We start from the raw sequence: 70,545 nt of genomic DNA on the forward strand, positions 1-70,545 counted from the left end.
GCATCCCTCAGGAAGTGCGGGGCCGCCCCCTGCCGCCCATCGCGATGAACAGGTCAACGGGGACGCTGGGCAGCGTCAGGCAGTGGCTGCCGGGGCATCGCCGCAGCTGCCTGCGGGAGAGAGCGGAGTGAGGCGGGGGGCAATGCACGGTGCAGGCTGCTACGGCACAGCCTGGCATGGTACAGCATGGTACAGCATGGTACAGATGGTATAACATGGTACAACATGGTACAGTGTCGACGCAGGAGTCACGGACAACGCAGGAACGATCAATGTGATCAGCGAATGCCAATTTATTACAAAGCCTTAACTCCTTATATACCATTTCTTACAGGCACTTACAGTGATTTGGCATATTATGGTTGGATACATGTCTTGAAGACCCTTAGCGACTAACACACAATTGGTTAAGCGCAGGTGTGAGAACTTGACCTCGAAAGCTTGCCAACAGTCCACAGTTCTCATTAACTCAGTGAATTACAGCTGCTTCTTACCTTGCTTGCTTAAGCTTCCTCGGGCCTCTCACGGCCTTGCTGTATCTTTCAGGATTACCCATCTTTTGCACCAGTTATGCGTTCTCCCGTGAGAACACCGTCTCCACATCTCCCCCTTTTATTTTTATGTATCTTTTGGATGACACTACTGGAGCAGGGGATTTGTCCCCACCGCTCCACGCCTGCTGGGTTGCAGCCAGCAGCGGAGCTAAAGGTTCTTCTTGCTGGCAAACACAGAGGCCAACCCAGTCTTGCCCTTGACTGTGGTAGCAGGCATTTGGTCAGCCTCAGTCCTTGCACCTTGTTGTCAATGCAGTTTTCCCTGCTTCATCCAATAACAAGCTGTTATTATGGCAAGGCACACACACAGATTTACATTAGCAGAGTAACTATTACAGGGTGCAGCAGCATGTTGAAGGTGCTGATGCCAGCAAGGGACTAGCCAAGGAAATTTCTTACCAGAGGAATTCTCTCACCCTCTTAATTTGTTCACAGTATCACAGTATCACAGTATGTTAGAGATTGGAAGGGACCTCAAAAGATCACAGTATCACATCCAATCCCCCTGCCGGAGCAGGAACACCTAGATAAGGTTACACAGGAACGTGTCCAGGCGGGTTTTGAATGTCTCCAGAGAAGGAGACTCCACAACCTCCCTGGGCAGCCTATTCCAGTGTTCCGTCACCCTCACTGAGAAGAAGTTTCTTCTCAAGTTGAAGTGGAACCTCTTGTGTTCCAGTTTGTACCCATTGCCCCTTGTCCTATCATTGTTTGCCACTGAGAAGAGCCTGGCTCCATCCTCGTGACACTCCCCCTTTATGTATTTATATACACTAAGAAGGTCACCCCTCAATCTCCTCCAAACTATAGAGACCCAGCTCCCTCAGTCTTTCCTCATAAGGGAGATGCTCCACTCCCTTCATCATCTTAGTTGCCCTGCGCTGGACTCTCTCCAGCAGGTCCCTGTCCTTCTTGAACTGAGGGGCCCAGAACTGGACACAATATTCCAGATGGGGTCTCACCAGGGCCGAGTAGAGGGGAAGGAGGACCTCTCTCGACCTACTAACCACCCCCCTTCTAATACACCCCAGGATGCCATTGGCCTTCTTGGCCACAAGGGCACAGTGTCGGCTCATGGTCACCCTGTCATCCACCAGGACCCCCAGGTCCCTCTCCCCTACACTGCTCTCTAAGAGGTCGTTCCCCAACCTATACTGGAACCTGGGGTTGTTCCTGCCCAGATGCAGGACTCTACACTTTCCCTTGTTATATTCCATCAAGTTATTCCCTGCCCAACTCTCCAGCCTGTCCAGGTCTCTCTGGATGGCAGCACAGCCTTCTGGCGTGTCGGCCACCCCTCCCAGCTTAGTGTCATCTGCAAACTTGCTGATAGTACACTCAATTCCCTCATCTAAATCACTGATGAATATATCAAATAATACTGGTCCCAGTACCGACCCTTGAGGCACTCCACTGGCCTCCAACTAGACTCCGCCCCATAGACTACAACTCTCTGGCTTCTCTCCTTCAGCCAGTTCACAGTCCACCTCACTACCCGATCATCCAGACCACACTTCCTCAACTTAGCCGCGAGGTTGCTGTGGGAGACTGTGTCAAACGCTTTGCTGAAGTCGAGGTAGACCACATCCACCGCTCGGCCATCATCCATCCACCCCGTTATTTCCTCATAAAAGGCAATGAGATTGGTCACGCATGACTTCCCCTTGGTGAAACCATGTTGACTGCCCCTCATAACCCTCTTATCCTTGATATGCCTTAAGATGGCCCCAAGGATAAGGTGTTCCATCCCTTTCCCAGGAATGGAGGCGAGGCTGACCGGTCTATAGTTACCCGGGTCCTCCTTCTTGCCCTTTTTGAAGACAGGAGTGACATTTGCTTTCCTGCAGTCCTCAGGCACCTCTCCCGTTTCCCAAGACTTGGTAAAGATGATGGAGAGCGGTCTAGCAATGACCTCCGCCAGTTCCCTCAGCACCCGCGGGTGCATCCCATCTGGACCCATGGATTTATGGATGTCCAGATTGCTCAACTGGTCTCTAACCCATTCCTCATGGACTAAGGCAAACCGCTCCGTTGACCTGTCTTCACCTGAGGTCTCAGCGGTACAGGGCTCTTCAGGACTGCCTCCGGCAGAGTAGACAGAGACAAAGAAGGCATTCAGTAACTCTGCCATCTCTGTATCTTCTGTCACCAGGGCACCCGTCCCGTTCATCAGCGGCCTACATTGCCTCTGGTGTTAGTTTTATCTGCCATGTATTTGACAAAGCTCTTTCTGCTGTCCCTGCTCCATCAGTCAGCACCCCCAGCTCCTTTCTCATGAGAAGTTTCCAATCACTCTTCCCCAAGCCTGGAGCGTTGCAGGGGGTTGCTTTGGCCCAAGTGAAGGACCCGGCTCTTTGCCTTCTTGAACCTCATCCCACTAGCCACAGCCCATGAATGCAGCCTGTCCAGACTGCTCTGCAAAGCCTCCTACCCTCCAGCAGATCAATGCTCCCACCTGACCTGGTGTCATCTTGCAAATTTACACATCCCAGTATGGAGCAGTACAGACCAGTTTGCACCAGTACAGACCAGTTTGCACCAGTACAGACCAATATAGGCCACTATGGCCCCAGATACTGCTGGGGTTTCAATATCCCAGTGCTCCCAGTCCCTGCCTCAGGCACTCCTGCTCATCCCCCAAAGGGCCTCCTTGCTGATGGCCTCTTAGGGGGACACCCCAAATTAGGCACCTCCCACTCTGGGTCTGCCCCCACCCCCTTCTGATACCGGGGGGGTAGTTGGGGTGCCCCATGGGGTGTGGTTTGGGGACAACAAGAACTAATTTGGGGCTGGTGGTTTTGGGGGGGAGCAGCTATTTTGGGGCATCCCCATTTGGAGTGGGGGTGTCTGGTGGGGCCCACCCAAGATTTTGGGTCCCTGGGTTCATCTGGGGGGGGCGGGCTGATGGTGGGGTGCCGTTCACTTTCGGGGTGCCCCAAGCCCCCTATTTGGGAGTCCTGCCTGCTCTTGCAGTGCTTCAGGGAGATTCGGGGTACCCCAGGATTTTGGGGGGCACCACGATTGATTTGTCTGCCTCCAAGGCCCTTTGAGGGGGCAGTGTGGTTTTGGGGTGCCACTTTTGGAGGGTCCACTCCCTCTGACCCTCTGAATTCACTACATAAGTCAAAGCAATGTTTGGGTCCCACCACATGATTTGGGGTCCCAGAGCATCTTGGGGGACCCTCAGGGCAGGTGCTAGGGGCACCCTAATTTCCGGGACACCCTTTTATTAGCTGGTCTGTGCCACTGTGCTCAGATGACCTCCCGTATGAAGATAGGCTGAGAAAGTTGGGGCTGTTCAGCCTGGAGAAGGCTGCGTGGAGACCTCATAGCAACCTTCCAGTATCTGAAGGGGGCTACAGAGATGCTGGGGATGGACTCTTCATTAGGGACTGCAGTGATACAAGGGGTAATGGGTTCAAACTTACACAGGAGAAGTTTATATTGGATATAAGGAAGAAATTCTTTACTATAAGGGTGGTGAGGCACTGGAATGGATTGCCCAGGTAAGTTGTGAATGCTCCATCCCTGGCAGTGTTTAAGACCAGGTGGGAAAGAGCCTTGGGTGATGCAGTTTAGTGTGAAGTGTCCCTGCCCATGGCAGGGGGGTTGGAACTAAATGATCTTAAGGTCCTTGCCAACCCTAACTATCCTATGACTCTATGATTCTAGGTCAGGTGAAAACCTGCCCCTCCCAGAGCAGAGTCCCAGAAAAAGGAAGAAGGCGAGAAGTTGGATTCTCAGATGAGCATCCCAGTGAGGGAACGGGTCTTGGATTTTGGTATCTGAGAACTGGAATTGTGAGAAACGGCCTCTAGGTTCAGGCAGGCCTCAGTCAGACACAGCAGTGAAGCAGCTATCTATTTAACATTTGTGCCTGAGCCAGCGTCTGCCCAGAACCTGTGCCCCAGGGATACACACTGCGGGCTGAGGAGTGAGTTCACCTCCAGATACTGTGCTATCAGAACAGTAGGATCTCCATAGCTATGCTATGCTGTGTGCTGCTGTGCTATCCTGTGTGGTGCTGTGCTATGTGGTGGTGTGCTGTGCTGTGCTGTTCTATGCTGTGCTATGCTAAGCTGGGCAGTGCTAGGAGGTGCTGTGCTCTTCCATTTTAGTCCCTGCACTGACCGTTAGTCAAATAATAACCCTGTTATTTGCCTGAAATATCAGATGTTTTTTCAGCTCCATAATCATTTCTAAGGACACACAATGATTCCAAGTGGAGAAAGGATTTCATTTGATTTCATTTGTTTAATTTCATTTCATATTAGGGAAATATTCTTGACGTTGAGGGTAGTGAGACAGTGGCAGACTCTTACCCAGAGAAGCTGTGGCTGCCCCATCTGCGGCAGTGTTCAAGGGCAGGTTGGACACAGGGCCTTGGACTGAGCTGCTCTAGTGGAAGGTGTCCCTGCCTGTGGCAGGGGCTGGAACTGGATGAGCTTTAAGGTCCCTTCCACCCCAACCCAGTCTGGGATTCCATGATTCTCTGCTGTGCGACTGTCGGTCACTCTCCACTTGTTGTAGGTGGCCATGATGCCCTGTTCCATTGCCCAGGTTGAGCTGTGACCCCTCACATGCTGAACCTCCGGACCAAAGGCACTGAGAAAGAGCAGGCCGTGAGGGACTTCCCAGTGTTATCAGCGCTGTTGCCTGCTGCAAGTGCTCCAAGTCCCTCTCAGCCCTTCCCAGTCCCTCCCAGTGCTCCCAGTCCCTGCCACAGGTGCTCCTGCTCATTCCCCACCAGACCTCCTTGGTCTTTTGGTGGGACACCCCAAATTAGGCAACCCCCACTCTGGGGCTGGCCCCCCCCAGCTCTCCGATACCAGAGAGGTGGGAAGTTGGGGTGCCCCATGGGGTGCGACTTGGAGGCAACAAGGAGCAGTTTGGGGCTGGGTGGCATTAGAGTGGGGGAGCAGCTCTTTTGGGGGTACCCCCAGTTGGGGGTGGGGTGTTTGGTGGTGCCCCTCCAGGATTTTGGGTCCCCGGGTTCATCTGGGGGGGCCTGGGGTGATGGAAGCATGCGGGTGACTCTTGGGGTGCCCCAGGCTCCCCACTTGGGCGTCCTGCCTGCTCTTGTGCTGCTTCAGTGAGATCTGGGCTACCCCAGGATTTTGGGAGGTACCAGAATCTGTGTATTCTGGGGAGATACCCAAAGCTCCCCAGGGTGGTGCAGGGATTTGGGGAACCAACAATGCCCCAAAACTAGGGGTTACAATAATCCCAGGTTACCCTGACTCTTCAGTGCCCCTGTTGGCCCATGCCAATAAATGGGGGGGATTTGGAATTCAGAAGGGAACTGGAGGTTTGGGGAGATTTGGGGGTTCATCGTGAAGAGTGGGGTTGATTGAAGAATAGGGTGGATTGAAGAATGGGATTGACTGAAGAATAGGGTTGTAAATAAGTAACCTCAAGAACGTTAGGCTTTGTTAGCAACTATAGAGAAAACAAAATTACTGTGGTAAGCTTTGCCAGAACACCTGGTGGTTACTGATATGACAATCATCCTAAAATAAAGCGATGAAGAAAAACTACCAGGGGTACGAAAGCCACATTTCTGTACGCATACAGGAGGCACTGTCTAAGAAGTATGATGTAATGTATGTAATCTAATGAATATGTATGTTTAAGAACATAATCACAGCCCGGTTGATGCCTGGGAGAGACGCGCTTGGAGGAGCTGTCCCCCGTGTCTCCCAGCGCCGCAGTGAAGAATACCTGCTTGTCAACTTTGTTGGTGAGTTCCTAGAGTTTTCTCCAAATCAATTTGGCACCCCAGATGGGACCCTCTCTGCTCGGCTGCAGGACCCGCTGAGGACAGGGCTCCCCAGGGCCCTTGGGAGTTTTTCCCGGAGGCTCCCCTTGACTCATTTGGGTCACTGCGGGAGCAGACAAGGACCATCTCATAAAAGGTATTCCTTTATATAGTCTGTAAGATGCAGGGGGCATCTCGGTTTGTAAACAGGTTTGGTAAGCGTACGCAAGGTTTGTAAGCCTTCCGTAAATCGAGATCTGAAATCTCATGGGTAAAGGCGTATACTCGGCTGCTAGCGTCCGTTTGGTATACACCCACAAGGAGCAGGAAGCAGGGGGCAGCTTGTGGCTTGGGTCCTGCAAGACACAGTGGGTGTCTTGTAGAAAAGGTTTTGCGTTTTATTGCTATATATGCCGAAGAAGCAGGGGGCATCTTGTGGTTTGGGTCCTGCAAGACACAGGGGGCACCTTGCAGAAAAGGTTTTGGATTTTTACTGGTATTTGACTTATGTTGTGGCTTGTTATGATTTTGGTCTTGTGATTTTGGTATTGGTGACAGACTGTTATAACTGCATTATTAATTGTTGTCTCTGTTGCAAGTGTTGTAACTGTGGAGTATCTATTTTGTGGCTTGTTATAGTTATGATTTTGGTCTTGTGATTTTGGTATTGCTGCCAGACTGTTACAACTGCGTTACTGTCTCTGTTTCAAGTGTTGTAACTGTGGAGTGTCTGTTTTGTGGTTTGTTACAGTGATGAATTTGCTCTTGTGATTTTGGTATTGGTGAGACTGTTATAACTGTGTTATTGTTGTTCGTTTGATACAATTTCTGTCTCCATCTCAAGTGTTGTAACTGTGTGGAGTGTGTCTGTGGGATCGTGTGTGTGTGTGTGTGAATGCGAAATTAATAATGGGAAATCGGCAGAGTGGAGAGATCTTGAAAAGGAGTCCTTTAGGGTGCATTTTGGCACACTGGAAAGAACTTGGGAGGGTTTCCTGGGGGCTCAGTGAATATGAAGATGTTGGTGAAATATTGTAACCAATGCTGGCCATTGTATACTCTGGGGGATCAGGAGAAATGGCCTAAAAATGGAACTCTGAACTGTAATACATTGGTACAATTAATGTTGTTTTTGAGGGGGGCAGGGAAAATGGGATGAAGTGATGTATGCAGATACATTTTTCACTTTAAGAAACCACCCGGAGTGGCAGACAGAATGTGAAATTAATATAGCTCTTCCAGATCCCTAATCTTGGCTTTGAAAAATGGGAAAAACAGAAAGCTAAACTGGAGAGACGTTGTTCAGCCTGTGATACTGGGGGGGGGGTGATGTAAAAACCCAACCAGAGTAATCAGGAAGATATGTTGGGCGATTGTGTATCACAGGTTCCTCTGAGAGGAGCACTCTCGGCAGCTGCCCTATCTGTTACTGATAAGGAGGAAGAGGTTGCTGTCACTGGCAACAGAGCAGAAGGACTTGAGAATGTTGAAGTGTGGAGAGTGTATCGGAATCGGAAACATGTAGAGAAGAAAGAGCTGAGTCACGCTATAGGCACGGCTACAGTGGCTGCTTTGGGACAAGTAGAAACTGGTGGAGGGAGTAATGTGAGAGAACAAGGCACAGGTAGAGGAGGAATGACAGGCAGAGGAGAGAAACTGAATTCTCCTGTGGGATGGGATCAGTGTGCATACTGTAAGGAGTTTGGATGTTGGAAGTGCGGGGTGCATACTGTAAGGAGTTTGGATGCGGGGAGTGCCATGGGGTGGCTCCGGGGACTGCACTGGAACTAGACTGACAGGGATCTGGGGAATCTACCCTAGCAGATCCACTGATTAAATTAAAATGAGGAACTAGAGGAAATAAAGTGGAATTTTTAAGTGGATACAGGAGCAACTTATTCAACGTTAAATCAGAGGAAAAGAATTTGTTACAGATGTGGGAGCTACTGGCCACCAAGGAAAAAAAAAAAGGAAACAAAAAAACAAAGAAAAGCATTCTTTCTAAAACCTTTAGAGTATAAATTGGGAAAACAAATAGGAATGCATACATTTCTATACATGCCAAATCATCCAAAAATCTTTACTAGGGTGAGAAGCAACATTTAAGGAAGGCAAAATGGAATTAAGAGTCAAAAATCATCAATTAATTGAAGTTTTGAGTTTATCTTTAATTCAACAGAAAAGCAAACAGGACGACCTCCCTGAAACAGAAGAAATCCTTAATCAGGTATATCTGGGAGTATGGGCATCTGAAGTTCCAGGTAAGGCGAAAAAATGCTTTGCCTGTTAAAGTAGAAATAAAAGGGGGGCCTGCCCAATTACAATTAAACAATATCCTTTAAAATTGCAGGATCAAAAGGGAAACACATAATTAAAAAAAATATGGATTATTAATTGAATGTGAATTAGAATATAATACTCCTATCTTGCCATTAAAGAAATCTGATGGAAAAAGTTACAGACTAGTTCAAGATCTCAGCGCAATCAACAAAATTGTGGAGGATACTCATCCAGTAGTAGCTAATCTGTATACCTTATTGAGTAAACTGAATACTGATCAGGAATGGTTTACCGTTCTGGACTTAAAGGATTCATTTTTCTGTCTGCCCCTGGCCAAAGAAAGTAAAAATGTATTTGCTTTTGAATAGGAAAACCCTGAAACAGGAAGAAGGACACAACTCACTCGGGGGGTGTTACCTCAGGGATTTAAAAACAGTCCAACCATTTCTGGAAATCAACTGGCACTAGAATTAGAATTCTGGGAAGCACCCACCCAGACAGGAACTTTACTACAGTATGTGGACAACCTGTTAATTGCCAACCAAAACTGAGAAAGAATGTGTTCAATGGACTGTAGAATTGTTAAACTTTCTGGGGCTAAATGGACACCGGGTATCTAAACTGAAGGCTCAACTAATGTGAACTCGAGTAACTTATTTAGGATGCAAAATAACAGAAGGACAACCAGAACCTGGAGCAGCTAAGAAGGAAGCAATCTGCCAAACACTGTGACCATCCGCAGATAAAGATATCTGGACATTTCTGGGAATGACTGGATGGTGTCAGCTCTGGATCCATGATTATGGTGTTCTGGTAAGACCCCGGTATGAGCTGCTAAAAGGAAATCCAACCTTTCTACAATGGACAGATCAAGCTGAAGAAGTGTTTCAAAGTTTAAAGACAGAACTCATGAGAGTTCCAGCTCTGGGACTCCTGGAAATAACTAAACACTTTTGGCTTATGTTCTCATGAGAAACAGCAAATAGCCTTGAGGAGTTTGGCTCAAAAATTGGGATCTTATAGAAGAGCAGTGGCCTATTTTTCAAAACAACTGGATGAACCAAGTAAAGACTGCCCTGGATGCCTGAGAGCAGTGGCAGTAGTTATCTTAAACATCCAAGAGGCCTGAAAATTTACACTGGGACAAAAGATCACTGTGTTAGTATCGCACGCAGCACAAAAATGTACATTGGCTATTGCCATCACGTTTCTTGAAGTGTGATCACTAACGCTGTGAATCCAGCATCTTGCCTTCAGGAAACCCCTACTGAACCGTTGACTCACAATTGCTTGGCCACTATAGAGACAGTGTATTTGAGCTGACCAGATCTGAAGGAGGAGCTTCTGGAGGGTGCAGATTCCTGGTTCACCAGTGGCAGCAGCTTTGTTAAAGATGGTAAACGATGCCATAACTACAATTTCAAAGGTAACAGAAGCTAAACCTTTACCCTCTAACACCTCAGCACAAAAGGCAGAAGTAATAGCCTTAACTAGAGCCTTGGAGTTGGCAAAGGACAAGCAGATAAAACATACGGACTGATTCCAAATATGCCTTTGGTGTAGCTCATGCACATGGAGTAATTTGGAAAGAATGAGGACTTTTTAAATACCCATGGAAGACAAACATGCAGCAGAAATTCTACGATTGTCAGAAACTGTACAATTACCCAATGAAGGAGCTATCGTACATTGTGAAGGGCATCAAAGAGGTAACTCTGATCAAGACATTGGAAATAATTTGGCTGATCATGAGGCTAAACGGGCAGCAGAAAGAGTTGAGGCGATGTCCTTAATTCCTGACGGTAAACTGGTAACTGAGCAAAATAAATCTAGTACTCTAAAGAAGATATGAAACTAACTGAAGACTTGGAAGGACAGGAAAATGAAAAGGGTTGGATAAAAATACCTGATGGCCAAGCACTGATCCCCTATAATCGATTATGGAAGTTGACACAAGAAGGTAACAAAATACACTGGGGAAGTAATGCCTTGTATAAACATTTAAACAAACAGATCATAGGAAGAAATTTCTGTGCCATAGTGCAATTAGACCAGATTAGGTTGTCCCCCCAAGTTCCTCAAAATGATTATTCTGTTACATGAGGATCAGCAAGGCCAAGTCAGGTATGGCGATGCACTCTCTGAGCCTTTCCCAATAACCAATGGTGTGAAACAAGGTTGCGTTCTCGAACCGACTTTATTCACAATCTTCTTCAGCATGATGCTCCAAAGGGCTACAGCAGACCTCAACAAACAAGACGGCATTTATATTCGATACCGTACCGATGGTAGCCTATTCAATCTAAGGCGACTGAAGGCCCACACTAAGACCCTAAACCATCTTGTCCGTGAACTGCTCTTTGCTGATGATGCCGCCCTTGTTGCCCACACAGAAGCAGCTCTGCAGCGTTTAACATCTTGCTTTGCGGAGGCGGCTGAGGTTTTTGGGCTGGAAGTCAGCTTGAAGAAGACAGTAGTCCTCTACCAACCTGCACCCCAAGAAGATCATTGCCATCCCCATATTACCATCGGCGAGTCAGACCTTAAGACAGTTCAGCAGTTCAGCTATCTGGGAAGCATCATTTCCTCGGATGCCACGATCGACAAAGAGATAGACAACAGAATAGCAAAGGCATATAGAGCCTTTGGAAAAGTCCATAAAAGACTCTGGTGTAATAAACACCTGAAGAAAAGTACAAAGGTCAGTGTCTACAGAGCCATTGTATTGTCTACTCTTTTATATGGGTCTGAATCATGGGTCATCTACCGTCATCACCTGCGACTCCTGGAACGCTTTCATCAGCGCTGCCTCCGTACAATTCTAAACATCCATTGGACTGACTATGTGTCTAATGTCACTGTCCTCGAACAGGCAGGGGTCACCAGCATCGAGGCCATATTGCTGAAATTGCAGCTGCGCTGGGCAGGGCACGTCTCTAGAATGAAGGATCACCACCTCCCCAAGATCGTGTTTTACGGTGAACTTGCCACCGGTAGCCACAAGAGAGGTGCCCCAAAGAAGAGATACAAGGACTCCCTGAAACAATACCTTAGCCTTGGCCATATTGACTACCATCAGTGGTCCACCTTGGCCTCCAATCGGGAGACTTGGAGGCACACCATACATAATACCGCTGACTCCTTTGAGTGCTCACGAAGAACTAGTCTCGAGGAGAAAAGACAACACAGGAAGAATCGCGCCCCACCTGTACCACCTTCTGCTGTGCTTTTTGTAGCCGGATTTGCCTATCCCACATTGGCCTTCTTAGTCATCAGCGCACTTGTAGTAAGCATGGGTAAAAGCCCTTCCCAAATCTTTGTTCGCGAAGTCAAGCCATGATGATGAGTGCAATTAGTGACAAAACAATGTCAACTATGTCTGAAAAATAACCCTAAGACTGAAAACAGGAATCAGGTAGGGACAACTGGAAAAGTGAATTATCTGGGACAACAGTGGCAAATAGATTTTTTTGAATTACCTAGAAAAGGAGGATACTGATATTTGTTGGTATTAACAGACACTTTTTCAGGGTGGCCAGAAGCATTCCCTTGGGGAATAAATAATGCAAGACAAGTAATTAAAACATTATTAAACAATATAATACCTTGTTTCGGAGTACCGGAGGCAATTTCTTCCGACCGAGGCTCACACTTTAGCGTGAAATAGTTACAAGAAATTAGCAAAAAATTAGAAACTGATTGGCAACTACATGTTCCATACAGGCCTCAGGCCAGTGGGCAAGTAGAAAAGATGGTTCATCTGATCAAACAACAGCCTGGTAAAATATGTCAGGAAATGAATTAGTATGGGTACCAAGGTCCTCACTGGCTATATTAAGAATTCAAACTAAACCTCGATCGAAAGAAGAGGCCAGGCCATGTAAAATTTTATATGGAAGACCATATCAGTCCCAGTTTAAAGGAGAAAGCCTTCTGGAAGTGGGAGAAGGCTACCTCTGAGAGTTTCTGGTCAATCTGGGAAAACAATTAGAAGAAATAAGGCAACACCGGGGACAAGAGTGAGAGGCGCAAATTATCCAACTCACCATTTTAGATCCAGAGACTGGGCTTATGCTAAGATCTTTTCAGGAGATTCTCTACAGGAGAAATGGAGCGGACCATACCAGATAATATTGACCATCTTTACAGCAGTGAAGATAACGGAACAACCTGCTTTGAAACATTATTCAAGAACCAAAAAACACATCAGAACAGAGAACAAGTATGGCATGCTGAGTCTTCAGGACCCACACATATGAGACTACATCGATCATGATTTGGACTTGCATAATAACAAATGTAGAAACATGGAATCAAAATCTATACCTGAGATTGCCACAGAATGTTACTAATGTCATAAACAAGAGTGATTGTTGGATCTGTACTCAGCTACCTAAATCAGGAGAGAGACTGGGTATTCCTTTAATTGGCCTCCCTATCCCCTTTACGACAGATTGGAATAGATTGTTCCTATATAGATCAAAGTGGAACAGCTACTACTGATCTAAAGGAAATGTGGAAACAAGACATTTCATGAGGTGGCTCAGGACAACTCCACATGGGGATTTGAGGAAATTTGGGAAAAATTAACATCATGGGTGCCCAATCTCTCCTGGTTGAGACAGTTGTTTTTTACTGTATTTGTAGTAATAGGAATGGTTGTAATTACATACGTACCGGTCCAATGCTCCTTTTGGCGCTGCAAACAAACCATGATGAACTATGGTGAATGGAAAAGAAACAAAATTAAGCATCAAATAGAAACAGGGAAATACTTCAGAAAATTTAAAATAAAAATGAAATAACTCAGTTGCAAAAGAATTTGCAATAAGACAAGAAAAAGGGGGATTGAAGAATGGGGTTGATTGACAGAGACAGGACACCTGACCCAAACGGACCAAAGATGTATTCCATACCATAGCACGTCATGCCCAGGAGGTAACTGGGAGTTAGCCGGAAGGACTAGGTGGACTGCAGGATTGGAGGAGGTATCGGTCGGTGCTTGGTCGGGCTGGGGGGCAAGTTATCGGTCACCTGGTGATGGGGTGTTGTATTCTCTTCCCTTGTTATTTCCTTTATCATTACTATTATTGGTGGCAGCAGTAGTGATTTGTGTTATACCTTAGTTACTAAACTGTTCTTATCTCAACCCGTGGGAGTTGCATTTCTTTTTCATTCTCCTCTCCGTTCCCCCAGGAGTAGGGGGAGGGCAAGAAGGGGGGGGAGTGGGTAACGAGCTGTCTGGCTGTGAGTTAAACCACGACAGTGTTGCAAACAAACTATGATGAACTATGGTGAATGGAAAAGAAACAAAATTAAGCATTAAATAGAAACAGGGAAATACTTCAGAAAATTTAAAATAAAAATGAAATAACTCAGTTGCAAAAGAATTTGCAATAAGACAAGAAAAAGGGGGGATTGAAGAGTGGGGTTGATTGAAGAATGGGGTTGATTGAAGAATAGGGTTGTAAATAAGTAACCTCAAGAACGTTAGGCTTTGTTAGCAACTATAGAGAAAACAAAATTACTGTGATAAGCTTTGCCAGAACCACCTGGTGGTTACTGATATGACAATCATCCTAAAATAAAGTGATGAAATAACTACCCGGGGTCCAAAAGCCACATTTCTGTGCGCATACAGGAGGCATTGTCTAAGAAGTATGATGTAATGTATGCAATCAAATGAATATGTATGTTTAAGGACAACATAATCACCGCCTGGTCGATGCCTGGGAGAGACACGCTTGGAGGAGCTATCCCCCGTGACTCCCTCCGCCGCAATAAAGAATACCTGCTTGTCAACTTAAACTTTGTTGCCGAGTTCCTAGAGTTTTCTCCGAATCAATGGGAATGTGCCCAAGCTCTGCAGGGCGCAGAGTAATTTCAGGGACCAATGGATCCCTCAAAAAGGGGCTACAGCCACCAGAAACCACCACACAGATCACTGGGGAGGGGGGAATGCTGAAAATACGGTGGGACCCTGCCAGATTTTGGGGCTGGGCAAATCTTACGGTGGCAGACCTGGCCTGCCTCGCCTCGCCTGGGGGGGGAAGAGGGGGGAAGTGGAGCAGGTGAGTTGGGGACTGTAGCAACTGAGTCGAGGTTTGCTGGGGTGGGGGTGGGGGTGGTGTCTTTTTTATTTCTTTTTTTCCGTTTTGGGTTACTTTTTGTCTTTTTTTCCTCCTCTGGCCCCTACCTCACCGTTCCGTGGCCTCAGTGCTCTCAGTACGCGGTGCTCTCAGTACCCAGTGCTCTCAGTGCTCTCAGTACACACTGCTCTCAGTAAGCGGTGCTCTTCTTACCCGGTGCACTCAGTACTCAGTGCTCTACGTACGCGGTGCTCTCCTTACCCGGTGCTCTCAGTACCCAGTGTTCTCCGTAAGCGGTGCTCTCAGTACCTCGTGTTGTCCGTACGCGGTGCTCTCAGTACCCGGCGCTCTCAGTACCCGGTGCTCTCACTACGCGTTGCTCTCAATACGCAGTGCTCTATGTACCTGGTGCTCTCAGTACCCGGGGCTCTCAGTACCCAGTGCTCACAGCACCCAGTGCTCTCAGTACCCTTCGCTCTCACTGACCGGTGCTCTCAGTACGCGGTGCTCTCAGTACCCAGTGCTCTCATTATGCGGTGGTCTCAGTGTGCGGTGCTCTCAGTACCAGTGCTCTCAGTAGACAGTGCTCTCAGTACACGGTGCTCTCAGTACACAGTGCTCTCAGTACGTTGTGCTCTCAGTACTCGGTGCTCTCAGTAGCCGGTACTCTCAGTACCCAGTGCTCTCGGTACCCATTGCTCTCAGTACCCGGTGATCTCAGTACCCGGTGCTCTCAGTACCCAGTGCTCTCATTAGCGACTGCTGTCAGTACCCAGTGGTCTCAGTACCCAGTGCTCTCAGTAAGCAGTGCTCTCAGTACCTGGTGCTCTCAGTACCCGGTGCTCTCAGTACCCGGTGCTCTCAGTACACGCTGCTCTCAGTACTCGGTGCCCTCAGTACCCGGTGCTCTTAGTACCCAGTGCTCTTAGTACCCAGTGCTCTCAGTACCCGGTGCTCTCAGTACCCGGTGCTCTCAGTACACGGTGCTCTCAGTACCCAGTGCTCTCAGTAACCGGTGCTCTTAGTACCCAGTGCTCTTAGTACGCGGTGCTCTCCTTACCCGCTGCTCTCAGTACCCGGTGATTTCCGTACGCGGTTCTCTCAGTACCGAGTGCTCTCAGTACGCGGTGCTCTCCTTACCCGCTGCTCTCAGTACCCAGTGCTCTCAGTACCCAGTGCTCTCAGTACCCAGTGCTCTCAGTACGCGGTGCTCTCAGTACCCGGTACTCTCCGTACGCGGTCCTCTCAGTACGCGGTGCTCTCAGTACCCAGTGCTCTCAGTACCCAGTGCTCTCAGTTCACGGTGCTCTTAGTACCCTTTGCTCTCAGTACCCGGTGATCTCAGTACCCGATGCTCTCAGTACATCGTGCTCTCAGTACCCAGTGCTCTCAGTAAGCGGTGCTCTCAGTACCCGGTGCTCTTAGTACCCAGTGCTCTCCTTACCCAGTGCACTCAGTATCCAGTGGTCTCAGTACCAGGTGTTCTCAGTACCCAGTGCTCTCAGCACCCGGTGCTCTCAATACCCGGAGCTCTCAGTACCCAGTGTTCTCCGTACCCGCTGTTCTCAGTACCCAGTGCTCTCAGTACCCTGTGCTCTCAGTACGCGGTGCTCTTCTTACCCGGTGCTCTCAGTACCTGGTGTTCTCAGTACCCAGTGCTCTCAGTACGCGGTGCTCTCTTTACCCGGTGCTCTCAGTACCCGGTGCTCTCAGTACCCGGTGCTCTCAGTACCCAGTGCTCTCAGTACCCAGTGCTCTCAGTACCCAGTGCTCTCAGTACCCGGTTCTCTCTGTACTCGGTGCTCTCAGTATGCGGTGCTCTCAGTACCCAGTGCTCTCAGTACCCAGTGCTCTCAGTACACGGTGCTCTTAGTACCCTTTGCCCTCAGTACCCGGTGATCTCAGTACCCGATGCTCTCAGTACCCTGTGCTCTCAGTACGCTGTGCTCTTCTTTCGCGGTGCTCTTAGTACCCACTGCTCTCAGTACCCGGTGCTCTCAGTACGCGGTGCTCTCAGTACCCAGTGCTCTCAGTACGCGGTGCTCTCCGTACGCAGTGCTCTCCGTACGCAGTGCTCTCAGTACGCGGTGCTCTCAGTACCCAGTGCTCTCAGTACCCAGTGCTCTCAGTACACGGTGCTCTCAGTACACGGTGCTCTTAGTACCCTTTGCTCTCAGTACACGGTGATCTCAGTACCCGATGCTCTCAGTACCTCGTGCTCTCAGTACCCAGTGCTCTCAGTAAGCGGTGCTCTCAGTACCCGGTGCTCTTAGTACCCAGTGCTCTCCTTACCCAGTGCACTCAGTATCCAGTGGTCTCAGTACCAGGTGTTCTCAGTACCCAGTGCTCTCAGCACCCGGTGCTCTCAGTACCCAGAGCTCTCAGTACCCGGTGTTCTCAGTACCCGGTGTTCTCAGTACCGAGTGCTCTCAGTACCCTGTGCTCTCAGTACGCGGTGCACTTCTTACCCGGTGCTCTCAGTACCTGGTGTTCTCAGTACCCAGTGCTCTCAGTACGCGGTGCTCTCCTTACCCGCTGCTCTCAGTACCCGGTGCTCTCAGTACCCAGTGCTCTCAGTACCCAGTGCTCTCAGTACACGGTGCTCTCAGTACACGGTGCTCTTAGTACCCTTTGCTCTCAGTACCCGGTGCTCTCAGTACGAGGTGCTCTCAGTACGCGGTGCTCTCAGCACCCAGTGCTCTCAGTACCCAGTGCTCTCAGTACGCGGTGCTCTCAGCACCCAGTGCTCTTAGTACCCGGTGATCTCAGTACCCGATGCTCTCAGTACCTCGTGCTCTCAGTACTCAGTGCTCTCAGTAAGCGGTGCTCTCAGTACCCGGTGCTCTCCTTCCCCGGTGCTCTCCGTACCCGGTGCTCTCCGTATGCGGTGATCACACTACCCTGTGCTCTCAGTACCCGGTGCTCTCCGTGCCCGGTGCTCTAAGTACGCGGTGCTCTCAGCACCCATTGCTTTCAGTACCCGGTGATCTCTGTACACGGTTCTCTCTGTACCCAGTGCTCTCAGTACGCGGTGCTCTCCTTACCCGGTGCTCTCTGTTCCCAGTGCTCCCAGTACCCGGTGCTCTCATTACTCAGTGCACTCAGTACGCGGTGCTCTTAGTACGCAGTACTCTCAGTACCCGGAGCTCTTAGTAGCCATTGCTGTCAGTACCCGGTGCTCTTACTACGCAGTGCTCTCTGTACCCAGTGCTCCGAGTACCTGGTGCTCTCGTTACCCAGTGCTCTCAGTACGCGGTGGTCTCAGAACCCAGTGCTCTCAGTACCCGGTGCTCTCAGTACGCAGTGCACTCAGTACCCAGTGCGCTCAGTACACGGTGCTCTCAGTACCCGGTGCTCTTAGTACCCATTGGTCTCAGTACATGGTGCTCTCCGTACGCGGTGCTCTCAGTATGCGGCACTCTCAGTACCCCGTGCTCTCAGTACCCCGTGCTCTCAGTATGCCGTGCTCTCAGTACGCAGTGCTCTCACTACGTGGTGCTCTCAGTATGCGGTGCTCTCAGTACGTTGTGCTCTCAGTACTCGGTGCTCTCAGTACCCGGTGCTCTTAGTACCCAGTGCTCTTAGTACCCAGTGCTCTCAGTACCCGGTGCTCTCAGTACCCAGTGCTATCAGTACCCATTGCTCTCAGTACCCGGTGATCTCAGTACGCGGTGCTCTCAGTACCCAGTGCTCTCATTAGCGACTTCTGTCAGTATCTGGTGCTCTCAGTACCCAGTGCACTCAGTAACCAGTGCTCTTAGTATGCCGTGCTCTTCTTACCCGGTGCTCTCAGTACACGGTGCTCTGTGTACCCAGTGCTCTTATTACGCAGTGCTCTCTTTACCCGGTGCTACATCAGTTTCACTCTCAGTACCCAGTGCTCTCAGTACCTGGTGCTCTCAGTACCCGGTGCTGTCAGTACACGGTGCTCTCAGTACACGGTGCTCTCAGTACACGGTGCTCTCACTACGCGTTGCTCTCAATACGCAGTGCTCTATGTACCCGGTGCTCTCAGTACCCGGTGCTCTCAGTACCCAGTGCTCTCAGTACCCGGTGCTCTCAGTACTCGGTGCTCTCAGTAAGCGGTGCTCTGTGTACCCGGTGCTCTCAGTACCCATTGCTCTCAGTACCCGGTGCTCTCAGTATGCGGTGCTCTCAGTACCCGGTGCTGTTAGTAGCCCGTCCTCTCAGTACCCAGTGCTTTAAGTAACCGGTGCTCTCAGAACCAGGTGCTCTCAGTACCCAGTGCTCTCAGTACCCTGTGCTCTCACTGCACTGTGCTCTCAGTACGCGGTGCTCTCAGTACCATTGCTCTCATTATGCGGTGGTCTCAGTGCGCGGTGCTCTCACTACCAGTGCTCTCAGTAGACAGTGTTCTCAGTACACGGTGCTCTCAGTACGCGGTGCTCTCAGTACCCAGTGCTCTCATTATCCAGTGCTCTCAGTACCCAGAGCTCTCAGTACCCAGTGCTCTCAGTACGCGTTGCTCTCAGTAGCCAGTGCTCTCAGTACCCGGTGCTCCCATTACCCGGTCCCCTCAGCACGCAGTACTCTCAGTAACCAGTGATCTCAGTACCCGGTGCTCTTAGTACGCTGTACTCTCAGTACCTGCTGCTCTCACTAAGCGGTGCTCTCAATACACAGTGCTCTATGTACTTGGTGCTCTCAGTACCCGGTGCTCTCAGTACCCAGTGCTCTCACTACGCAGTGCTCTCAGTACGCACTGCTCTCAGTACCCAGTGCTCTCAGTACCCGGTCCTCTCAGTACAAGGTGCTCTCAGTACACGGTGCTCTAAGTAAGTGGTGCTCTCTGTACACGGTGCTCTCAGAACCCATTGCTCTCAGTACCCGGTGCTCTCGGTACGAGGTGCTCTCAGTACCCGGTGCTCTTAGTAGCCCATGCTCTTAGTACCCAGTGCTTTCAGTACCCGGTGCTCTCAGTACGCGGTGCTGTCAGTACCAGGTGCTATCAGTACCCAGTGCTCTCAGTACCCGGTGATCTAAGTACCTGGTGCTCTCCGTACGCGGTGCTCTCAGTACGCGGTGCTCTCAGTACCCAGTGCTCTTAGCACACAGTGCTCTCAGAGCCCGGTTATCTCACTACCCGGTGCTCTCAGTACTCGGTGCTCTCAGTACCCGGTGCTCTCAGTACCCGGTGCTCCCCGTGCGCGGTACTCTCAGTACCCAGTGCTCTCAGTACCCGCTGCTCTCAGTACCCGGTGCTCTCAGTACGCGGTGCTCTCAGTACGCGGTACTCTCAGTAACCAGTGCTCTCAGTACCCGGTTCTCTTAGTACGCTGTACTCTCAGTACCCAGCGCTCTCAGTACGCGGTCCTCTCCTTACCCAGTGCTCTCAGTACCCTGTGCTCTCTGTACCCAGTGCTCCCAGTACGCGGTGCTCTCAGTACCCAGTGCTCTCAGTACCCGGTGCTCTCATTACCCGGTGCCCTCAGCACGCGGTACTCTCAGTAACCAGTGCTCTCAGTACCCGGTGCTCTTAGTATGCTGTACACTCAGTACCCGGTGCTCTCACTAAGCGGTGCTCTCAATACGCAGTGCTCTATGTACTTGGTGCTCTCAGTACCCGGTGCTCTCAGTATCTGGTGCTCTCAGTACCTGGTGCCCTCAGTACACGGTTCTCTCAGTACCCGGTGCCCTCAGTAACCAGTGCTCTTAGTACCCGGTGCTCTCAGTACCCAGTGCTCTCAGTACCCAGTGCTCTAAATACGCGGTGCTATCCTTCCCCACTGTTCTCAGTACCCGGTGCTCTCCGTACGAGGTACTCTAAGTACCCAGTGCTCTATGTACCCGGTGCACTCAGTACGCGGTACTCTCAGTACACAGTGCTCTCAGTATCCGGTGCTCTCAGTACCCGGTGCTCTCTGTACCCAGTGCTCCCAGTACCCGGTGCTCTCAGTACCAGTTTTTCTCAGTACCCAGTGCTCTCAGTACGCGGTGCTCTCAGTACCCAGTGCTCTCAGTACCCGGTGCTCTCAGTACCCGGTGCTCTCAGTACCCGGTGCTCTCTGTTCTCAGTGCTCTCAGTATCCAGTGCTCTCAATACGCGGTGCTATCCTTACCCCCTGCTCTCAGTACCCAGTGCTCTCAGTGCCCTGTGCTCTCACTGCACTGTGCTCTCAGTATGTGGTGCTCTCAGTACCCATTGCTCTCATTATACTGTGGTCTCAGTGCGCGGAGCTCTCAGTACCAGTGCTCTCAGTACCCACTGCTCTCAGTACGCGGTGCTCTCAGTACCGAGTGCTCTCAGTACCTGGTGCTCTCAGTACCCAGTGCTCTCATTACCCAGTGCACTCAGTACGCGTTGCTCTCAGTACCAGGTTTACTCAGTACATAGTGCTCTCAGTTCCCGATGCTCTTAGTACGTGGTACTCTCAGTACCCAGTGCTCTCAGTACCCGGTGCTCTCACTACCCAGTGCTCTCAATATGCGGTGCTCTCAGTAACCTGTGCTCTCCTTACCGGGTGCTCTCAGTACATGGTGCTCTCCGTACCCAGTGCTCTCCGTACCCGGTGATCTCCTTACCGGGTGCTCTCAGTACATGGTGCTCTCCGTACCCAGTGCCCTCCGTACCCGGTGATCTCAGTACCCAGTGCTCTCAGTACCCCATGCTGTCAGTACACGGTGCTCTCAGTACCCCGTGCTCTCAGTACCCGCTGGTTCCCGTGCGCGGTACTCTCAGTACGCGGTACTCTCAGTACCCGGTGCTCTCTCTACCCGGTGCTCTCAGTACGGGTGCTCTCAGTACCCGGTGCTCTCAGTACCCGGTGCTCTCAGTACCCATTGCTCTCAGTACCCGGTGCTCTCAGTATGCGGTGCTCTCAGTACCTGGTGCTGTTAGTAGAACGTGCTCTCAGTACCCAGTGCTTTCAGTAACCGGTGCTCTCAGAACGCGGTGCTCTCAGTCCCGGTGCTCTCAGTACCCAGTGCTCTCAGTACCCGGTGCTCTCAGTACTCGGTGCTCTCAGTAAGCGGTGCTCTCAGTACCCGGTGCTCTTAGTACCCATTGCTCTCAGTACCCTGTGCTCTCACTGCACTGTGCTCTCAGCACGCGTTGCTCTCAGTACCCATTGCTCTCATTATGCGGTGGTCTCAGTGCGCAGTGCTCTCAGTAACAGTGTTCTCAGTAGACAGTGCTCTCAGTACGCGGTGCTCTCAGTACCGAGTGCTCTCAGTACCCGGTGCTCTCAGTACCCAGTGCTCTCAGTACCCTGTGCTCTCAGTACGTGGTACTCTCAGTAACCAGTGCTCTCAGTACCCTGTGCTATCAGTACCCAGTGCTCTCAGTAGCAGGTGCTTTCAGTGCCCGATGCTTTCAGTACCCAGTGCTCTCAGTACCCGGTGCCCTCAGTACGCGGTACTCTCAGTAACCAGTGCTCTTAGTACGCTGTACTCTCAGTACCCAGCGCTCTCAGTACCCGGTGCTCTCAGTACCCGGTGCTCTCAGTACCCGGTGCTCTCACTAAGCAGTGCTCTCAATACGCAGTGCTCTATGTACTTGGTGCTCTCAGTACCCGGTGTTCTCAGTACCCAGTGCTCTCAGCACCCAGTGCTCTCAGTACGCACTGCTCTCAGTACCCAGTGCTCTCAGTACCAGGTGATCTCAGCACCCGGTGCTCTCAGTACTCGGTGCTCTCAGTACACGGTGCTCCCAGTACACGGTGCTCTCAGTAAGCGGTGCTCTCCGTACACGGTGCTCTCAGTACCCATTGCTCTCAGTACCCGGTGCTCTCAGTACACGGTGCTCTCAGTACCCGGTGCTCTCAGAACGCGGTGCTCTCTGTACCCAATGCTCTCAGTACCCGGTGCTCTCGGTACGCGGTGCTCTCAGTACCTGGTGCTCATAGTAGCCCCTGCTCTCAGTACCCAGTGCTTTGAGTACCCGGTGCTCTCAGTACGCGGTGCTCTCAGTACCAGGTGCTCTCAGTACCTGGTGATCTCAGTACCCGGTGCTCTCCGTACGCGGTGCTCTCAGTACGCGGTACATTCAGTACCCAGTGCTCTAAGTACCCAGTGCTCTCAGTACGCTGTGCTCTCAGTATACAGTGCTCTTAGTACCCAGTGCTCTCAGTACCCGGTTATCTCAGTACCCGGTGCTCTCAGTACATGGTGCTCTCAGTACGCGGTGCTCTCAGTACCCGGTGCTCTAAGTACCCATTGCTCTCAGTACACGGTGATCTCAGTCCGAGGTGCTCTCAGTACGCGGTGCTCTCAGTACGCGGTGATCTCAGTACCCAGTGCTCTTCTTACCGGGTGCTCTCAGTGCCCAGTGCTCTCAGTACGCGGTGCTCTCAGTACCCGGGGCTCTTAGTACCCGTTGCTCTCAGTACCCAGTGCTCTCAGTACGTGGTGCTCTCAGTAAGCGGTGCTCTCAGTACGGGGAACTCTCAGTATCCAGTGCTCTCAGTACCTGGTGCTCACAGTATGCGGTCCTCTCCTTACCCGCTGCTCTCAGTACGCGGTACTCTCAGTACCCAGTGCTCTCAGGACCCTGTGCTCTAACTACGCGTTGCTCTCAAGATGCAGTGCTCTATGCACCCGGTCCTCTCAGTACCCAGTGCTCTCAGTACCCGGTGCTCTCAGTACCCGGTGCTCTCTCTACCCGGTGCTCTCAGTACGGGTGCTCTCAGTACCTGGTGCTCTCACTACGCGTTGCTCTCAATACCCCGTGCTCTATGTACGCGGTGCTCTCAGTACCCGGTGCTCTCAGTACCCAGTGCTATCAGTACCCTGTGCTCTCAGTACTCGGTGCTCTCAGTAAGCGGTACTCTGTGTACGCGGTGCTCTCAGTACCCATTGCTCTCAGTACCCGGTGCTCTCATTATGCGGTGCTCTCAGTACCTGGTGCTCTTAGTAGCCCGTGCTCTCAGTACCCAGTGCTTTCAGTAAACGGTGTTCTCAGAACGCGGTGCTCTCAGTACCCGGTGCTCTCAGTACCCAGTGCTCTCAGTACCCGGTGCTATCAGTACGCGGTGCTCTCAGTACCCGGGGCTCTTAGTACCCATTGCTCTCAGTACCCAGTGCTCTCAGTACGTGGTGCTCTCAGTAAGCGGTGCTCTCAGTACGGGGCACTCTCAGTATCCAGTGCTCTCAGTACCTGGTGCTCACAGTACGCGGTCCTCTCCTTACCCGCTGCTCTCAGTACCTGGTGCTCTCCGTACGCGGTGGTCTCAGTACGCGGTACTCTCAGTACCCAGTGCTCTCAGGACCCGGTGCTCTAACTACGCGTTGCTCTCAATACGCATTGCTCTATGTACCCGGTGCTCTATGTACCCAGTGCTCTCAGTACCCAGTGCTATCAGTACCCTGTGCTCTCAGTACATGGTGCTCTCAGTAAGCGGTGCTCTCAGTACGGGGCACTCTCAGTACCCATTCCTCTCAGTAGCCGGTGCTCTCGGTACGCGATGCTCTCAGTACCTGGTGCTCTTAGTAGCCCGTGCTCTCAGTACATAGTTCTTTCAGTACCCGGTGCTCTCAGTACGCGGTGCTCTCAGTAGCAGGTGCTCTCAGTACCCAGCACTCTCTGTATTCGGTGCTCTCAGCACCCGGTGCTCTCAGTACCCAATGCTCTCAGTACCCTGTGCTCTCAGTACGCGGTACTCTCAGTACCCAGTGCTCTCAGTACCCGGTTATCTCAGTACCCGGTGCTCTCAGTACGCGGTGCTCTCAGTACCCAGTGCTCTCCGTACCCGCTGCTATCTGTATGCGGTGCTCTCAGTACCCGGTAATCTTAGTACCCATTGCACTCAGTACCCAGTGCTCTCAGTACCCGGTGCTCTCTGTACCCAGTGCTCCCAGTTCCTTGTGCTCCCTTACCCGGTGCTCTCAGTGCGCGGTTCTCTCAGTTCTCGGTGCTCTCTCTACCCGGTGCTCTCAGTGCCCGGTGCTCTCAGTTCTCAGTGCTCTCAGCACCCAGTGCTCTCAGTACTCGGTGCTCTCAGTACACGGTGCTCTCAGCACCCAATACTCTCAGTACCGGTGCTATCCGTATGCGGTGCTCTCAGTACGTGGTACTCTCAGTACCCAGTGCTCTCAGTACCCGGTGATCTCAGTACCCAGTGCTATCAGTACCCGGTGGTCTCAGTACCCGGTGCTCTCAGTGCACCGTGGTCTCAGTACGCGGTGCTCTCAGTACGCGGTGCTCTCAGTACCCAGTGCTCTCAGTACCCGGTGCTCTCAGTTCCAGGTGCTCTCAGCATCCAGTGCTCTCAGTACCCCGTACTCTCAGTAAACAGTGCTCTCACTACCCAGTGCTCTCAGTACCCGGTGCTCTCAGTACCCGGTGCTCTCCGTATGCGGTACTCTCAGTACCCATTGCTCTCAATACCCGGTGCTCTCAGTACGCGGTGCTCTCATTACCCAGTGCTCTCAGTACCCGGTGCTCTCAGTACCCCGTGTTCTCAGTACCCAGTGCTCTCAGTACCCAGTGGTCTCAGTTCGCGGTGCTATCAGTACCCAGTGCTCTCAGTACCCGGTGCTCTGAGTACGCGGTTCTCTCAGTACCAGGTGCTCTCAGTACCCAGGGCTCTCAGTACCCGCTGATCTCTGTACGCGGTGCTCTCAATTCCCGGTGCTCTTAGTACCCCGTGCTGTCATTACCCAGTACTCTCAGTACGCGGTGCTCTCAGTACGCGGTCCTCTCAGTACCCAGTACTCTCAGTACCCGGTGCTCTCAGTACACCGTGCTCTCAGTACGCGGTGCTCTCACTATGCGTTGCTCTCGATACGCAGTGCTCTCAGTACCCAGTGCTCTCAGTACCCGCTGCTCTCAGTACCCAGTGCTCTCAGTACCCGGTGCTCTCAGTACACGGTGCCCTGAGTAAGCGGTGCTCTCTGTACCCGCTGGTCTCAGTACCCAGTGTTCTCAGTACCCGGTGCTCTCAGTACACGGTGCTCTCAGTACCCGGTGCTGTTAGTAGCCCGTGCTCTCAGTACACAGTGCTTTCAGTAACCGGTGCTCTCAGTACACGGTGCTCTCAGTGCCCGTTGCTCTCAGAACGCGGTGCTCTCAGTACCCAGTGGTCTCAGTACCTGGTGATCTCAGTACCCGGTGCTCTCAGTACTCGGTGCTCTCAGTAACCGGTGCTCTCAGTACCCGGTGCTCCCTGTGCGTGGTATTCTCAGTACCCACTGCTCTCAGTACCCGGTGCTCTCACTACGCGGTGCTGTCAATACGCAGTGCTCTATGTACCCGGTGCTCTCAGTACCCAGTGCTCTCAGTACCCAGTGCTCTCAGTACCCAGTGCTCTCAGTGCCCGGTGCTCTCAGAACACGGTGCTCTCAGTACCCAGTGCTCTCAGTACCTGGTGCTCTCTGTACGTGGTGCTCTCAGTTCCCGGTGCTCTTAGTACCCCTTGCTCTCAGTACCCAGTGCTCTCAGTACCTTGTGCTCTCAGTACGCGGTCCTCTCCTTAACCGGTGCTGTCAGTACCCGGTGCTGTCCGTACGCGGTGCTCTCAGTACGCGGTACTCTCAGTACAAAGTGCTCTCAGTACCCGGTGATCTCAGTACCCGGTGCTCTCAGTACTCGGTGCTCTCCCTACGCGGTACTCTCAGTACCCAGTGCTCTCAGTACCCGGTGCTCTCAGTACACGGTGCTCTCAGTACACGGTGCTCTCAGTATGCGGTGCTCTCTGTACACGGTGCTCTCAGTACCCATTGCTCTCAGTACACGGTGCTCTCAGTACACGGTGCTCTCAGTACGCGGTGCTCTCTGTACACGGTGCTCTCAGTACCCATTGCTCTCAGTACCCGGTGCTGTCCGTACGCGGTGCTCTCAGTACGCGTTACTCTCAGTACACAGTGCTCGCAGTACCCGGTGATCTCAGTACCCGGTGCTCTCAGTACTCGGTTTTCTCCCTACGCGGTACTCTCAGTGCCCAGTGCTCTCAGTACCCGGTGCTCTCAGTACACGGTGCTCTCAGTACACGGTGCTCTCAGTACGCGGTGCTCTCAGTACACGGTGCTCTCAGTACCCATTGCTCTCAGTACCCAGTGCTTTCAGTACCCGGTGCTCTCAGTACGCGGTGCTCTCAGTAGCAGGTACTCTCAGTACCCAGTGCTCTCAGTACCCGGTGCTCTCAGTGCCCGGTGCTCTCAGAACGCGGTGCTCTCAGTACCCAGTGGTCTCAGTACCCGGTGATCTCAGTACCCGGTGCTCTCCGTACGCGGTGCTCTCAGTACGCGGTACTCTCAGTACCCAGTGCTCTCAGGACCCGGTGCTCTAACTACGCGTTGCTCTCAATACGCATTGCTCTATGTACCCGGTGCTCTATGTACCCAGTGCTCTCAGTACCCAGTGCTATCAGTACCCTGTGGTCTCAGTACATGGTGCTCTCAGTAAGCGGTGCTCTCAGTACGGGGCACTCTCAGTACCCATTGCTCTCAGTAGCCGGTGCTCTCGGTACGCGATGCTCTCAGTACCTGGTGCTCTTAGTAGCCCGTGCTCTCAGTACATAGTGCTTTCAGTACCCGGTGCTCTCAGTACGCGGTGCTCTCAGTAGCAGGTGCTCTCAGTACCCAGCACTCTCTGTATTCGGTGCTCTCAGCACCCGGTGCTCTCAGTACCCAGTGCTCTCAGTACCCAGTGCTCTCAGTACGCGGTACTCTCAGTACCCAGTGCTCTCAGTACCCGGTTATCTCAGTACCCGGTGCTCTCAGTACTCGGTGCTCTCAGTACCCGCTGACCTCAGTACCCTGTGCTCTCCCTATGCGGTACTCTCAGTACCCAGTGCTCTCAGTGCCCGGTGCTCTCAGTACGCGGTACTCTCAGTGCCCATTGCTCTCAATACCCGGTGCTCTCAGTACGCGGTGCTCTCAGTACCCAGTGCTCTCAGTACCCGCTGCTATCTGTATGCGGTGCTCTCAGTACCCGGTAATCTTAGTACCCATTGCACTCAGTACCCAGTGCTCTCAGTACCCGGTGCTCTCTGTACCCAGTGCTCCCAGTTCCTTGTGCTCCCTGTACCCGGTGCTCTCAGTGCGCGGTTCTCTCAGTTCTCGGTGCTCTCTCTACCCGGTGCTCTCAGTGCCCGGTGCTCTCAGTTCTCAGTGCTCTCAGCACCCAGTGCTCTCAGTACTCGGTGCTCTCAGTACACGGTGCTCTCAGCACCCAATACTCTCAGTACCGGTGCTATCCGTATGCGGTGCTCTCAGTACGTGGTACTCTCAGTACCCAGTGCTCTCAGTACCCGGTGATCTCAGTACCCAGTGCTATCAGTACCCGGTGGTCTCAGTACGCGGTGCTCTCAGTACCCGGTGCTCTCAGTGCACCGTGCTCTCAGTACGCGGTGCTCTCAGTACCCGGTGCTCTCAGTGCACCGTGCTCTCAGTACGCGGTGCTCTCAGTACCCAGTGCTCTCAGTACCCGGTGCTCTCAGTTCCAGGTGCTCTCAGCATCCAGTGCTCTCAGTACCCCGTACTCTCAGTAAACAGTGCTCTCACTAGTACCCGGTGCTCTCAGTACCCGGTGCTCTCCGTATGCGGTACTCTCAGTACCCATTGCTCTCAATACCCGGTGCTCTCAGTACGCGGTGCTCTCATTACCCAGTGCTCTCAGTACCCGGTGCTCTCAGTACCCCGTGTTCTCAGTACCCAGTGCTCTCAGTACCCAGTGGTCTCAGTTCGCGGTGCTATCAGTACCCAGTGCTCTCAGTACCCGGTGCTCTTAGTACCCCGTGCTGTCATTACCCAGTACTCTCAGTACGCGGTGCTCTCAGTACGCGGTCCTCTCAGTACCCAGTACTCTCAGTACCCGGTGCTCTCAGTACACCGTGCTCTCAGTACGCGGTGCTCTCACTATGCGTTGCTCTCGATACGCAGTGCTCTCAGTACCCAGTGCTCTCAGTACCCGCTGCTCTCAGTACCCAGTGCTCTCAGTACCCGGTGCTCTCAGTACACGGTGCCCTGAGTAAGCGGTGCTCTCTGTACCCGCTGGTCTCAGTACCCAGTGTTCTCAGTACCCGGTGCTCTCAGTACACGGTGCTCTCAGTAAGCGGTGCTCTCAGTACCTGGTGCTCTCAGTACGCGGTGCTCTCAGTACCCGGTGCTGTTAGTAGCCCGTGCTCTCAGTACACAGTGCTTTCAGTAACCGGTGCTCTCAGTACACGGTGCTCTCAGTGCCCGTTGCTCTCAGAACGCGGTGCTCTCAGTACCCAGTGGTCTCAGTACCTGGTGATCTCAGTACCCGGTGCTCTCAGTACTCGGTGCTCTCAGTAACCGGTGCTCTCAGTACCCGGTGCTCCCTGTGCGCGGTATTCTCAGTACCCACTGCTCTCAGTACCCGGTGCTCTCACTACGCGGTGCTGTCAATACGCAGTGCTCTATGTACCCGGTGCTCTCAGTACCCAGTGCTCTCAGTACCCAGTGCTCTCAGTACCCAGTGCTCTCAGTGCCCGGTGCTCTCAGAACACGGTGCTCTCAGTACCCAGTGCTCTCAGTACCTGGTGCTCTCTGTACGTGGTGCTCTCAGTTCCCGGTGCTCTTAGTACCCCTTGCTCTCAGTACCCAGTGCTCTCAGTACCTTGTGCTCTCAGTACGCGGTCCTCTCCTTAACCGGTGCTGTCAGTACCCGGTGCTGTCCGTACGCGGTGCTCTCAGTACGCGGTACTCTCAGTACAAAGTGCTCTCAGTACCCGGTGATCTCAGTACCCGGTGCTCTCAGTACTCGGTGCTCTCCCTACGCGGTACTCTCAGTACCCAGTGCTCTCAGTACCCGGTGCTCTCAGTACACGGTGCTCTCAGTACACGGTGCTCTCAGTACCCGGTGTACTCAGTACCCAGTGCTCTCAGTACACGGTGCTCTCAGTACACAGTGCTCTCAGTACACGGTGCTCTCAGTACGCGGTGCTCTCTGTACACGGTGCTCTCAGTACCCATTGCTCTCAGTACCCGGTGCTGTCCGTACGCGGTGCTCTCAGTACGCGTTACTCTCAGTACACAGTGCTCGCAGTACCCGGTGATCTCAGTACCCGGTGCTCTCAGTACTCGGTTTTCTCCCTACGCGGTACTCTCAGTGCCCAGTGCTCTCAGTACCCGGTGCTCTCAGTACACGGTGCTCTCAGTACACGGTGCTCTCAGTACGCGGTGCTCTCAGTACCCAGTGCTCTCAGTACCCGGTGCTCTCAGTACGCGGTGCTCTCAGTAGCAGGTACTCTCAGTACCCAGTGCTCTCAGTACCCGGTGCTCTCAGTGCCCTGTGCTCTCAGAACGCGGTGCTCTCAGTACCCAGTGGTCTCAGTACCCGGTGATCTCAGTACCCGGTGCTCTCCGTACGCGGTGCTCTCAGTACGCGGTACTCTCAGTACCCAGTGCTCTCAGGACCCGGTGCTCTAACTACGCGTTGCTCTCAATACGCATTGCTCTATGTACCCGGTGCTCTATGTACCCAGTGCTCTCAGTACCCAGTGCTATCAGTACCCTGTGGTCTCAGTACATGGTGCTCTCAGTAAGCGGTGCTCTCAGTACGGGGCACTCTCAGTACCCATTGCTCTCAGTAGCCGGTGCTCTCGGTACGCGATGCTCTCAGTACCTGGTGCTCTTAGTAGCCCGTGCTCTCAGTACATAGTGCTTTCAGTACCCGGTGCTCTCAGTACGCGGTGCTCTCAGTAGCAGGTGCTCTCAGTACCCAGCACTCTCTGTATTCGGTGCTCTCAGCACCCGGTGCTCTCAGTACCCAGTGCTCTCAGTACCCAGTGCTCTCAGTACGCGGTACTCTCAGTACCCAGTGCTCTCAGTACCCGGTTATCTCAGTACCCGGTGCTCTCAGTACTCGGTGCTCTCAGTACCCGCTGACCTCAGTACCCTGTGCTCTCCCTATGCGGTACTCTCAGTACCCAGTGCTCTCAGTGCCCGGTGCTCTCAGTACGCGGTGCTCTCAGTGCCCATTGCTCTCAATACCCGGTGCTCTCAGTACGCGGTGCTCTCAGTACCCAGTGCTCTCAGTACCCGCTGCTATCTGTATGCGGTGCTCTCAGTACCCGGTAATCTTAGTACCCATTGCACTCAGTACCCAGTGCTCTCAGTACCCGGTGCTCTCTGTACCCAGTGCTCCCAGTTCCTTGTGCTCCCTGTACCCGGTGCTCTCAGTGCGCGGTTCTCTCAGTTCTCGGTGCTCTCTCTACCCGGTGCTCTCAGTGCCCGGTGCTCTCAGTTCTCAGTGCTCTCAGCACCCAGTGCTCTCAGTACTCGGTGCTCTCAGTACACGGTGCTCTCAGCACCCAATACTCTCAGTACCGGTGCTATCCGTATGCGGTGCTCTCAGTACGTGGTACTCTCAGTACCCAGTGCTCTCAGTACCCGGTGATCTCAGTACCCAGTGCTATCAGTACCCGGTGGTCTCAGTACGCGGTGCTCTCAGTACCCGGTGCTCTCAGTGCACCGTGCTCTCAGTACGCGGTGCTCTCAGTACCCGGTGCTCTCAGTGCACCGTGCTCTCAGTACGCGGTGCTCTCAGTACCCAGTGCTCTCAGTACCCGGTGCTCTCAGTTCCAGGTGCTCTCAGCATCCAGTGCTCTCAGTACCCCGTACTCTCAGTAAACAGTGCTCTCACTACCCAGTGCTCTCAGTACCCGGTGCTCTCCGTATGCGGTACTCTCAGTACCCATTGCTCTCAATACCCGGTGCTCTCAGTACGCGGTGCTCTCATTACCCAGTGCTCTCAGTACCCGGTGCTCTCAGTACCCCGTGTTCTCAGTACCCAGTGCTCTCAGTACCCAGTGGTCTCAGTTCGCGGTGCTATCAGTACCCAGTGCTCTCAGTACCCGGTGCTCTTAGTACCCCGTGCTGTCATTACCCAGTACTCTCAGTACGCGGTGCTCTCAGTACGGTCCTCTCAGTACCCAGTACTCTCAGTACCCGGTGCTCTCAGTACACCGTGCTCTCAGTACGCGGTGCTCTCACTATGCGTTGCTCTCGATACGCAGTGCTCTCAGTACCCAGTGCTCTCAGTACCCGCTGCTCTAGTACCAGTCTCTCAGTACCGGTGCTCTCAGTACACGGTGCCCTGAGTAAGCGGTGCTCTCTGTACCCGCTGGTCTAGTACCCAGTGTTCTCAGTACCCGGTGCTCTCAGTACACGGTGCTCTCAGTAAGCGGTGCTCTCAGTACCTGGTGCTCTCAGTACGCGGTGCTCTCAGTACCCGGTGCTGTTAGTAGCCCGTGCTCTCAGTACACAGTGCTTTCAGTAACCGGTGCTCTCAGTACACGGTGCTCTCAGTGCCCGTTGCTCTCAGAACGCGGTGCTCTCAGTACCCAGTGGTCTCAGTACCTGGTGATCTCAGTACCCGGTGCTCTCAGTACTCGGTGCTCTCAGTAACCGGTGCTCTCAGTACCCGGTGCTCCCCGTGCGCGGTATTCTCAGTACCCACTGCTCTCAGTACCCGGTGCTCTCACTACGCGGTGCTGTCAATACGCAGTGCTCTATGTACCCGGTGCTCTCAGTACCCAGTGCTCTCAGTACCCAGTGCTCTCAGTACCCAGTGCTCTCAGTGCCCGGTGCTCTCAGAACACGGTGCTCTCAGTACCCAGTGCTCTCAGTACCTGGTGCTCTCTGTACGTGGTGCTCTCAGTTCCCGGTGCTCTTAGTACCCCTTGCTCTCAGTACCCAGTGCTCTCAGTACCTTGTGCTCTCAGTACGCGGTCCTCTCCTTAACCGGTGCTGTCAGTACCCGGTGCTGTCCGTACGCGGTGCTCTCAGTACGCGGTACTCTCAGTACAAAGTGCTCTCAGTACCCGGTGATCTCAGTACCCGGTGCTCTCAGTACCGGTGCTCTCCCTACGCGGTACTCTCAGTACCAGTGCTCTCAGTACCCGGTGCTCTCAGTACACGGTGCTCTCAGTACACGGTGCTCTCAGTATGCGGTGCTCTCTGTACACGGTGCTCTCAGTACCCATTGCTCTCAGTACACGGTGCTCTCAGTACACGGTGCTCTCAGTACACGGTGCTCTCAGTACGCGGTGCTCTCTGTACACGGTGCTCTCAGTACCCATTGCTCTCAGTACCCGGTGCTGTCCGTACGCGGTGCTCTCAGTACGCGTTACTCTCAGTACACAGTGCTCGCAGTACCCGGTGATCTCAGTACCCGGTGCTCTCAGTACTCGGTTTTCTCCCTACGCGGTACTCTCAGTGCCCAGTGCTCTCAGTACCCGGCGCTCTCAGTACACGGTGCTCTCAGTACACGGTGCTCTCAGTATGCGGTGCTCTCTGTACACGGTGCTCTCAGTACCCATTGCTCTCAGTACCCAGTGCTTTCAGTACCCGGTGCTCTCAGTACGCGGTGCTCTCAGTAGCAGGTACTCTCAGTACCCAGTGCTCTCAGTACCCGGTGCTCTCAGTGCCCTGTGCTCTCAGAACGCGGTGCTCTCAGTACCCAGTGGTCTCAGTACCCGGTGATCTCAGTACCCGGTGCTCTCCGTACGCGGTGCTCTCAGTACGCGGTACTCTCAGTACCCAGTGCTCTCAGGACCCGGTGCTCTAACTACGCGTTGCTCTCAATACGCATTGCTCTATGTACCGGTGCTCTATGTACCCAGTGCTCTCAGTACCCAGTGCTATCAGTACCTGTGGTCTCAGTACATGGTGCTCTCAGTAAGCGGTGCTCTCAGTACGGGGCACTCTCAGTACCCATTGCTCTCGTAGCCGGTGCTCTCGGTACGCGATGCTCTCAGTACCTGGTGCTCTTAGTAGCCCGTGCTCTCAGTACATAGTGCTTTCAGTACCCGGTGCTCTCAGTACGCGGTGCTCTCAGTAGCAGGTGCTCTCAGTACCCAGCACTCTCTGTATTCGGTGCTCTCAGCACCCGGTGCTCTCAGTACCCAGTGCTCTCAGTACCCAGTGCTCTCAGTACGCGGTACTCTCAGTACCCAGTGCTCTCAGTACCCGGTTATCTCAGTACCCGGTGCTCTCAGTACTCGGTGCTCTCAGTACCCGCTGACCTCAGTACCCTGTGCTCTCCCTATGCGGTACTCTCAGTACCCAGTGCTCTCAGTGCCCGGTGCTCTCAGTACGCGGTACTCTCAGTACCCATTGCTCTCAATACCCGGTGCTCTCAGTACGCGGTGCTCTCAGTACCCAGTGCTCTCAGTACCCGCTGCTATCTGTATGCGGTGCTCTCAGTACCCGGTAATCTTAGTACCCATTGCACTCAGTACCCAGTGCTCTCAGTACCCGGTGCTCTCTGTACCCAGTGCTCCCAGTTCCTTGTGCTCCCTGTACCCGGTGCTCTCAGTGCGCGGTTCTCTCAGTTCTCGGTGCTCTCTCTACCCGGTGCTCTCAGTGCCCGGTGCTCTCAGTTCTCAGTGCTCTCAGCACCCAGTGCTCTCAGTACTCGGTGCTCTCAGTACACGGTGCTCTCAGCACCCAATACTCTCAGTACCGGTGCTATCCGTATGGGGTGCTCTCAGTACGTGGTACTCTCAGTACCCAGTGCTCTCAGTACCCGGTGATCTCAGTACCCAGTGCTATCAGTACCCGGTGGTCTCAGTACGCGGTGCTCTCAGTACCCGGTGCTCTCAGTGCACCGTGCTCTCAGTACGCGGTGCTCTCAGTACCCGGTGCTCTCAGTGCACCGTGCTCTCAGTACGCGGTGCTCTCAGTACCCAGTGCTCTCAGTACCCGGTGCTCTCAGTTCCAGGTGCTCTCAGCATCCAGTGCTCTCAGTACCCCGTACTCTCAGTAAACAGTGCTCTCACTACCCAGTGCTCTCAGTACCCGGTGCTCTCCGTATGCGGTACTCTCAGTACCCATTGCTCTCAATACCCGGTGCTCTCAGTACGCGGTGCTCTCATTACCCAGTGCTCTCAGTACCCGGTGCTCTCAGTACCCCGTGTTCTCAGTACCCAGTGCTCTCAGTACCCAGTGGTCTCAGTCGCGGTGCTATCAGTACCCAGTGCTCTCAGTACCCGGTGCTCTTAGTACCCCGTGCTGTCATTACCCAGTACTCTCAGTACGCGGTGCTCTCAGTACGCGGTCCTCTCAGTACCCAGTACTCTCAGTACCCGGTGCTCTCAGTACACCGTGCTCTCAGTACCCGGTGCTCTCACTACGCGTTGCTCTCGATACGCAGTGCTCTCAGTACCCAGTGCTCTCAGTACCCGCTGCTCTCAGTACCCAGTGCTCTCAGTACCCGGTGCTCTCAGTACACGGTGCCCTGAGTAAGCGGTGCTCTCTGTACCCGCTGGTCTCAGTACCCAGTGTTCTCAGTACCCGGTGCTCTCAGTACACGTGCTCTCAGTAAGCGGTGCTCTCAGTACCTGGTGCTCTCAGTACGCGGTGCTCTCAGTACCCGGTGCTGTTAGTAGCCCGTGCTCTCAGTACACAGTGCTTTCAGTAACCGGTGCTCTCAGTACACGGTGCTCTCAGTGCCCGTTGCTCTCAGAACGCGGTGCTCTCAGTACCCAGTGGTCTCAGTACCTGGTGCTCTCAGTACCCGGTGCTCTCAGTACTCGGTGCTCTCAGTACTCGGTGCTCTCCGTACGCGGTACTCTCAGTACCCAGTGCTCTCAGTACCCGGTGCTCTCAGTACCGGTGCTCTCACTACGCGGTGCTCTCAGTACGCGGTGCTCTCAGTACCCGGTGCTCTCAGTACCCAGTGCTCTCAGTACCCGGTGCTCTCAGTACCCGGTGCTCTCAGTACCCGGTGCTCTCAGTACGCGGTGCTCTCAGTAGCGGTGCTCTCAGTACCCAGTGCTCTCAGTACCCGGTGCTCTCAGTACCCGGTGCTCTCAGTACGCGGTGCTCTCAGTACCCAGTGGTCTCAGTAACCGGTGCTCTCAGTACCCAGTGCTCCCCGTGCGCGGTATTCTCAGTACCCACTGCTCTCAGTACCCGGTGCTCTCACTACGCGGTGCTGTCAATACGCAGTGCTCTATGTACCCGGTGCTCTCAGTACCCAGTGCTCTCAGTACCCAGTGCTCTCAGTGCCCGGTGCTCTCAGAACACGGTGCTCTCAGTACCCAGTGCTCTCAGTACCTGGTGCTCTCTGTACGTGGTGCTCTCAGTTCCCGGTGCTCTTAGTACCCCTTGCTCTCAGTACCCAGTGCTCTCAGTACCTTGTGCTCTCAGTACGCGGTCCTCTCCTTAACCGGTGCTGTCAGTACCCGGTGCTGTCCGTACGCGGTGCTCTCAGTACGCGGTACTCTCAGTACAAAGTGCTCTCAGTACCCGGTGATCTCAGTACCCGGTGCTCTCAGTACTCGGTGCTCTCCCTACGCGGTACTCTCAGTACCCAGTGCTCTCAGTACCCGGTGCTCTCAGTACACGGTGCTCTCAGTACACGGTGCTCTCAGTATGCGGTGCTCTCTGTACACGGTGCTCTCAGTACCCATTGCTCTCAGTACACGGTGCTCTCAGTACACCGTGCTCTCAGTACACGGTGCTCTCAGTATGCGGTGCTCTCTGTACACGGTGCTCTCAGTACCCATTGCTCTCAGTACCCGGTGCTGTCCGTGCGCGGTGCTCTCAGTACGCGTTACTCTCAGTACACAGTGCTCTCAGTACCCGGTGATCTCAGTACCCGGTGCTCTCAGTACTCGGTTTTCTCCCTACGCGGTACTCTCAGTGCCCAGTGCTCTCAGTACCCGGTGCTCTCAGTACACGGTGCTCTCAGTATGCGGTGCTCTCTGTACACGGTGCTCTCAGTACCCATTGCTCTCAGTAGCCCGTGCTCTCAGTACCCAGTGCTCTCAGTACCCGGTGCTCTCAGTACGTGGTGCTCTCAGTAGCAGGTGCTCTCAGTACCCAGTGCTCTCAGTACCCGGTGCTCTCAGTGCCCGGTGCTCTCAGTACGCGGTGCTCTCAGTACCCAGTGCTCTCAGTACCCGGTGATCTCAGTACCCGGTGCTCTCAGTACTCGGTGCTCTCAGTACCAGGTGCTCTCAGTACCCGGTGCTCCCCGTGCGCGGTATTCTCAGTACCCACTGCTCTCAGTACCCGGTGCTCTCAGTACGCGGTGCTCTCAGTACCCAGTGCTCTCAGTACCCGGTGCTCTCAGTACCCAGTGCTATCAGTACCCGGTGCTCTCAGTACGCGGTGCTCTCAGTACCCGGTGCTCTCAGTGCACCGTGCTCTCAGTACGCGGTGCTCTCAGTACCCGGTGCTCTCAGTGCACCGTGCTCTCAGTACGCGGTGCTCTCAGTACCCAGTGCTCTCAGTACCCGGTGCTCTCAGTTCCAGGTGCTCTCAGTATCCAGTGCTCTCAGTACCCCGTACTCTCAGTAAACAGTGCTCTCAGTACCCAGTGCTCTCAGTACCCGGTGCTCTCAGTACGCGGTGCTCTCAGTACCCAGTGCTCTCAGTACCCGGTGCTCTCAGTACGCGGTGCTCTCATTACCCAGTGCTCTCAGTACCCGGTGCTCTCAGTACCCGGTGCTCTCAGTACCCGGTGCTCTCAGTACCCAGTGCTCTCAGTACCCAGTGGTCTCAGTACGCGGTGCTCTCAGTACCCAGTGCTCTCAGTACCCGGTGCTCTCAGTACGCGGTGCTCTCAGTACCCGGTGCTCTCAGTACCCAGGGCTCTCAGTACCCGCTGATCTCTGTACGCGGTGCTCTCAGTACCCGGTGCTCTTAGTACCCCGTGCTGTCATTACCCAGTGCTCTCAGTACGCGGTGCTCTCAGTACGCGGTGCTCTCAGTACCCAGTACTCTCAGTACCCGGTGCTCTCAGTACACCGTGCTCTCAGTACCCGGTGCTCTCACTACGCGTTGCTCTCGATACGCAGTGCTCTCAGTACCCAGTGCTCTCAGTACCCGCTGCTCTCAGTACCCAGTGCTCTCAGTACCCGGTGCTCTCAGTACACGGTGCTCTCAGTAAGCGGTGCTCTCTGTACCCGCTGGTCTCAGTACCCAGTGCTCTCAGTACCCGGTGCTCTCAGTACACGGTGCTCTCAGTAAGCGGTGCTCTCAGTACCTGGTGCTCTCAGTACGCGGTGCTCTCAGTACCCGGTGCTCTTAGTAGCCCGTGCTCTCAGTACACAGTGCTTTCAGTAACCGGTGCTCTCAGTACACGGTGCTCTCAGTGCCCGTTGCTCTCAGAACGCGGTGCTCTCAGTACCCAGTGCTCTCAGTACCTGGTGATCTCAGTACCCGGTGCTCTCAGTACTCGGTGCTCTCAGTACCCGGTGCTCTCAGTACCCAGTGCTCTCAGTACCCGGTGCTCTCAGTACCCAGTGCTCTCAGTACCCGGTGCTCTCAGTACCCGGTGCTCTCAGTACCCGGTGCTCTCAGTACCCGGTGCTCTCAGTACCCAGTGCTCTCAGTACCCGGTGCTCTCAGTACGCGGTGCTCTCAGTACCCGGTGCTCTCAGTACCCGGTGCTCTCAGTACCCAGTGCTCTCAGTACCTGGTGCTCTCTGTACGCGGTGCTCTCAGTTCCCGGTGCTCTTAGTACCCCTTGCTCTCAGTACCCAGTGCTCTCAGTACCTTGTGCTCTCAGTACGCGGTCCTCTCCTTAACCGGTGCTGTCAGTACCCGGTGCTGTCCGTACGCGGTGCTCTCAGTACGCGGTACTCTCAGTACAAAGTGCTCTCAGTACCCGGTGATCTCAGTACCCGGTGCTCTCAGTACCCGGTGCTCTCCGTACGCGGTGCTCTCAGTACCCAGTGCTCTCAGTACCCGGTGCTCTCAGTACACGGTGCTCTCAGTACACGGTGCTCTCAGTATGCGGTGCTCTCTGTACACGGTGCTCTCAGTACCCATTGCTCTCAGTACACGGTGCTCTCAGTACACCGTGCTCTCAGTACACGGTGCTCTCAGTACGCGGTGCTCTCTGTACACGGTGCTCTCAGTACCCATTGCTCTCAGTACCCGGTGCTCTCCGTGCGCGGTGCTCTCAGTACGCGTTACTCTCAGTACACAGTGCTCTCAGTGCCCGGTGATCTCAGTACCCGGTGCTCTCAGTACTCGGTTTTCTCCCTACGCGGTACTCTCAGTGCCCAGTGCTCTCAGTACCCGGTGCTCTCAGTACCCGGTGCTCTCAGTGCCCGGTGCTCTCAGTACGCGGTGCTCTCAGTACCCAGTGCTCTCAGTACCCGGTGCTCTCAGTACCCGGTGCTCTCAGTACTCGGTGCTCTCAGTACCCGGTGCTCTCAGTACCCGGTGCTCCCCGTGCGCGGTATTCTCAGTACCCACTGCTCTCAGTACCCGGTGCTCTCAGTACGTGGTACTCTCAGTACCCAGTGCTCTCAGTACCCGGTGATCTCAGTACCCAGTGCTATCAGTACCCGGTGCTCTCAGTACGCGGTGCTCTCAGTACCCGGTGCTCTCAGTGCACCGTGCTCTCAGTACGCGGTGCTCTCAGTACCCGGTGCTCTCAGTGCACCGTGCTCTCAGTACGCGGTGCTCTCAGTACCCAGTGCTCTCAGTACCCGGTGCTCTCAGTTCCAGGTGCTCTCAGTACCCAGTGCTCTCAGTACCCCGTACTCTCAGTAAACAGTGCTCTCACTACCCAGTGCTCTCAGTACCCGGTGCTCTCCGTATGCGGTGCTCTCAGTACCCATTGCTCTCAATACCCGGTGCTCTCAGTACGCGGTGCTCTCATTACCCAGTGCTCTCAGTACCCGGTACTCTCAGTACCCCGTGCTCTCAGTACCCAGTGCTCTCAGTACCCAGTGGTCTCAGTTCGCGGTGCTATCAGTACCCAGTGCTCTCAGTACCCGGTGCTCTGAGTACGCGGTTCTCTCAGTACCAGGTGCTCTCAGTACCCAGGGCTCTCAGTACCCGCTGATCTCTGTACGCGGTGCTCTCAATTCCCGGTGCTCTTAGTACCCCGTGCTGTCATTACCCAGTACTCTCAGTACGCGGTGCTCTCAGTACGCGGTCCTCTCAGTACCCAGTACTCTCAGTACCCGGTGCTCTCAGTACACCGTGCTCTCAGTACCCGGTGCTCTCACTACGCGTTGCTCTCGATACGCAGTGCTCTCAGTACCCAGTGCTCTCAGTACCCGGTGCTCTCAGTACCCAGTGCTCTCAGTACCCGGTGCTCTCAGTACACGGTGCCCTGAGTAAGCGGTGCTCTCTGTACCCGTGGTCTCAGTACCCAGTGTTCTCAGTACCCGGTGCTCTCAGTACACGGTGCTCTCAGTAAGCGGTGCTCTCAGTACCTGGTGCTCTCAGTACGCGGTGCTCTCAGTACCCGGTGCTGTTAGTAGCCCGTGCTCTCAGTACACAGTGCTTTCAGTAACCGGTGCTCTCAGTACACGGTGCTCTCAGTGCCCGTTGCTCTCAGAACGCGGTGCTCTCAGTACCCAGTGGTCTCAGTACCTGGTGCTCTCAGTACCCGGTGCTCTCAGTACTCGGTGCTCTCAGTACCCGGTGCTCTCAGTACCCAGTGCTCCCCGTGCGCGGTATTCTCAGTACCCACTGCTCTCAGTACCCGGTGCTCTCACTACGCGGTGCTGTCAATACGCAGTGCTCTATGTACCCGGTGCTCTCAGTACCCAGTGCTCTCAGTGCCCGGTGCTCTCAGAACACGGTGCTCTCAGTACCCAGTGCTCTCAGTACCTGGTGCTCTCTGTACGTGGTGCTCTCAGTTCCCGGTGCTCTTAGTACCCCTTGCTCTCAGTACCCAGTGCTCTCAGTACCTTGTGCTCTCAGTACGCGGTCCTCTCCTTAACCGGTGCTGTCAGTACCCGGTGCTGTCCGTACGCGGTGCTCTCAGTACGCGGTACTCTCAGTACAAAGTGCTCTCAGTACCCGGTGATCTCAGTACCCGGTGCTCTCAGTACTCGGTGCTCTCCCTACGCGGTACTCTCAGTACCCAGTGCTCTCAGTACCCGGTGCTCTCAGTACACGGTGCTCTCAGTACACGGTGCTCTCAGTATGCGGTGCTCTCTGTACACGGTGCTCTCAGTACCCATTGCTCTCAGTACACGGTGCTCTCAGTACACCGTGCTCTCAGTACACGGTGCTCTCAGTATGCGGTGCTCTCTGTACACGGTGCTCTCAGTACCCATTGCTCTCAGTACCCGGTGCTGTCCGTGCGCGGTGCTCTCAGTACGCGTTACTCTCAGTACACAGTGCTCGCAGTGCCCGGTGATCTCAGTACCCGGTGCTCTCAGTACTCGGTTTTCTCCCTACGCGGTACTCTCAGTGCCCAGTGCTCTCAGTACCCGGTGCTCTCAGTACACGGTGCTCTCAGTATGCGGTGCTCTCTGTACACGGTGCTCTCAGTACCCATTGCTCTCAGTAGCCCGTGCTCTCAGTACCCAGTGCTTTCAGTACCCGGTGCTCTCAGTACGCGGTGCTCTCAGTAGCAGGTACTCTCAGTACCCAGTGCTCTCAGTACCCGGTGCTCTCAGTGCCCGGTGCTCTCAGAACGCGGTGCTCTCAGTACCCAGTGGTCTCAGTACCCGGTGATCTCAGTACCCGGTGCTCTCAGTACTCGGTGCTCTCAGTACCCGGTGCTCTCAGTACCCGGTGCTCCCCGTGCGCGGTATTCTCAGTACCCACTGCTCTCAGTACCCGGTGCTCTCAGTACGCGGTGCTCTCAGTACCCAGTGCTCTCAGTACCCGGTGCTCTCAGTACCCAGTGCTCTCAGTACCCGGTGCTCTCAGTACGCGGTGCTCTCAGTACCCGGTGCTCTCAGTGCACCGTGCTCTCAGTACGCGGTGCTCTCAGTACCCGGTGCTCTCAGTACACCGTGCTCTCAGTACGCGGTGCTCTCAGTACCCAGTGCTCTCAGTACCCGGTGCTCTCAGTACCAGGTGCTCTCAGTATCCAGTGCTCTCAGTACCCCGTGCTCTCAGTACACAGTGCTCTCAGTACCCAGTGCTCTCAGTACCCGGTGCTCTCCGTATGCGGTACTCTCAGTACCCAGTGCTCTCAGTACCCGGTGCTCTCAGTACGCGGTGCTCTCATTACCCAGTGCTCTCAGTACCCGGTGCTCTCAGTACCCCGTGCTCTCAGTACCCAGTGCTCTCAGTACCCAGTGGTCTCAGTACGCGGTGCTATCAGTACCCAGTGCTCTCAGTACCCGGTGCTCTGAGTACGCGGTTCTCTCAGTACCCGGTGCTCTCAGTACCCAGGGCTCTCAGTACCCGCTGATCTCTGTACGCATTGCTCTCAATTCCCGGTGCTCTTAGTACCCCGTGCTCTCAGTACCCAGTACTCTCAGTACGCGGTGCTCTCAGTACGCGGTCCTCTCAGTACCCAGTACTCTCAGTACCCGGTGCTCTCAGTACACCGTGCTCTCAGTACCCGGTGCTCTCACTACGCGGTGCTCTCGATACGCAGTGCTCTCAGTACCCAGTGCTCTCAGTACCCGGTGCTCTCAGTACCCAGTGCTCTCAGTACCCGGTGCTCTCAGTACACGGTGCTCTGAGTAAGCGGTGCTCTGTACCCGCTGCTCTCAGTACCCAGTGCTCTCAGTACCCGGTGCTCTCAGTACACGGTGCTCTCAGTAAGCGGTGCTCTCAGTACCCGGTGCTCTCAGTACGCGGTGCTCTCAGTACCCGGTGCTCTTAGTAGCCCGTGCTCTCAGTACACAGTGCTTTCAGTAACCGGTGCTCTCAGTACACGGTGCTCTCAGTACCCGGTGCTCTCAGAACGCGGTGCTCTCAGTACCCAGTGGTCTCAGTACCCGGTGATCTCAGTACCCGGTGCTCTCAGTACTCGGTGCTCTCAGTACCCGGTGCTCTCAGTACCCGGTGCTCTCAGTACCCGGTGCTCTCAGTACCCAGTGCTCTCAGTACCCGGTGCTCTCAGTACGCGGTGCTCTCAGTACCCAGTGCTCTCAGTGCCCGGTGCTCTCAGAACACGGTGCTCTCAGTACCCAGTGCTCTCAGTACCCGGTGCTCTCTGTACGCGGTGCTCTCAGTTCCCGGTGCTCTTAGTACCCCGTGCTCTCAGTACCCAGTGCTCTCAGTACCTTGTGCTCTCAGTACGCGGTGCTCTCCTTACCCGGTGCTCTCAGTACCCGGTGCTCTCCGTACGCGGTGCTCTCAGTACGCGGTACTCTCAGTACACAGTGCTCTCAGTACCCGGTGCTCTCAGTACCCGGTGCTCTCAGTACTCGGTGCTCTCAGTACCGGTGCTCTCAGTACCCAGTGCTCTCAGTACCCGGTGCTCTCAGTACCCGGTGCTCTCAGTACCCGGTGCTCTCAGTACCCGGTGCTCTCAGTACCCGGTGCTCTCAGTACCCGGTGCTCTCAGTACACGGTGCTCTCAGTACGCGGTGCTCTCAGTACACGGTGCTCTCAGTACCCGGTGCTCTCAGTACGCGGTGCTCTCAGTACCCAGTGCTCTCAGTACCCGGTGCTCTCAGTACGCGGTGCTCTCAGTACGCGTTGCTCTCAGTACCCAGTGCTCTCAGTACCCGGTGCTCTCAGTACCCGGTGCTCTCAGTACCCGGTGCTCTCAGTACGCGGTGCTCTCAGTACCCAGTGCTCTCAGTACCCGGTGCTCTCAGTACCCGGTGCTCTCAGTACCCGGTGCTCTCAGTACGCGGTGCTCTCAGTACCCAGTGCTCTCAGTACCCGGTGCTCTCAGTACCCGGTGCTCTCAGTACTCGGTGCTCTCAGTACCCGGTGCTCTCAGTACCCGGTGCTCTCCGTACGCGGTACTCTCAGTACCCAGTGCTCTCAGTACCCGGTGCTCTCAGTACGCGGTACTCTCAGTACCCAGTGCTCTCAGTACCCGGTGCTCTCAGTACCCAGTGCTCTCAGTACCCGGTGCTCTCAGTACGCGGTGCTCTCAGTACCCGGTGCTCTCAGTGCACCGTGCTCTCAGTACGCGGTGCTCTCAGTACCCGGTGCTCTCAGTGCACCGTGCTCTCAGTACGCGGTGCTCTCAGTACCCGGTGCTCTCAGTACCCGGTGCTCTCAGTACCAGGTGCTCTCAGTATCCAGTGCTCTCAGTACCCCGTGCTCTCAGTACACAGTGCTCTCAGTACCCAGTGCTCTCAGTACCCGGTGCTCTCAGTACGCGGTACTCTCAGTACCCATTGCTCTCAGTACCCGGTGCTCTCAGTACGCGGTGCTCTCAGTACCCAGTGCTCTCAGTACCCGGTGCTCTCAGTACCCCGTGCTCTCAGTACCCGGTGCTCTCAGTACCCAGTGCTCTCAGTACCCAGGTCTAGTTCGCGGTGCTCTCAGTACCCAGTGCTCTCAGTACCCGGTGCTCTCAGTACGCGGTGCTCTCAGTACCCGGTGCTCTCAGTACCCAGTGCTCTCAGTACCCGGTGCTCTCAGTACGCGGTGCTCTCAGTACCCGGTGCTCTCAGTACCCCGTGCTCTCAGTACCCAGTGCTCTCAGTACGCGGTGCTCTCAGTACGCGGTGCTCTCAGTACCCAGTGCTCTCAGTACCCGGTGCTCTCAGTACCCGGTGCTCTCAGTACCCGGTGCTCTCAGTACGCGGTGCTCTCAGTACGCAGTGCTCTCAGTACCCAGTGCTCTCAGTACCCAGTGCTCTCAGTACCCGGTGCTCTCAGTACCCGGTGCTCTCAGTACGCGGTGCTCTCAGTACCCGGTGCTCTCAGTACGCGGTGCTCTCAGTACCCGGTGCTCTCAGTACCCCGTGCTCTCAGTACCCAGTGCTCTCAGTACCCGGTGCTCTCAGTACACGGTGCTCTCAGTACCCGGTGCTCTCAGTACGCGGTGCTCTCAGTACCCAGTGCTCTCAGTACCCGGTGCTCTCAGTACCCGGTGCTCTCAGTACCCGGTGCTCTCAGTACCCGGTGCTCTCAGTACCCGGTGCTCTCAGTGCGCGGTGCTCTCAGTACCCAGTGCTCTCAGTACCCGGTGCTCTCAGTACGCGGTGCTCTCAGTACGCAGTGCTCTCAGTACCCGGTGCTCTCAGTACCCAGTGCTCTCAGTACCCAGTGCTCTCAGTACCCGGTGCTCTCAGTACCCGGTGCTCTCAGTACCCGGTGCTCTCAGTACCCAGGGTCTCAGTACCCGTGCTCTCAGTACGCGGTGCTCTCAGTACCCGGTGCTCTCAGTACCCGGTGCTCTCAGTACCCAGTGCTCTCAGTACGCGGTGCTCTCAGTACGCGGTGCTCTCAGTACCCAGTGCTCTCAGTACCCGGTGCTCTCAGTACACGGTGCTCTCAGTACCCGGTGCTCTCAGTACGCGGTGCTCTCAGTACGCAGTGCTCTCAGTACCCAGTGCTCTCAGTACCCGGTGCTCTCAGTACCCAGTGCTCTCAGTACCCGGTGCTCTCAGTACGCGGTGCTCTCAGTACGCGGTGCTCTCAGTACCCGGTGCTCTCAGTACGCGGTGCTCTCAGTACCCGGTGCTCTCAGTACCCCGTGCTCTCAGTACACAGTGCTCTCAGTACCCGGTGCTCTCAGTACCCGGTGCTCTCAGTACCCGGTGCTCTCAGTACGCGGTGCTCTCTGTACACGGTGCTCTCAGTACCCAGTGCTCTCAGTACACGGTGCTCTCAGTACACCGTGCTCTCAGTACCCGGTGCTCTCAGTACGCGGTGCTCTCAGTACACGGTGCTCTCAGTACCCAGTGCTCTCAGTACCCGGTGCTCTCAGTACGCGGTGCTCTCAGTACGCGGTACTCTCAGTACCCAGTGCTCTCAGTACCCGGTGCTCTCAGTACCCGGTGCTCTCAGTACTCGGTGCTCTCAGTACGCGGTGCTCTCAGTACCCAGTGCTCTCAGTACCCGGTGCTCTCAGTACACGGTGCTCTCAGTACGCGGTGCTCTCAGTACACGGTGCTCTCAGTACCCAGTGCTCTCAGTAGCCCGTGCTCTCAGTACCCAGTGCTCTCAGTACCCGGTGCTCTCAGTACGTGGTGCTCTCAGTAGCAGGTACTCTCAGTACCCGGTGCTCTCAGTACCCGGTGCTCTCAGTACGCGGTGCTCTCAGTACCCAGTGCTCTCAGTACCCGGTGCTCTCAGTACCCGGTGCTCTCAGTACTCGGTGCTCTCAGTACCAGGTGCTCTCAGTACCCGGTGCTCCCAGTGCGCGGTACTCTCAGTACCCAGTGCTCTCAGTACCCGGTGCTCTCAGTACCCTGTGCTCTCAGTACCCAGTGCTCTCAGTACCCGGTGCTCTCAGTACGCGTTGGTCTCGATCTGCAGTGCTCTCAGTACAAACTGCTCTCAGTACCCGGTGCTCCCCATGCGTGGTACTCTCAGTACCCAGTGCTCTCAGTACGCGGTGCTCTCAGTACCCGGTGCTCTCAGTACCCGGTGCTCTCAGTACCCGGTGCTCTCAGTACCCAGTGCTCTCAGTAGCTGGTGCTCTCAGTATGCGGTGCTCTCAGTACCCGGTGCTCTTAGTACCCCTTGCTCTCAGTACCCAGTGCTCTCAGTACCTTGTGCTCTCAGTACGCGGTCCTCTTCTTAACCGGTGCCCTCAGTACCCGGTGCTCTCAGGACTCGGTGCTCTCCATACGCGGTACTCTCAGTACCCAGTGCTCTCAGTACCCGGTGCTCTCAGTACACAGTGCTCTCAGTACACGGTGCTCTCAGTATCCGGTGCTCTCTGTACACGGTGCTCTCAGTACCCAGTGCTCTCAGTACCCGGTGCTCTCAGTACGCGGTGCTCTCAGTACCCGGTGCTCTTAGTACCCCGTGCTCTCAGTACCCAGTGCTTTCAGTACCCGGTGCTCTCAGTACGCGGTGCTCTCAGTACGCGGTGCTCTCAGTACCCAGTGCTCTCAGTACCCGGTGCTCTCAGTACCCGGTGCTCTCAGTACCCGGTGCTCTCAGTACCCGGTGCTCTCAGTACCCAGTGCTCTCAGTACCCAGTGCTCTCAGTACCCGGTTCTCTCACTGCGCGTTGCTCTCAATACGCAGTGCTGTATGTACCCGGTGCTCTCAGTACATGGTGCTCTCCGTACGTGGTGCTCTGAGTATGCGACACTCTCAGTACCCCGTGCTCTCAGTACCCATTGCTCTCAGTACCCGGTGGTCTTAGTAGCCCGGTGCTCTCAGTACCCGGTGCTCTCCTTCCCCGGTGCTCTCCTTACGTGGTGCTCTCTGTACGTGGTGCTCTCAGTGAGCTGTGTTCTCCGTACCCGGTGCACTCAGTACGCGGTGCTCTCAGGACACATTGCTCTCAGTACCCGGTGATGTCAGTACGCGGTGCTCTCAGCACGCGGTGCTCTCCGTACCCGGTGATCTCAGTACATGGTGCTCTCAGTACCCAGTGCTCTCAGTACCCGGTGCTCTCAGTACGCGGTACTCTCAGTACCCAGTGCTCTCAGTAGCAGGTGCTTTCAGTGCCCGATGCTCTCAGTACCCAGTGCTCTCAGTACCCGGTGCTGTCAGTACGCGGTGCTCTCAGTACGCGGTGTTCTCAGTACCCAGTGCTCTTAGTACCCCGTGCTCTTAGTACCCAGTGCTCTCAGTAACCGGTGCTCTCAGTACCCAGAGCTCTCAGTATCCATTGCTCTCAGTACCCACTGATCTCAGTACGCGGTGGTCTCAGTACCCAGTGCTCTCATTACCCACTGGTCTCAGTACCCGGTGCTCTCAGTACCCAGTGGTATCAGTACGCAGTGCTCTTCTTACCCGGTGCTCTCAGTACCCGGTGCTCTGCGTACCCAGTGCTGTTAGCACCCAGTGCTCTCAGTACCCAGTGATCTCAGTGCCCGGTGCTCTCAGTATCTGGTGCTCCCCGTGCGCGGTACTCTCAGTACCCAGTGCTCTCAGTACCCGGTGCTCTCAGTACCCGGTGCTCTCACTACGCGGTGCTCTCACTATGCAGTGCTCTTATGTACCCGGTGCTCTCAGTACCCGGTGCTCTCAGTACCCAGTGCTCTCAGTACCCGGTGCTCTCAGTACCCAGTGCTCTCAGTACCCGGTGCTCTCAGTACCCGGTGCTCTCAGTACCCAGTGCTCTCAGTACCCAGTGCTCTCAGTACCAGGTGCTCTCATTACCCAGTGCTCTCAGTACCCGGTTCTCAGTACCCGGTGCTCTCAGTACGCGGTGCTCTCAGTACCCGGTGCTCTCAGTACCCGGTGCTCTCAGTACCCGGTGCTCTCAGTACCCAGTGCTCTCAGTACCCGGTGCTCTCAGTACCCGGTGCTCTCAGTACCCGTGCTCTCAGTACCAGTGCTCTCAGTACCCGGTGCTCTCAGTACGCGGTGCTCTCAGTACCCGGTGCTCTCAGTACCCCGTGCTCTCAGTACCCAGTGCTCTCAGTACGCGGTGCTCTCAGTACGCGGTGCTCTCAGTACCCAGTGCTCTCAGTACCCGGTGCTCTCAGTACTCGGTGCTCTCAGTACGCAGTGCTCTTAGTACCCAGTGCTCTCAGTACCCGGTGCTCTCAGTACCCAGTGCTCTCAGTACCCAGTGCTCTCAGTACCCGGTGCTCTCAGTACTCGGTGCTCTCAGTACCCAGTGCTCTCAGTACCCGGTGCTCTCAGTACGCGGTGCTCTCAGTACCCAGTGCTCTCAGTACCCGGTGCTCTCAGTACCCGGTGCTCTCAGTACGCGGTACTCTCAGTACCCAGTGCTCTCAGTACCCGGTGCTCTCAGTACGCGGTGCTCTCAGTACCCAGTGCTCTCAGTACCCGGTGCTCTCAGTACACGGTGCTCTCAGTACACGGTGCTCTCAGTACCCGGTGCTCTCAGTACGCGTTGCTCTCAATACGCAGTGCTCTCAGTACCCAGAGCTCTCTGTACCCTTTGCTCTCAGTGCCTGGTGCTCGCAGTACGCGGTGCTCTCAGTACCCAGTGCTCTCAGTACCCAGTGCTTTCAGTACCCGGTGCTCTCAGTACCTGGTGCTCTCAGTACCCGGTGCTCTTAGTACACGGTACTCTCTGTACCCAGTGCTCTCAGTACCCGGTGCTCTCAGTAACCGGTGGTCTCCTTCCCCGGTGCTCTCCGTAACAGGTGCTCTCCGTACGCGGTGCTCTCAGTAACCCAGTGCTCTCAGTGCCCGGTGCTGTCAGTACGCGGTGCTCTCAGTACCTGGAATTCTTAGTAGTTGTTGCTGTCAGTACCCGGTGCTCTCAGTACCCCGTGCTCTCAGTATGCCGTGCTCTCAGTACGCAGTGCTCTCACTACGCGGTGCTCTCAGTATGCGGTGCTCTCAGTATGCCGTGCTCTCAGTACGTTGTGCTCTCAGTACCCGGTGCTATCAGTACCCGGTGCTCTTAGTACCCAGTGCTCTTATTACCCAGTGCTCTCAGTACCCGGTGCTCTCAGTACCCAGTGCTCTCAGTACCCATTGCTCTCAGTAGCCGGTGATCTCAGTACGCGGTGCTCTCAGTACCCAGTGCTCTCATTAGCGACTGCTGTCAGTACCCTGTGCTCTCAGTACCCAGTGCTCTCAGTTCCCAGTGCTCTTAGTACGCCGTGCTCTTCTTACCCGGTGCTATCAGTACACGGTGCTCTCCGTACCCGGTGCTCTTAGAACACGGTGCTCTCAGTACCCGGTGCTCTCAGTGCCCGGTGCTCTCAGGACCCGGTGCTCTCATTACGTGGTTGTCTCAGTACCCTGGGCTCTCACTACAATGTCTCTAAGTGCGCGGTGCTCTCAGTACCCATTGCACTCACTACCGAGTGCTCTCAGTACGCAGTGCTCTCAGTAGCCAGTGCTCTCAGTACCCGGTGCTCTCAGTACGCGGTGCTCTCAGTACCCAGTGATCTCAGTACCCGGTGCTCTCAGTACCCGGTGCTCTCACTACGCGTTGCTCTCAATACGCAGTGCTCTATGTACCCAGTGCTCTCAGTACCTGGTGCTCTCAGTACCCAGTGCTCTCAGTACCCAGGGCTCTCACTACAATGTCTCTAAGTACGCGGTGCTCTCAGTACCCATTGTACTCAGTACCGAGTGCTCTCAGTACGCAGTGCTCTCAGTAGCCAGTGCTCTCAGTACCCGGTGCTCTCAGTACGTGGTGCTCTCAGTACAAAGTGATCTCAGTACCCGGTGCTCTCAGTACCCGGTGCTGTCCGTACGCGGTGCTCTTAGTACCCAGTGCTCTCAGTACCCGGTTATCTCAGTACCGGGTGCTCTCAGTACTCGGTGCTCTCAGTACCTGGTGCTCTCAGTACCCGATGCTCTTAGTACGCGGTACTCTCAGTACTCAGTGCTCTCAGTACCCGGTGCTCCCAGTAGGCGGTGCTCTCAGTACCCGGAGCTCTTAGTAGCCATTGCTGTCAGTACCCGGTGCTCTCATTACCCGGTGCTCTCAGTAACCCAGTGCTCTCAGTACCCGGTGCTCTCACTACGCGGTGCTCTGAATACACAGTGCTCTATGTACCCGGTGCTCTCAGTACCGAGTACTCTCAGTACCCAGTGATCTCAGTACCCAGTGCTCTCAGTACCCGGTGCTCTCAGTACACAGTGCTCTCAGTAGTCGGAGCTCTCAGTACGCGGTGCTCTTCTTGCCCGGTGCTCTCAGTATGCGGTGGTCTCAGTACGCGGTGCTCTTAGTACCCCGTGCTCTCAGGACACAGTGCTCTCAGTACGCGGTGCTGTCAGTACGCGGTCGTGTCCTTACCCGGTGCTCTCAGTACCCGGTGCTCTCAGTACGCAGTGCTCTCAGTACCCGGTGCTCTCAGTACCCGGTGCTCTCAGTAACACAGTGCTCTCAGTGCCCGGTGCTCTCAGTGCCGGGTGCTCTCAGGACCAGGTGCTCTCAGTACCCGGTGCTCTCAGTACGCGGTGCTCTTCTTACCTGGTGCTATAAGTAGTCGGTGCTCTCAGTACCCAGTGCTCTCAGTACGCGGTGCTCTCCGTACCCTGTGCTCTCCGTACCCGGTGCTCTCAGTACGCGGTGCTCTCAGTACCCCGTGCTCTTAGTACCCATTGCTCTCAGTACCCGGTGCTCTCATTACCCGGTGCTCTCAGTACACGGTGCTCTCCATACACTTTGCTCTCAGTACGTGGTACTCTCAGTACCCAGTGCTCTCACTACCCGGTGCTCTCATTACCCGGTGCTCTCAGTAACACAGTGCTCTGAGTGCGCGGTGCTGTCAGTATGCGGTGCTCTCAGTACCCGGAGTTCTTAGTAGCCGTTGCTATCAGTACCCGGTGCTCTCAGTACCCGGTGGTCTCTGTACGCAGTGCTCCCAGTACCCGGTGCTCTCATTACCCAGTGCACTCAGTACGCGGTGCTCTCAGTAAAAGGTTTTCTCAGTACCCAGTGTTCTCAGTACCCGATGCTCTTAGTACGCGGTACTCTCAGTACCCAGTTCTCTCAGTACTCAGTGCTCTCAGTGAGCGTTGCTCTCAGTACCCGGAGCTCTTAGTAGCCATTGCTGTCAGTACCTGGTGCTCTCATTACCCGGTGCTCTCAGTACCCAGTGATCTCAGTACCCAGTGCTTTCAGTACCCGGTGCTCTCATTACCCGGTGCTCTCAGTATGCGGTGCTCTCAGTTCCCGGTGCTCTTAGTACCCCGTGCTCTCAGGACACAGTGCTCTCAGTACGCGGTGCTCTCAGTACGTGGTCTTGTCCTTACCCGGTGCTCTCAGTACCCGGTGCTCTCTGTACGCGGTGACCTCAGTACGCGGTACTCTCACTACCCAGTGCTCTCTACTCGGTGATCTCAGTACCCGGTTATCTCAGTACCCGGTTCTCTCAGTACCCGGTGCTCTCAGTACGCGGTGCTCTCAGTACCCAGTGTTCTCAGTACGCGGTGCTCTGAGTATCCACTGCTCTTAGTACCCAGTGCTCTCAGTACCCGGTTATATCAGTACCCGGTGCTCTCAGTACCCGTTGCTCCCCGTGCGCGGTACTCTTAGTACCCAGTGCTCTCAGTACCCGGTGCTCTCAGTACCTGGTGCTCTCCGTACGCGGTGCTCTCAGTATGCGGCACTCTCAATACCCCGTGCTCTCATTATGCCATGCTCTCAGTACGCGGTGCTCTCAGTACCCCGTTCTCTCAGTATGCCGTGTTCTCAGTATGTAGTGCTCTCACTACGCGGTGCTCTCAGGATGCGGTGCTCTGTATGCGGTGCTCTCAGTACCTTGTGCTCTCAGTACCCGGTGCTCTCAGTACCCGGTGCTCTCAGTACGCGGTGCTCTCAGTACCCAGTGCTCTCAGTACGCGGTGCTCTGAGTATCCACTGCTCTTAGTACCCAGTGCTCTCAGTACCCGGTTATATCAGTACCCGGTGCTCTCAGTACCTGGTGCTCTCAGTACCCGTTGCTCCCCGTGCGCGGTACTCTTAGTACCCAGTGCTCTCAGTACCCGGTGCTCTCAGTACCTGGTGCTCTCCGTACGCGGTGCTCTCAGTATGCGGCACTCTCAATACCCCGTGCTCTCATTATGCCATGCTCTCAGTACGCGGTGCTCTCAGTACCCCGTTCTCTCAGTATGCCGTGCTCTCAGTATGTAGTGCTCTCACTACGCGGTGCTCTCAGTATGCGGTGCTCAGTATGCGGTGCTCTCAGTACCTTGTGCTCTCAGTACTCGGTGCTCTCAGTACCCGGTGCTATCAGTAACCGGTGCTCTTAGTACCCAGTGCTCTTAGTACCCAGTGCTCTCAGTACCCGGTGCTCTCAGTACCCAGTGCTCTCAGTACCCATTGCTCTCAGTACCCGGTGATCTCAGTACGCGGTGCTCTCAGTACCCAGTGCTCTCATTAGCGACTGCTGTCAGTACCCTGTGCTCTCAGTACCCAGTCCTCTCAGTTCCCAGTGCTTTTAGTACGCCGTTCTCTTCTTACCCAGTGCTCTTAGTACCCAGTGCTCGCTTTACCCGGTGATCTCAGTAACTGGTGCTCTCAGTACACGGTGCTCTCAGTACCCGGTGCTCATCACTACCTGGTGCTCCCCGTGCGCGGTACTCTCAGTACCCAGTGCTCTCAGTACCCGGTGCTCTCAGTACCCGTTACTCTCAACACGCAGTGCTCTATGTACCCGGTGCTCTCAGTACCCGGTGCTCTCACTACACAGTTTTCTCAATACGCAGTTCTCTCAGTACCGGGTGCTCTCAGTACACAGTGCTCGCTTTACCCGGTGATCTCAGTAACTGGTGCTCTCAGTAACTGGTGCTCTCAGTACCCGGTGCTCATCAGTACCTGGTGCTCCCCGTGCGCGGTACTCTCAGTACCCCGTGCTCTCAGGACACAGTGCTCTCAGTACGCGGTGCTCTCAGTACGTGGTCTTGTCCTTACCCGGTGCTCTCAGTACCCGGTGCTCTCTGTACGCGGTGACCTCAGTACGCGGTACTCTCACTACCCAGTGCTCTCTACTCGGTGATCTCAGTACCCGGTTATCTCAGTACCCGGTTCTCTCAGTACCCGGTGCTCTCAGTACGCGGTGCTCTCAGTACCCAGTGTTCTCAGTACGCGGTGCTCTGAGTATCCACTGCTCTTAGTACCCAGTGCTCTCAGTACCCGGTTATATCAGTACCCGGTGCTCTCAGTACTCGGTGCTCTCAGTACCTGGTGCTCTCAGTACCCGTTGCTCCCCGTGCGCGGTACTCTTAGTACCCAGTGCTCTCAGTACCCGGTGCTCTCAGTACCTGGTGCTCTCCGTACGCGGTGCTCTCAGTATGCGGCACTCTCAATACCCCGTGCTCTCATTATGCCATGCTCTCAGTACGCGGTGCTCTCAGTACCCTGTTCTCTCAGTATGCCGTGCTCTCAGTATGTAGTGCTCTCACTACGCGGTGCTCTCAGTATGCGGTGCTCAGTATGCGGTGCTCTCAGTACCTTGTGCTCTCAGTACTCGGTGCTCTCAGTACCCGGTGCTATCAGTAACCGGTGCTCTTAGTACCCAGTGCTCTTAGTACCCAGTGCTCTCAGTACCCGGTGCTCTCAGTACCCGTTACTCTCAGTACCCAGTGCTCTCAGTACCCGGTGCTCTCAGTACCCGGTGCTCTCACTACACAGTTTTCTCAATACGCAGTTCTCTCAGTACCGGGTGCTCTCAGTACCCAGTGCTCGCTTTACCCGGTGATCTCAGTAACTGGTGCTCTCAGTAACTGGTGCTCTCAGTACCCGGTGCTCATCAGTACCTGGTGCTCCCCGTGCGCGGTACTCTCAGTACCCAGTGCTCTCAGTACCCGGTGCTCTCCATACGCGGTGCTCTCAGTACGCGGTACATTTAGTACCCAGTGCTCTCAGTACGCGGTGCTCTCAGTACCCAGTGCTCTTATTACCCAGTGCTCTCTGTACCCGGTTATCTCAGTATCGGGTGCTCTCAGTACTCGGTGCTCTCAGTACCTGGTGCTCTCAGTACCCGGTGCTCCCCGTGCGCGGTACTCTCAGTACCCAGTGCTCTCAGTACCCGGTGCTCTCAGTACCCGGTGCTCTCAGTACCCGGTACTCTCAGTAACCAGTGCTCTCAGTACCCGGTGCTCTTAGTACGTGGTACTCTCAGTACCCAGCGCTCTCAGTACCCGGTGCTCTCAGAACACGGTGCTCTCAGTACACGGTGCTCTCAGTACCCGGTGCTCTCACTACGCGTTTCTCTCAATACGCAGTGCTCTCAGTACCCAGAGCTCTCTGTACCCTTTGCTCTCAGTGCCTGGTGCTCTCAGTACGCGGTGCTCTCAGTACCCAGTGATTTCAGTACCCGGTGCTCTCAGTACCCAGTGCTCTCAGTACCCGGAGCTCTTAGTAGCCATTCCTGTCAGTACCCGGTGCTCTCAGTACACGGTGCTCTCAGTACGCGGTGCTCTCAGTACCCGGTGCTCTCACTACGCGTTGCTCTCAATACGCAGTGCTGTATATACCCAGTGCTCTCAGTACCTGGTGCTCTCAGTACCCGGTGCTCTCATTACGCGGTGCTCTCAGTACGCAGTGCTCTCAGTACGCAGTGCTCTCAGTACCCGGTGCTATCAGTACACGGGGCTCTCAGTACGCGGTACTCTCAGTACCCTTTGCTCTCAGTACCCAGTGAACGCAGTACCCAGTGCTCTCAGTACCCGTTGCTCTCAGTACCCGGTGGTCTCAGTACCCACTGCTCTCAGTACCCGGTGCTCTTAGTACGCGGCGCTCTCTGTATGCGGCACTCTCAGTACCCCGTGCTCTCAGCACCCCGTGCTCTCAGTACGCGGTGCTGTCAGTACGGGGTGCATTCAGTACGCGGTACTCTCAGTACCCAGTGCTCTCAGTACCCGGTGCTCTCAGTACACGGTGCTCTCAGTACTCGGTGCTCTCAGTACCCAGTGCTGTCATTACTCAGTGCTGTCACTACCCGGTCCTCTCAGTACACAGTGCTCTCAGTACTCGGAGCTCTCAGTACGCGGTGCTCTTCTTGCCCGGTGCTCTCAGTATGCGGTGGTCTCAGTACGCGGTGCTCTCAGTAGCCGGTGCTCTCCGGATGCGGTGCATTCAGTACGCGGTACTCTCAGTACCCAGTGCTCTCAGTACCCGGTGCTCTCAGTACCCGGTGCTCTCAGTACACTCTGCTCTTAGTAAGCGGTGCTCTCTGTACCTGGTTCACTCAGTACCCATTGCTCTCATTACCCACTGCTCTCAGTACCCGGTGCTCTCAGTACCCGGTGCTCTCAGTACCCAGTGCTCTCAGTACGCGGTGCACTTCTTACCCGGTGCTCTCAGTACACGGTACTCTCAGTACCCAGTGCTCTCAGTACCCTGGGCTCTCACTACAATGTCTCTAAGTACGCGGTGCTCTCAGTACGCGGTGCTCTCAGTACGCGGTGCTCTCAGTACCCGGTGCTCTCAGTACCCGGTGCTCTCAGTACCCGGTGCTCTCAGTACCCGGTGCTCTCAGTACCCGGTGCTCTCCGTACCCGGTGCTCTCAGTAATTCTCAGTACCCAGTGCTCTCAGTACACGGTGCTCTCAGTACCCGGTGCTCTCACTTCGCGTTGCTCTCGATACGCAGTGCTCTCAGTACCCAGTGTTCTCAGTATCCGGTGCTCCCCGTGCGCGGTACTCTCAGTACCCAGTGCTCTCAGTACCCAGTGCTCTCCGTACCCGGTGCTCTCTGTACGCGGTGCACTCAGTTACCGGTGCTCTTAGTACCCCGTGCTCTCAGTACCCAGTGCTCTCAGTACCTGGTGCTCTCAGTACGCGGTACTCTCAGTACCCAGTGCTCTCAGTACCCGGTGATCTCAGTACCCGGTGCTCTCAGTACTCGGTGCTCTCAGTACCCGGTGCTCTAAGTACCTAGTGCTCTCAGTACCCAGTGCTCTCAGTACCCGGTGCTCTCTGTACGCGGTTCTCTCAGTTCCCGGTGCTCTTAGTACCCCGTGCTCTCAGTACCCAGTGCTGTCAGTACCTGGTGCTCTCAGTACGCGGTCCTCTCCTTACCCGGCGCTGTCAGTACCCGGTGCTGTACGTACGCGTTGCTCTCAGTACGCGGTACTCTCAGTACCCAGTGCTCTCAGTACGTGGTACTATCAGTAACCAGTGCTCTCAGTACCCGGTGCTCTCAGTAAGCGGTGCTCTCAGTACGCGGTGCTCTCAGTACCCAGTGCTCTCAGTATCCGGTGCTCTCAATACCCAGTGCTCTCAGTACGTGGTGCTCTCAGTACCCAGTGCTCTCAGTACCCGGTGCTCTGAGTACGTGATGCTCTTTGTACCCGGTGCTCTCACTACCCCGTGCTCTCAGTACGCGGTGCTCTCAGTACGCAGTGCTCTCAGTATCCGGTGCTCTCAGTACCCGGTGCTCTTAGTACCCATTGCTCTCAGTATCCAGTGCTCTCAGTACGTGGTGCTCTCAGTAAGCGGTGCTCTCAGTACGCGGCACTCTCAGTACCCAGTGCTCTGAGTACCTGGTGCTCTCAGTACGCGGTCCTCTCGTTACCCGGAGCTCTCAGTACCCGTTGCTCTCCGTACGTGGTGCTCTCAGTACGCGGTGCTCTCAGTACCCAGTGCTCCCAGTACCCGGTGCTCTTACTACGCGTTGCTCTCAATACGCAGTGCTCTATGCACCCGGTGCTCTCAGTACCTGGTGGTCTCAGTACCCGGTATTCCCCATGTGCGGTAGTCTCAGTATCCAGTGCTCTCAGTACCCGGTGCTCTCAGTACCCGGTGCTCTCAGTACACGGTGCTCTCAGTACCCGGCGCTCTCACTACGCGTTGCTCTCAATACGCAGTGCTCTATGTACCCGGTGCTCTCAGTACCCGGTGCTCTCAGTACCGGGTGCTCTCAGTACTCGGTGCTCTCAGTACCCAGTGCTCTCAATACTCGGTGCTCTCAGTAAGCGGTGCTCTGTGTACCCGGTGCTCTCAGTACCCATTGCTTTTAGTACCCGTGCTCTCAGTATGCAGTGCTCTCAGTACCCGGTGCTGTTAGTAGCCTGTCCTCTCAGTACCCAGTGCTTTCAGTAACCGGTGCTCTCCGTACACGGTGATCTCAGTACCCGGTGCTCTCAGTACCCAGTGCTCTCAGTACCCTGTGCTCTCACTGCAGTGTGCTCTCAGTACGCGGTGCTCTCAGTACCCATTGGTCTCATTATGCGGTGGTCTCAGTGCGCGGTGCTCTCAGTACACAGTGCTCTCATTAACCGGTGCTCTCAGTACCGAGTGCTCTCAGTACCCGGTGCTCTCAGTACGCGGTGCTCTCAGTACACTGTGCTCTCAGTACGTGGTGCTCTCAGTACCCAGTGCTCTCAGTACCCGGTGCTCTGAGTACGCGGTGCTCTTTGTACCCGGTGCTCTCAGTACGTGGTACTCTCAGTAACCAGTGCTCTCAGTACCCAGTGCTCTCAGTAGCAGGTGCTTTCAGTGCCCGATGCTCTCAGTACTCAGTGCTCTCAGTACCCGGTGCTCTCAGTACTCGGTGCTCTCAGTACCCGGAGCTCTAAGTACCTAGTGCTCTCAGTACCCAGTGCTCTCAGTACCTGGTGCTCTCAGTGACCGGTGCTCTCAGAACGTGGTGCTTTCAGTACCCAGTGCTCTCAGTACCCGGTGCTCTGAGTACGCGGTGCTCTTTGTACCCGGTGCTCTCAGTACGCGGCCCTCTCCTTACCCAGTGCTGTCAGTACCCGGTGCTGTCCGTACGCGTTGCTCTCAGTACGCGGTACTCTCAGTACCCGGTGCTCTCAGTACTGAGTGCTCTCAGTACCCTGTGCTCTCACTACACTGTGCTCTCAGTACGCGGTGCTCTCAGTACACATTGCCCTTATTATGCGGTGGTCTCAGTGTGCATTGCTCTCAGTACAGAGCGCTCTCCATACCCAGTGCTCTCAGTACCCGGTTCTCTGAGTACGCGGTGCTCTCAGTACACAGTGCTCTCAGTACCCGGTGCTCTGAGTACGCGGTGATCTCAGTACCCGGTGCTCTGAGTACGTTGTACTCTCAGTACCCAGTGCTCTCAGTACGCGGTCCTCTCGTTACCCGGTGCTCTCAGTACCCGGTGCTCTCCGTACGCGGTGCTCTCAGTAAGCGGTGCTCTCAGTACCCGGTGCTCTCACTACGCGTTGCTCTCAATACGCGGTGCTCTATGTACCCGGTGCTCCCAGTACCCGGTGCTCTCCGTACCCGGTGCTCTCAGTACCCGGTGCTCTCAGTAAGCGGTGCTCTGTGTACCCGGTGCTCTCAGTACCCACTGCTCTCAGTACGCGGTGCTTTCAGTATGCGGTGCAGTCAGTACCCTGTGCTGTTAGTAGCCCGTGCTCTCAGTACCCAGTTCTTTCAGTAACCGGTGCTCTCCGTACGCGGTGCTCTCAGTACCCAGTGCTCTCAGTACCCTGTCCTCTCACTGCACTGTGATCTCAGTACGCAGTGCTCTCAGTACCCATTGCTGTCATTATGCGGTGGTCTCAGTGCGCGGTGCTCTCAGTACCAGTGCTCTCAGTACCCAGTGCTCTCAGTACGCGGTGCTCTCAGTACCGAGTGGTCTCAGTACCTGGTGCTCTCAGTACCTAGTGCTCTCAGTACCCAGTGCTCTCAGTACGCGGTGCTCTCAGTACCCGGTGCTCTGAGTACTCGGTGCTTTTTGTACCCTCTGCTCTCAGTACGTGGTACTCTCAGTAACCAGTGCTCTGAGTACCCAGTGCTCTCAGTGGCAGGTGCTTTCAGTGCCCAATGCTCTCAGTACCCAGTGCTCTCAGTACCCAGTGCTCTCATTACCCGGTGCCCTCAGTACGCGGTACTCTCAGTAACCGGTGCTCTCAGTACCCGGTGCTCTTAGTACGCTGTACTCTCAGTACCCAGCGCTCTCAGTACCCAGAGCTCTCAATACCCGGTGCTCTCAGTACCCGGTGCTCTCACTAAGCGGTGCTCTATGTACTTGGTGCTCTCAGTACCCGGTGCTCTCAGTACCCAGTGCTCTCAGTACGCACTGCTCCAGTACCCAGTGCTCTCAGTACCCAGTGCTCTCAGTACCCATTGCTCTCAATACCCGGTGCTCTCGGTACGCGGTGCTCTCTGTACCCGGTGCTCTTAGTAGCCCGTGCTCTCAGTTCCCGGTGATCTCAGCACCCGGTGCTCTCCGTACGCGGTGCTCTCAGTACGCGGTACATTCAGTATGCAGTGCTCTCACTACCCGGTTATCTCAGTACCCGGTGCTCTCAGTACACGGTGCTCTTAGTACCCTGTATTCTCAGTACCCAGCGCTCTTAGTACGCGGTCCTCTCCTTACCCGGTGCTCTCAGTACCCTGTGCTCCCTGTACCCTGTGCTCCCAGTACCCGGTGCTCTCATTACCGAGTGCACTCAATACGCGGTGCTCTCAGCACCAGGTTTTCCCAGTACATAGTGCTCTCAGTACCCGATGCTCTTATTACGTGGTACTCTCAGTACCCAGTGCTCTCAGTACCCGGTGCTCTCACTACCCAGTGCTCTCAATACGCGGTGCTCTCAGTACCCGGTGCTCTCAGTACCCATTGCTCTCAGTACCCGGTGCTTTCAGTATGCGGTGCACTCAGTACCTGGTGCTGTTAGTAGCCCGTGCTCTCAGTACCCAGTTCTTTCAGTAACCGGTGCTCTCCGTACGCGGTGCTCTCAGTACCCAGTGCTCTCAGTACCCTGTGCTCTCACTGCACTGTGATCTCAGTACGCGGTGCTCTCAGTACCCATTGCTCTCATTATGCGGTGGTCTCAGTGCGCGGTGCTCTCAGTACCAGTGCTCTCAGTACCCGGTGCTCTCAGTACACATTGCTCTCAGTACCCGGTGCTTTCAGTATGCGGTGCACTCAGTACCCGGTGCTGTTAGTAGCCCGTGCTCTCAGTACCCAGTTCTTTCAGTAACCGGTGCTCTCCGTACGCGGTGCTCTCAGTACCCTGTGCTCTCACTGCACTGTGATCTCAGTACGCGGTGCTCTCAGTACCCATTGCTCTCATTATGTGGTGGTCTCAGTGCGCGGTGCTCGCAGTACCAGTTCTCTCAGTACCCAGTGCTCTCAGTACGCGGTGCTCTCAGTACCCGGTGCTCTGAGCACGCGGTACTCTCAGTACCCGGTGCTCTTTGTAGCCCGTGCTCTCAGTACCCGGTGATCTCAGTACCCGGTGCTCTCCGTACGCGGTGCTCTCAGTACACGGTACATTCAGTATGCAGTGCTTTCAGTACCCGGTTATCTCAGTACCCGGTGCTCTCAGTACCCGGTGCTCTCAGCACCCGGTGCTCTCAGTACCAGGTGCTCTCAGTACCCAGTGCTCTCAGTACCCTGTGCTCTAACTGCAGTGTGCTCTCAGTACGTGGTGCTCTCAGTACCCATTGCTCTCATTATGCGGTGGTCTCAGTACCCAGTGCTCTCAGTACCTGGTGCTCTCAGTACGCGGTACTCTCAGTACCCAGTGCTCTCAGTACCCGGTGATCTCAGTACCCGGTGCTCTCAGTACCCGGTGCTCTCAGTACCCGGATCTCTAAGTACCTAGTGCTCTTAGTACCCAGTGCTCTCAGTACCCGGTGCTCTCAGTGATCGGTGCTCTCAGAACATGGTACTTTCAGTACCCAGTGCTCTCAGTACACGGTGCTCTGAGTACGCGATGCTCTTTGTACCCGGTGCTCTCAGTACCCCGTGCTCTCAGTACGCGGTGCTCTCAGTACGCGGTGCTCTCTGTACACGGTGCTCTCCTTACCGGGTGCTCTCAGTACCCAGTGTTCTCAGTATCCGGTGCTCTCAGTACCCGGTGCTCTTAGTACCCATTGCTCTCAGTACCCAGTGCTCTCAGTACGCGGCACTCTCAGTACCCAGTGCTCTCAGTACCTGCTGCTCTCAGTACGCGGTCCTCTCATTACCCGGTGTTCTCAGTACCCGGTGCTCTCCGTACGCGGTGCTCTCAGTAAGCGGTACTCTCTGTACCCAGTGCTCTCAGTACCCGGTGTTCTCACTACGCGTAGCTCTCAATACGCAGTGCTCTATGGACCCGGTTCTCTCATTACCCAGTGCTCTCAGTACCCGGTACTCCCCGTGTGCGGTAGTCTCAGTACCCAGTGCTCTCAGTACCCGGTGCTCTCAGTACCCGGTGCTCTCAGTACACGGTGCTCTCAGTACCCTGTGCTCTCACTGCACTGTGCTCTCAGTAACCGGTGCTCTCAGTACCCATTGCTCTCATTATGCGGTGGTCTCAATGCGCGGTGCTCTCAGAACCAGTGCTCTCAGTAGACGGTGCTCTCAGAACCAGTGCTCTCAGTATGTGGTGCTCTCAGTACCGAGTGCTCTCAGTACCCGGTGCTCTTTGTACCCGGTGCTCTCAGTTCGTGGTACTCTCATTAACCAGTGCTCTCAGTACCCTGTGCTCTCAGTACCCAGTGCTCTCAGTAGAAGGTGCTTTCACTGCCCGATGCTCTCAGTACCCAGTGCACTCAGTACGCGGTGCTCTCAGTACCAGGTTTTCTCAGTACATAGTGCTCTTAGTACCCGATGCTCTTAGTACGCGGTACTCGTAGTACCCAGTGCTCTCAGTACCCGGTGCTCTTACTACCCAGTGCTCTCAATACGCGGTGCTCTCAGTACCCGGTGCTCTTAGTACCCATTGCTCTCAGTACCTGGTGCTCTCCTTACCGGGTGCTCTCAGTACATGGTGCTCTCCGTACCCAGTGCTCTCCGTACCCGGTGATCTCAGTACCCGGTGGTCTCAGTAGACGGTGCTCTCAGTACCCGGTGCTCTCACTACGCGTTGCTCTCAATACGCAGTGCTCTATGTACTCGGTGCTCTCAGTACCCGGTGCTCTAAGTACCCATTGCTCTCAGTACACGGTGATCTCAGTCCGCGGTGCTCTCAGTCCGCGGTGCTCTCAGTACCCGGTGCTCTCCTTACCGGGTGCTCTCAGTACCCAGTGCTCTCAGTACCCGCTGCTCTCAGTACGCGGTGCTCTCAGTACCCTGTGCACTTAGTACCCATTGCTCTCAGTACCCAGTGCTCTCAGTACGTGGTGCTCTCTGTACCCAGTGCTCGCAGTACCCGGTGCTCTCTGTACCCGGTGCTCTCAGTGCGTGGTGCTCTCATTTTTCGGTGCTCTCTCTACGCGGTCCTCTCAGTACCTGGTGCTCTCCGTACGCGGTGCTCTCAGTACGCGGTACTCTCAGTACCCAGTGCTCTCAGTACCCGGTGCTCTCACTACACTTTGCTCTCAATACGCAGTGCTCTATGCACCCGGTGCTCTCAGTACCCGGTACTCTCAGTACCCTGTACTCCCCGTGTGTGGTACTCTCAGTACCCAGTGCTCTCAGTACGCGGTGCTCTCAGCACCCAGTGCTCTCAGTACCCGGTGCTCTGAGTACGCGGTGCTCTTTGTACCCGGTTCTCTCAGTACGTGGTATTCTCAGTAACCAGTGCTCTCAGTACCCTGTGCTCTCAGTACCCAGTGCTCACAGTACCAGTGCTCTCAATAGACAGTGCTCTCAGTGCCCGATGCTCTCAGTACCCAGTGCTCTCAGTTCCCGGGTCTCTCAGTACCCGGTGCTCTCATTACCCAGTGCTCTCAGTACCCGGTGCTCTCAGTACCCAGTGCTCTCAGTACCCGGTGCTCTCAGTACCCAGTGCTCTCAGTACCCAGTGCTCTCAGTACCAGGTGCTCTTAGTAGCCCGTGGTCTCCTTACCCGGTGCTCTCAGTAGCCGGTGATCTCCGTACGCGGTGCTCTCATTACGCGGTACTCTCAGTACCTGGTGCTCTCCGTACCCGGTGCTATCAGTACACGGTGATCTCAGTACCCAGTGCTCTCAGTACGCGGTGCTCTCAGTACGCGGTTCTCTCAGTACCCAGTGCTCTTAGTACCCGGTGCTCTCAGGACCCGGTGCTCTCAGTACCCGGTGCTCTCAGAACGCAGTGCTCTCAGTACCCCGTGCTCTCAGTACACGGTGCTCTCCGTACGCGGTGCTCTCAGTACACAGTGCTCTCGGTACATGGTGCTCTCAGTACACGGTGCTCTCAGTACCCAGTGCTCTCAGTACCTGGTGCTCTCAGTATACGGAGCTCTCCATACGCGGTGCTCTCAGTACCCAGTGCTCTCACTACCCGGTACTTTCAGTACGTGGTGCTCTCAGTAACCTGTGCTCTCTGTACCCAGTCCTCCCAGTACCCGGGGCTCTTACTACACAGTGCTCTCAGTGCCCGGTGCTCTCAGTACGCGGTGCTCTCCGTACGCGGTGCTCTCAGCACGCGGTACTCTCAGTATCCAGTTCTCTCAGTACCCGGTGCTCTCAGCACCCAGTGCTCTCAGTACCCACTGCTCTCAGTACCCGGTGCTCTCAGTACCCGGTGCTCTCAGCACCCGATGCTCTTAGTACCCAGTGCTCTTAGTACCCAGTGCTCTCAGTACCCCGTTCTATCAGTGCCAGGTGCTCTCATTACCCAGTGCTCCCAGTACCCGGTGCTCTCAGCACCCCGTGCTCTCCGTACGCTGTGCTCGCAGTACCCAGTGCTCTCAGTACTCGGTGCTCTCAGTACGCGGTGCTCTCAGTATACGGTGCTCTTCGTACCCAGTGCTCTCAGTACCCGGTACTCTCAGTAGCCAGTGCTCTCACTACGCAGTGTCCTCTTTACCCGCTGCTCTCAGTACCTGGTGCTCTCCGTACGCGGTACTCTAAGTTCCCACTGCTCTCAGTACCTGGTGCTCTCCGTATGCGGTACTCTAAGTACACTGTGCTCTCAGTACCTAGTGATCTCAGTACGCGGTGCACTCAGTACACAGTGCTCTCAGTACCTGGTGCTCACAGTATGCGGTGCTCTCAGTACGTGTTTCTCTCAGTACCCAGGGCTCTCAGTACCCGGTGCTCTCAGTGCGCGGTGCTCTCAGTACCCGGTGCTCTCTGTACGTGGTGCTCTCAGTACCCGCTGCTCTTCGTACCCAGTGCTCTCAGTACCCAGTGCTCTCAGCACCCGGTACTGTCAGTACCCAGTGCTCTCAGTACCCGGTGCTCTCAGTACCCGGTGCACTCAGTACGCGGTGCTCTCCTTACCCAGTGCTCTCAGTACCCGGTGATCTCCGTACGCGGTGCTCTCATTACGCATTACTCTCAATACCTGGTGCTCTCCGTACCCGGTGCTATCGGTACGCGGTGGTCTCAGTACGCTGTTCTCTCAGTACCCAGTGCTCTTAGTACCCGGTGCTCTCAGGACCCGGTGCTCTCAGTACACGGTGCTTTCAGAACGCAGTGCTCTCAGTACCCCGTGCTCTCAGTACACGGTGCTCTCCGTACGCGGTGCTCTCAGTACGCGGTACTCTCAGTACCCAGTGCTCTGTGTACCCGGTGGTCTCAGTACGCGGTGCTCTCAGTACCCAGTGCTATCAGTGCCCGGTGCTCTCAGTGCCCAGTGCTCTCACTTCCCGGTGCTCTCAGTACCCGGTGCACTCAGTACCCAGTGCTCTCAGTACCCGGAGCTCTCATCTCCCAGTGCTCTCAGTACAAGGTGCTCTCAGTACACAGTGCTCTGAGTACACGGTGCTCTCAGTACCCAGTGCTCTCAGTACCCGGTGCTCTCAGAATCCGGAGCTCTCCATACGCGGTGCTCTCAATACCCAGTGCTCTCACTACCCGGTACTTTCAGTACGTGGTGCTCTCAGTACCCTGTGCTCTCTGTACCCACTCCTCCCAGTACCCGGGGCTCTTACTACCCAGTGCTCTCAGTGCCCGGTGCTCTCAGCACGCGGTACTATCAGTATCCAGTTCTCTCAGTACCCGGTGCTCTCAGCACCCAGTGCTCTCAGTACCCACTGCTCTCAGTACCCGGTGCTCTCAGTACCCGGTGCTCTCAGTACCCAATGCTCTTAGTACCCAGTGCTCTTAGTACCCAGTTCTCTCAGTACCCCGTTCTTTCAGTGCCAGGTGCTCTCAGTACCCAGTGCTCCCAGTACCCGGTGCCCTCAGCACCCCGTCCTCTCCGTACGCTGTGCTCTCAGTACCCAGTGCTCTCAGTACCCGGTGCTCTCAGTACCCAGTGCTCTCAGTACGCAGTGTCCTCCTTACCCGGTGCTCTCAGTACCTGGTGCTCTCCGTACGCGGTACTCTAAGTACCCACTGCTCTCAGTATCCGGTGCTCTCAGTAGGCGGTACTCTCAGTACCCAGTGCTCTCAGTACACAGTGCTCTCAGTACCCAGTGCTCCCAGTAAACGGTGCTCTCAGTATCCGGTGCTCTCAGTACCCGGTGCTCTCAGTAAGGAGTGCTCTCACTACCCAGTGCTCTTAGTACCCGGTACCCAGTGCTCTCATTACCCAGTGCTCTCAGTACACGGTGCTCTCCGTACCCAGTGCTCTCAGTACGCGATGCTCTACTTTTGCGGTGCACTCAATACGCGGTACTCTCAGTACGCAGTTCTCCCAGTACAATCTCCTCTCAGTACCCAGTGTTCTCATTACCCAGTGCTCTCAGTACGCGGTGCTCTGAGTACGCGGTGCTCTCAGTATTCGGTGCTCTCAGTACGCGGTGCTGTTCTTACGCGGTGCTCTCAGTACGCGGTCCTCTCAGTACACAGTGCTCTCTGTACCCGGTGCACTCAGTACCCAGTGGTGTCTATAGGCAGTGCTCTCAGTACGCGGTATTCTCAGTACCCAGTGCTCTTAGTACCCACTGCTCTCAGAAACCAGTGCTCTCAGTACCCGGTTATCTCAGTAGCCAGGGCTCTCAGTACGCAGTGCCCTCCTTACCCGCTATTCTCAGTACCTGGTGCTCTCCGTACGTGGTACTCTCCGTACCCAGTGCTCTCAGTACCTGGTGCTCTCAGTAACCGGTGCTCTCAGTACGCGGTACTCTCAGTACCCAGTGCTGTCAGTACCCGGTGCTCTCAGTATGCGGTGCTCTCATTACCCGGTACTCTCAGTACCCAGTGCTCTCACTACCCTGTGCTCTCGATACGTGGTGCTCTCAGTACGCGGTGCTCTCAGTAACCAGTGCTCTTAGTACCCAGTGCTCTCAGTACCCTGTGCTCTCAATACCCAGGGCTCTCAGTACCCGGTGCTCTTAGTACCCAGTGCTCTTAGTACCCAGTGCTCTCAGTACCCGGTGCTCTCAGTAGCCAGTGCTCTCAGTACGCAGTGCCCTCCTTATCCGCTGCTCTCAGTACCTGGTGCTCTCCTACCCGGTGCTCTCAGTACCCAGTGCTCTCACTACACTGTGTTCTCAGTACGCTGTGCTCTCAGTACGAAGAGCTTTCAGTAACCAGTTCTCTACGTAAGCGCTGCTCTCCTTAACCGGTGCTCTCAGTACGCAGTGCCCTCCTTACCCGCTGCTCTCAGTACCTGGTGCTCTCCGTACGTGGTACTCTCCGCACCCAGTGCTCTCAGTACCTGGTGCTCTCAGTAACCGGTGCTCTCAGTACGCGGTACTCTCAGTACCCAGTGCTGTCAGTACCCGGTGCTCTCAGTATGCGGTGCTCTCAGTACCCAGTGCTCTCAGTACCCTGTGCTCTCGGTACGCGGTGCTCTCAATACGCAGTGCTTTCAGTATGCGGTGCTCTCAGTACCTGGTACTCTCAGTATCCAGTGCTCTCACTACCCTGTGCTCTCGGTACGCGGTGCTCTCAGTACCCGGTGCTCTCCGTACCCAGTGCTCTCAGTACCCAGTGCTCTCAGTGCCAGGTACTCTCAGTACCCAGTGCTCCCAGTACACGGTGCTCTCAGCACCCGGGGCTCTCCGTACACAGTGCTGTCAGTACCCAGTGCTTTCAGTACCCGGTGCTCTCAGTACGCGGTACTCTAAGTACACGGTGCTCTTAGTACAAAGTGCTCTTAGTACCCAGTGGTCTCAGTACCCGGTGCTCTCAGTAGCCAGTGCTCTCAGTACGCAGTGCTCTCAGTAACCAGTGCTCTCAGTACGCGGTACTCTCAGTACCCAATGCTGTCAGTACCCGCTGCTCTCAGTACCTGGTGCTCTCCGTACGCGGTACTCTCCGTACCCAGTGCTCTCAGTACCCGGTGCTCTCAGTAGCCGGTACTCTCAGTACGCAGTGCTCTCAGTAACCAGTGCTCTCAGTACCCGGTGCTGTCAGTACCCGGTGCTCTCAGTACCCGGTGCTCTCAGTATGCGGTGCTCTCAGTACCCGGTACTCTCAGTACCCAGTGCTCTCACTACCCGGTGCTCTCGGTACGCTGTGCTCCCAGTACCCGGTGCTCTCAGTAGGCAGTGCTCTCAGTACCCACTGCTATTAGTACTCAGTGCTCTCAGTACGCGGTGCTCTCAGTACCCAGGGCTCTCAGTACCCAGTGCTCTCAGTGCCAGGTACTCTCAGTACCCAGTGCTCCCAGTACCCGGTGCTCTCAGCACCCGGGGCTCATCGTACGCACTGCTCTCAGTACACAGTGCCTTCAGTACCCGGTGCTCTCAGTACGCGTTGCTCTAAGTACACGGTGCTCTTAGTACAAAGTGCTCTTAGTACCCAGTGGTCTCAGTACCTGGTGCTCTCAGTAGCCAGTGTTCTCAGTACGCGGTGCACTCCTTACCCGCTGCTCTCAGTACCTGGTGCTCTCCTGCCCGGTGCTCTCAGTACCCAGTGCTCTCACTACACTGTGCTCTCAGTACGTGGTGCTCTCAGTACCCTGTGCTCACAGTACGCGGTGCTGTCAGTATCCGGTGCTCTCAGTACGCGGTGCTCTCAGTACGCGTTACTCTCAGAACCCAGTGCTCTCAGTACCCGGTACTCTCAGCACGCGGTGCTCTCAGTACGCTGTGCTCTCAGTACGAAGTGCTTTCAGTAACCAGTGCTCTAAGTACGCGCTGCTCTCCTTACCCGGTGCCCTCAGTACGCAGTGCTCTCAGTACGCAGTACTCTCAGTACCCGGTGCTGTCAGTACACGGTGCTCTCCTTACCCGGTGCTCTCCGTAGGCGGTGCTCTCAGTACACGGTACTCTCAGTACCCAGTGCTCTCAGTACCCGGTGCTCTCAGTACACGGTGCTCTCAGTACCTGGTGCTCACAGTACGCGGTGCTCTCAGTACGTGTTGCTCTCAGTACCCAGGGCTCTCAGTACCCGGTGCTCTCAGTACGCAGTGCTCTCAGTAACCAGTGCTCTCAGTACGCGGTACTCTCAGTACCCAGTGCTCCTAGTACCCGGTGCTCTCAGCACCCGGGGCTCATCGTACGCAGTGCTGTCAGTACACAGTGCGTTCAGTACCCGGTGCTCTCAGTACGCGGTGCTCTAAGTACACTGTGCTCTTAGTACAAAGTGCTCTTAGTACCCAGTGGTCTCAGTACCTGGTGCTCTCAGTAGCCAGTGTTCTCAGTACGCGGTGCACTCCTTACCCGCTGCTCTCAGTACCTGGTGCTCTCCTACCCGGTGCTCTCAGTACCCCGTGCTCTCACTACACTGTGCTCTCAGTACTCTGTGATCTCAGTACGAAGTGCTTTCAGTAACCAGTGCTCTAAGTACGCGCTGCTCTCCTTAACCGGTGCTCTCAGTACCCAGGGCTCTCAGTACGCAGTATTCTCAGTACCCGGTGCTCTCCGTATGCGGTGCTCTCCTTACCCGGTGCTCTCCGTAGGCGGTGCTCTCAGTACAGTGTAGTCTCAGTACCCAGTGCTCTCAGTACCCGGTGCTCTCAGTACACAGTGCTATCAGTACCTGGTGATCTCAGTACGCGGTGCTCTCAGTACACGGTACTCTCAGTACCCAGTGCTCTCAGTACCCGGTGCTCTCAGTACCCGGTGCACTCAGTACGCGGTGCTCTCATTACCCGGTGCTCTCAGTACCCGGTGCTCTCCGTACGCGGTGCTCTCATTACGCAGTACTCTCAGTACCTGGTGCTCTCCGTACCCGGTGCACTCAGTACGCGGTGCTCTCAGTACGCGGTTCTCTCAGTACCCAGTGCTCTTAGTACCCGGTGCTCTCAGTGCCCGGTGCTCTCAGAACGCAGTGCTCTCAGTACTCCGTGCTCTCAGTACACGGTGCTCTCCGTACGCTGTGCTCTCAGTACGCGGTACTCTCAGTACGCAGTGCTATCAGTACCCGGTGCTCTCAGTACCCAGTGCTCTCGGTACCCGGTGCTCTCATCACCCAGTGCTCTCAGTAGAAGGTGCTCTCAGTACACAGTGCTCTCAGTACCCGGTGCTCTCAGTACCCAGTGCTCTCAGTTCCCGGTGCTCTCAGTATCCGGTGCTCTCCATACGCGGTCCTCTCAGTAGCCAGTGCTCTCACTACCCGGTACTTTCAGTACGTGGTGCTCTCTGTACCCAGTCCTCCCAGTACCGGGGGCTCTTACTACCCAGTGCTCTCAGTGCCCGTTGCTCTCAGTACCCGGTGCTCTCAGTACCCGATGCTCTTAGTACCCAGTGCTCTTAGTACCAAGTGCTCTCAGTACCCCGTGCTTTCAGTGGCAGGTGCTCTCAGTGCCCAGTGCTCCCAGTACCCGGTGCTCTCAGTACCCCTTGCTCTCTGTACACTGTGCTCTCAGTACCCAGTGCTCTCAGTACCCGGTGCTCTCAGTTCGCGGTGCTCTCAGTACACGGTGCTCTTAGTACCCAGTGCTCTAAGTAACCAGTGCTCTCAGTACCCGGTGCTCTCAGTAGGCAGTGATATCAGTACCCGGTGCCCTCCTTACCCGCTGCTCTCAGTACCTGGTGCTCTCCGTACATGGTACTCTCACTACCCACTGCTCTCAGTACCCGGTGCTCTCAGTAGGCGATACTCTCAGTACGCAGTGCTCTCAGTACCCGGTGCTCTCCGTACCCGGTGCTCTCACTACCCAGTGCTCTCAGTACACAGTGCTCTCAGTACCCAGTGCTCTCAATACGCGGTGCTCTCCGTACACGGTGCTCTCAGTCCCCGATGCTCTTAGTACCCTGTGCCCTTAGTACCCAGTGCTATCAGTACCCCGTGCTCTCAGTGCCAGGTGCTCTCAGTACCCAGTGCTCCCAGTACCCAGTGCTCACAGTACCCGGTGCTCTCAGTACGCTGTGCTCTCAGTACCCAGTGCTCTCAGTACCCGGTGCTCTCAGTACGCGGTGCTCTCAGTACACGGTGTTCTTACTACCCGGTGCTCTTAGTACCCAGTGCTCTCAGTACCCGGTGCTCTCAGTAGCCAGTGCTCTCAGTACGCCGTGCGCTCCTTACCCGCTGCTCTCAGTACCTGGTGCTCTCCGTACGCGGTACTCTCAGTACCCAGTGCTCTCAGTAACCGGTGCTCTCAGTAGGCGGTACTCTCAGTACGCAGTGCTCTCAGTACCCGGTGCTCTCCGTACGCGGTACTCTCAGTACCCAGTGCTGTCAGTACCCGCTGCTCTCAGCACCCAGTGCTCTCAGTACACAGTGCTCACCTTACCCAGTGCACTCAGTATCCAGTGGTCTCAGTACCAGGTGCTCTCAGTACGCGGTGCTCTCAGTACCCAGTGCTCTCAGTTCCCGGTGCTCTCAGTACACTGTGCTCTCAGTACCCATTGCTCTCAGTACCCCGTGCTCTGAATACGCGGTGCTCTCAGAACCCGGTGCTCTTAGTACCCATTGCTCTCAGTACCCAGTGCTCTCAGTACCCGGTCCTCTCAGTAAGCGGTGCTCTCCTTACCCGGTGCTCTCAGTACCCAGTGCTCTCAGTACCCAGTGCTCTCACTACGCGGTGCTCTCAGTACCCGGTGCTCTCAGCAGCCAGTGCTCTCAGTACCCCGTGCTCTCAGTGACAGCTGCTCTCAGTACCCAGTACTCC

This window comes from Neopsephotus bourkii, unplaced genomic scaffold, assembly GCF_033783945.1.
Source record: "Neopsephotus bourkii isolate Nb327-2 ecotype Australia unplaced genomic scaffold, CSIRO-AGI_Nbou_v1 NB_118, whole genome shotgun sequence".
NCBI classification, from domain to species: Eukaryota; Metazoa; Chordata; class Aves; order Psittaciformes; family Psittacidae; genus Neopsephotus; species Neopsephotus bourkii.